We start from the raw sequence: 72089 nt of genomic DNA, 5'->3' as shown, positions 1-72089 counted from the left end.
GTAATGCCTTTTCTCCCAAATGGGAGATAAAGCAGCTCAGAGCTGCCATGCATCCAGTCAATTTTTGTATTTGTTTGAGGTCCTTTGGGATGTCCAATTGTGACAGAGCTCGGATCTTGGCTGGATTTGCTTCAATTCCTCTACCGGATACAATGAAGCCCAGGAGCTTTCCGGCTGGTACGCCGAAAACGCATTTTTCCAGGTTAAGCTTGGTGTCATATGTACGGAGGTTGTTGAATGTGAGCCTCAAGTCATCTACTAGAGTTTTGACATGCTTGGTTTTGACGACCACATCATCTACGTATGCCTCCACCGTTTTGCCAATCTGGTTTGCCAGACATGTCTGAATCATGCGCTGATATGTTGCGCCGGCGTTCTTGAGCCCGAAGGGCATTGTGTTGAAGCAGAATGGGCCGTATGGTGTGATGAATGCCATTGCGGCTTGGTCTGACTCTGCCATCTTGATTTGATGGTAGCCGGAGTATGCGTCGAGGAAACACAATGAATCGTGTCCTGCGGTAGCGTCGATAATTTGATCGATGCAGGGGAGGGGGAAGGGATCCTTTGGGCAGGCCTTGTTAAGGTCTTTAAAATCAACGCACAGGCGCCAGGATTTGTCCTTCTTTGGTACCATCACCAGATTTTCTAGCCAGTCCGGATGTTTTATATCTCTGATGAATCCGGCCTCCAATAGCTTGGCCAGTTCCTCTCCCATGGCCTGTCTCTTAGGTTCGGAAAAACGCGGAAGAGCCTGTTTGACTGGCTTGAATCCTTTTAGGATATTTAAGCTGTGTTCGGCCAGCCTGGTGGGATTCCTGGCATGTCTGAAGGGTGCCAGGCGAAAATGTCCCAGTTCTCACGTAGGAACTCTCGCAGTGCGGCGTCTACATCAGGGTTTAACTGTCTCCCGATGGAAGCTATTTTATTGGGGTCCGTTGGATGGACCTGGAATTTGACTATTTCGTCCGCCGGTTTAAAGGAGGTGGACTTGGATCTTTTGTCGAGTATCACATCGTCCCTATTCACCGTGGAGCGCAGCGCAGTCAGTTCCTCAGCCGCTAGGGCTTCGGATAGCGCCTCGAGGGCCAGTGCGGCTGTCTTGTTTTCGGCGCGGAGTGCTATGTCTGGATCACTAGCGAGAGTGATGATTCCGTTAGGCCCGGGCATCTTGAGCTTCATGTACCCGTAATGGGGTATTGCTTGGAAGATTGTAAACGCTTCCCGCCCTAGCAGAGCATGGTATCTGCTACTGAACGGGGCCACTTGGAACGTGTCCTCTTCGGACCTGTAATTATCCGGCGTGCCGAACACCACATCTAGTGTGATTTTTCCTGTGCAGCGCGCTTCCCGACTGGGAATTATTCCTCTAAAGGTTGTGCTGCATCGCTCAATGCAGTTCCAGTTTATTTCTATTTTTTGAAGGGTTTCCTCATAAATGAGGTTCAATCCGCTGCCGCCATCCATGAGTACCTTGGTAAGGCGAAAGCCGTCCACTATTGGACTGAGGACCAATGCGGCTGGTGCTCGGGCTATTCGGAATTTAGGTTCATCACTGGCATTAAAAGTAATGGCCGTGCCACTCCATGGGTTTATTCTTGCTACTTGGTAGACTTCGGCAAGGCTGTGGAGTGTTCTTTTTCGCATGTTATTTGATGCGAAAGTCTCGAAGACTGTTAATACCGTACTGGTGTCCCTGGGGTGGCTTTCTGCGGCTTCTGGAATCAGAAGATCTTCGCCAATTTTGGCCACCTGTCGGATTATCCAACATGCTCTAAGGCTGTGAGTTGGTGTGGCACCCTCTGTACTGTAAATCTTACAAGGTCCATTAAGACATCCTTCCAGTATGGTTCCATGCCCTGTAGAGGGTTTTTGCTTTTTGGTATTTAACCCAGGTGCCTGACGATGATGCACCCTTTTATTTCGGACCGGGGTTGTATTCAAGGCCGGATTATTCCAAAATTTGATTTCGGTTTTCCAGGCACTTTCCATCGCACAGTACTTTTGTACTATGGACGCCAAGTCAGCAAAGCGTGTAATTTCACGACGACTTACGGCGTTGAGGATTCCCTCGTCCGTGCAATTATTGCAGAAGAATGAAATTGCGTCCTCTTCGCGGCAGTCCTTTATCCTGTTCCTGACCAGGAGGAATCTGGCCCAGTAATGGTGCACTGTTTCTGCGGGCTCTTGCCGGATTTGGGATAGATCGCTTATGTTTGGGTGGGCGGGGGGAACTAAACTCGGAACCCCGTCCAACTTAAGACTCAGGGGCCAAGAAGTTTCCGAACTTGGAAGCTTGGGTTCTTTGACGTTGTCCAATGAATCTAGCCCGCTGCCTGACTTTAGGTTCAGGGCTTGAGTGACGCCCTCCCCTCCGCGGGGATCCGGCATGGAGGGATCAGGAATCCGGACATAGTTAGTCCTTAATATATAAGAAGGGTCGCCGTATTGTTCCTCTACCACAGCAACGTGGTGGGTAACCTGGGGAGAGTTGATCTCTCTTAGATCGGGATTAGGCCCAATCTAATCGTAGTCTGTAGCGACTCCCAGGGCGGTGATGCGATCCAAGAGCTCGTTTAAAAAAGAGAGCTCCATCGGATCTAACTACTCGGCGAGTTCCGAGTTGACGTGAAGATTGCTTTCGATGACCCGAGAAGTCATCGTCGGCGCGGCGGCTGAACAGCGGTCATAAGAAAACCGCCTAGCCGGAGAGTTTGGCCGATGGCCAAAGCTTCTTTAGCAACAGTGTCGTCTTTAAAGACGGGATGAGGCATTGATACGTCTCCAACGTATCTATAATTTTTGATTGCTCCATGCTACTTTATCTACTGTTTTAGGCAATATTGGGCTTTATTATCCACTTTTATATTACTTTTGGGACTAACCTATTAACCGGAGGCCCAGCCCAGTCAAAACGGAACGAAATCAACTGGAGAAGTTAATTTTGGAAGGAAACCAACCAGATGGGCTTGGAGTGCACGTCAGGGGATCCTCGGGCTGCTCACGAGGGTGGGGGCGCGCCCCTCCCCCCTGGGCACGCCCCCTGCCTCGTGGGGCCCCTGTAGCTCCACCGACGTTCTCCTTTCACCCATATATACCGTCGTACCCTAAAACTTCCAGAACAGAAGATTAGATCGAGAGTTCCGCCGCCGCAAGCCTCCAGAACCACCAAAAACCAATCGGGACCCCTTTCCGGCACCCTGCCGGAGGGGGGATCCATCTCCGGTGGCCATCTTCATCATCCCGGCGCTCTCCATGACGAGGAGGGAGTAGTTCACCCTCGGGGTTGAGGGTATGTACCAGTAGCTATGTGTTTGATCTCTCTCTCTCGTGTTCCTCTATTGCATGATCTTGATGTATCCCGAGCTTTGCTATTGTAGTTGGATCTTATGATGTTTCTCCCCCTCTACTCTCTTGTGATGAATTGAGTTTCCCCTTTGAAGTTATCTTATCGGATTGGGTCTTTTATGAGAACACTTGATGTATGTCTTGGTGATCAACTTGCGGGTTTCGTGACATTGGGAACCTATGCATAGGGGTTGGCACACGTTCTTGACTATCTGGTAGAAACTTTGGGGCACTCTTTGAAGTACTTTTATGTTGGTTGGATGAATCTGAGATTGTGTGATGCATATCATATAATCATGCCCACGGATACTTGAGGTGACAATGGAGTATCTAGGTGACATTAGGGTTTTGGTTGATTTGTATCTTAAGGTGTTATTCTAGTACGAACTCTTTTATAGGATTGCTCCATGCTACTTATCTACTGTTTTAGGCAATATTGGGCTTTATTATCCACTTTTATATTACTTTTGGGACTAACCTATTAACCGGAGGCCCAGCCCAGATTTGTTGTTTTTACCTATTTCAGTGTTTCGAGGAAAAGGAATATCAGACGGAGTCAAAACGGAACGAAATCACAACTGGAGAAGTTAATTTTGGAAGGAAACCAACCAGATGGGCTTGGAGTGCACGTCAGGGGATCCTCGGGCTGCTCACGAGGGTGGGGGTGCGCCCCTCCCCCCTGCCTCGTGGGGCCCCCGTAGCTCCACCGACGTTCTCCTTTCACCCATATATACCGTCGTACCCTAAAACTTCCAGAACAGAAGATTAGATTGAGAGTTCCGCCGCCGCAAGCCTCCAGAACCACCAAAAACCAATCGGGACCCCTTTCCGGCACCCTGCCGGAGGGGGGATCCATCTCCGGTGGCCATCTTCATCATCCCGGCGCTCTCCATGACGAGGAGGGAGTAGTTCACCCTCGGGGCTGAGGGTATGTACCAGTAGCTATGTGTTTGATCTCTCTCTCTCTCGTGTTCTCTCTCGTGTTCCTCTATGGCACGATCTTGATGTATCCCGAGCTTTGCTATTGTAGTTGGATCTTATGATGTTTCTCCCCCTCTACTCTCTTGTGATGAATTGAGTTTCCCCTTTGAAGTTATCTTATCGGATTGAGTCTTTTATGAGAACACTTGATGTATGTCTTGGTGATCAACTTGCGGGTTTCATGACATTGGGAACCTATGCATAGGGGTTGGCACACGTTCTTGACTCTCCGGTAGAAACTTTGGGGCACTCTTTGAAGTACTTTTATGTTGGTTGGATGAATCTGAGATTGTGTGATGCATATCGTATAATCATGCCCACGGATACTTGAGGTGACAATGGAGTATCTAGGTGACATTAGGGTTTTGGTTGATTTGTATCTTAAGGTGTTATTCTAGTACGAACTCTTTTATAGATTGATCCGAAAGAATAGCTTTGTGGTGGTTTCATACCCGACCATAATCTCTACGTTTGTTCTCCGCTATTAGTATCTTTGGAGTAACTCTTTGTTGCATGTTGAGGGCTTATCATATGTTCTATCTATGTTATTATTGTTGAGAGAACTTAGACTAGTGAAAGTATGAACCCTAGGCCTTGTTTCCTACCATTGCAATACCGTTTACGCTCACTTTTACCGCTCGCTACCTTGCTATTTTTATTATTTCAGATTACAAAAACCTTTATCTACTATCTATTTTGCACTTGTATCACCATCTCTTCGCCGAACTAGTGCACCTATACAATTTACCATTGTATTGGGTGTGTTGGGGACACAAGAGACTCTTTATTATTTGGTTGCAGGGTTGCTTGAGAGAGACCATCTTCATCCTACGCCTCCCACGGATTGATAAACCTTAGGTCATCCACTTGAGGGAAATTTGCTACTGTCCTACAAACCTGTGCACTTGCAGGCCCAACAACGTCTACAAGAAGAAGGTTGTGTAGTAGACATCAAGCTCTTTTCTGGCGCCGTTGCCGGGGAGGCTAGGTAAATGAAGATATATCTGTAGATCTTGCAATCAAATCTTTTTGTTTCTTGTTTTAGCACTAGTCTAGTTTATAAAAGAAAACTACAAAAAAAATGGAATTGAGTTTGTCTCACACGCTTCATCTTTTTAATATCTTTCGTGAGTATGATGGAAAGGAAAATTATGCTCAAGTGTTAGAAGAAGAAATATATAGAATGTTTGGCACTAAATCTTTGAATGATGAGCATGATTGCAATGTTGTTAGTATGAATTCTTTGAATATCCATGATGCTAATGATATGCAAAGCCACAAGCTTGGGGAAGCTATGTATGAAGATGATATCTTTTGTCCCCCAAGCTTTGATGAGCAAATTTACTATGATGAAAGCATGCCTCCTATCTATGATGATTATTGTGATGACACATATGCTTTAAAGAATAATGATAACCATGAAACTTGTCATCTTAATCTTAATTTTCAATCACATGATAGTTATTTTGTTGAGTTTGCTCCCACTACTATTGATGATAATACATTTGCTTATGTGGAGAGTAGTAAAAATTCTATGCTTCTAGATCATGAAAAGAATGCTTTAGGTGCTGGTTATATTGTTGAATTCATTCATGATGCTACTGAAAATAATTATGAGAGAGGATCATATGCTTCTACATATTGCAATAATATCAAGTTTCCTCTCTATGTGCTTAATGTTTTGAAGTTATGCTTGTTTTACCTTCCTATGCAAGATGATTATTGTTCCCATAAGTTGTTTGCTCACAAAATCCCTATGCATAGGAAGTGGGTTAGACTTAAATGTTCTAGTCATATGCTTCATGATGCTCCCGTTATGTTTCAATTCTTATCTTTTATGTGAGCATCATTGGAATCATCATGCCTAGCTAGGGGCGTTAAACGATAGCGCTTGTTGGGAGGCAACCCAATTTTATTTTAGTTCCTTACTTTTTGGTTCTGTTTAGTAATAAATAATCCATCTAGCTTCTGTTTAGATGTGGTTTTATGTTTTAATTAGTGTTTGTGCCAAGTAGAACCTTTGGGAAGACTTGGGTGAGGTCTTTATGATCATGCTGTAAAAAACAGAAACATTAGCGCTCACGAGATTAGCTAGAACTTTTTACTGCAGAGTGCTATTTAGTTGATTCTTTTTGCAGATAATTAATAGATAAATTCCTCAGGTTCACCAATTTATTTTAGAATTTTTGGAGTTCCAGAAGTTTGCGTTAGTTACAGATTACTACAGACTGTTCTGTTTTTGACAGATTCTGTTTTCATTGTGTTGTTTGCTTATTTTGATGAATCTATGGCTAGTAAAATAGTTTATAAACCATAGAGAAGTTGGAATACAGTAGGTTTAACACCAATATAAATAAAGAATGAGTTCATTACAGTACCTTGAAGTAGTCTTTTGTTTTCTTTCGCTAACGGAGCTTACGAGTTTTCTATTAAGTTTTGTGTTGTGAAGTTTTCAAGTTTTGGGTAAAGATTCGATGGACTACGGAATAAGGAGTGGCCAAGGCACCCCAAGGTAATATTCAAGGATAACCAAGAGCCTAAGCTTGTGGATGCCCCGGAAGGCATCCCCTCCTTCGTCTTCGTTCATCGGTAACTTTACTTGGAGCTATATTTTTATTCACCACATGATATGTGTTTTGCTTGGAGCGTCATGTCATTTTCTTTAGCTTTGCTTGCTGTTTGAATAAAGTATCAAGATCTGAAATTATTAAATGAGAGAGCCATACATAAATTTGAATTTGTTAGAATACTCTATGTGCTTCACTTATATCTTTTGAGCATGATAATATTTGCTCTAGTGCTTCACTTAGATCTTTTAGAGCACGGTGGTGGATTTGTTTTAAAGAAATTTGATCTCTCATGCTTCACATATATTATTTTGAGAGTCGTTAATAGCATGGTAATTTGCTTAATGTTAATATACTTAGTGTTCAAGATATGTGAAACTTTCTTTTGAGTGAATTGAATACTAAGATAAATTTAATGCTTGATAATTGTTTTGAGATATGGAGGTAATAATATCAAAGTCGTGCTAGTTGATAATTGTGAATTTGAGAAATACTTGTGTTGAAGTTTGCAAGTCCCGTAGCATGCACGTATGGGTAAAGTTGTGTAACAAATTTGAAACATGAAGTGTACCTGGCTTGTGCATCCTTATGAGTGGCGGTCGGGGACGAGCGATGGTCTTTTCCTACCAATCTATCCCCCTAGGAGCATGCGTAGTAGTACTTTGCTTCGAGGGCTAATAAACTTTTGCAATAAGTATATGAGTTCTTTATGACTAATGTGAGTCCATGGATTATACGCACTTTTACCTTTCCGCATTTGCTAGCCTCTTCGGTACCGTGCATTGCCCTTTCTCACCTTGAGAGTTGGTGCAAACTTCGCCGGTGCATCCAAACCCCGTGATACGATACGCTCTATCACACATAAACCTCCTTATATCTTCCTCAAAACAACCACCATACCTACCTATCATGGCATTTCCATAGCCATTCCGAGATATATTGCCATGCAACTTCCATCATCATTATTATGACATACATTACTTTTGTCATATTGCCATTGCATGATCATGTAGTTGACATCGTATTTGTGGCAAAGCCACCATGCATTATTTTCCATACATGTCACTCTTGATTCATTGCACCATCCCGGTACACCGCCGGAGGCATTCATATAGAGTCATATTTTGTTCTAAGTTTCGAGTTGTAATTGTTGAGTTGTAAGAAAAATAAAAGTGTGATGATCATCATTATTAGAGCATTGTCCCAAGTGAGGAAAGGATGATGGAGACTATGATTCCCCCATAAGTCGGGATGAGACTCCGGACGAAAAAAAATAAAAAAATAAAAAAAAGAGAAAGGCCAAAAAAAAGAAAGGCCCAAAAAATGAGAGAAAAAGAGAGAAGGTACAATGCTACTATCCTTTTACCACACTTGCGCTTCAAAGTAGCACCTTGTTCTTCATGTAGTGAGTCTCATATATTGTGCTTCAAAGTAGCACTAAGATCTTCATGATAGAGAGTCTCTCATTTTGTCACTTTCATATACTAGTGGGAATTTCTCATTATAGAACTTGGCTTGTATATTCCTATGATGGGCTTCCTCAAATGCCCTAGGTCTACATGAGCAAGCAAGTTGGATGCACACCCACTAGTTTTCTTTTGTAGAGCTTTCATATACTTATAGCTCTAGTGCATCCGTTGCATGGCAATCCCTACTCCTCGCATTGACATCAATTGATGGGCATCTCCATAGCCCGTTGATTAGCCGCGTCGATGTGAGACTTTCTCCTTTTTTGTCTTCTCCACATAACCTCCATCATTATATTCTATTCCACCTATAGTGCTATATCCATGGCTTGCGCTCATGTATTGCATGAGGGTTGAAAAAGCTGAAGCGCGTCAAGAAGTATGAAATAATTGCTTGGCTTGTCATCGGGGGTATAGAAGTTGGGAACATCTTTGTGTGACGAAAATGAAGCATAGCCTAACCATATGATTTTGTAGGGATGAACTTTCTTTGGCCATGTTATTTTGAGAAGACATGATTACTTTGATTAGTATGCTTGAAGTATTATTATTTTTATGTCAATATGAACTTTTGTCTTGAATCTTTCGGATCTGAATATTGATATCACAAGTAAGAAGAATTACATTGAAATTAATGCCAAAGTATCACTCCGCATCAAAAATTCTTTTTTATCATTTACCTACTCGAGGACGAGCAGGAATTAAGGTTGGGGATGCTTGATACGTCTCCAACGTATCTATAATTTTTGATTGCTCCATGCTACTTTATCTACTGTTTTAGGCAATATTGGGCTTTATTATCCACTTTTATATTACTTTTGGGACTAACCTATTAACCGGAGGCCCAGCCCAGATTTGTTGTTTTATACCTATTTCAGTGTTTTGAGAAAAAGGAATATCAGACGGAGTCAAAACGGAACGAAATCAACTGGAGAAGTTAATTTTGGAAGGAAACCAACCAGATGGGCTTGGAGTGCACGTCAGGGGATCCTCGGGCTGCTCACGAGGGTGGGGGTGCGCCCCTCCCCCCTGCCTCGTGGGGCCCCCGTAGCTCCAACGACGTTCTCCTTTCACCCATATATACCGTCGTACCCTAAAACTTTCAGAACAGAAGATTAGATTGAGAGTTCCGCCGCCGCAAGCCTCCAGAACCACCAAAAACCAATCGGGACCCCTTTCCGGCACCCTGCCGGAGGGGGGATCCATCTCCGGTGGCCATCTTCATCATCCCGGCGCTCTCCATGACGAGGAGGGAGTAGTTCACCCTCGGGGCTGAGGGTATGTACCAGTAGCTATGTGTTTGATCTCTCTCTCTCTCGTGTTCTCTCTCGTGTTCCTCTATGGCACGATCTTGATGTATCCCGAGCTTTGCTATTGTAGTTGGATCTTATGATGTTTCTCCCCCTCTACTCTCTTGTGATGAATTGAGTTTCCCCTTTGAAGTTATCTTATCGGATTGAGTCTTTTATGAGAACACTTGATGTATGTCTTGGTGATCAACTTGCGGGTTTCGTGACATTGGGAACCTATGCATAGGGGTTGGCACACGTTCTTGACTCTCTGGTAAAAACTTTGGGGCACTCTTTGAAGTACTTTTATGTTGGTTGGATGAATCTGAGATTGTGTGATGCATATCGTATAATCATGCCCACGGATACTTGAGGTGACAATGGAGTATCTAGGTGACATTAGGGTTTTGGTTGATTTGTATCTTAAGGTGTTATTCTAGTACGAACTCTTTTATAGATTGATCCGAAAGAATAGCTTTGTGGTGGTTTCATAGCCGACCATAATCTCTACGTTTGTTCTCCGCTATTAGTGTCTTTGGAGTGACTCTTTGTTGCATGTTGAGGGCTTATCATATGTTCTATCTATGTTATTATTGTTGAGAGAACTTACACTAGTGAAAGTATGAACCCTAGGCCTTGTTTCCTACCATTGCAATACCGTTTACGCTCACTTTTACCGCTCGCTACCTTGCTATTTTTATTATTTCAGATTACAAAAACCTTTATCTACTATCTATTTTGCACTTGTATCACCATCTCTTCGCCGAACTAGTGCACCTATACAATTTACCATTGTATTGGGTGTGTTGGGGACACAAGAGACTCTTTATTATTTGGTTGCAGGGTTGCTTGAGAGAGACCATCTTCATCCTACGCCTCCCACGGATTGATAAACCTTAGGTCATCCACTTGAGGGAAATTTGCTACTGTCCTACAAACCTGTGCACTTGCAGGCCCAACAACGTCTACAAGAAGAAGGTTGTGTAGTAGACATCAGGCATCCTTTCTGATGGCGACGGCACAGAGGAACTCTCAATGAAAGCACCAATGTCAGTGTCAAAACCGGCGGATCTCGGGTAGAGGGTCCCGAACTGTGCGTCTAGGCGGATGGTAACAGGAGACAAGAGACACGATGTTTTTACCCAGGTTCGGTCCCTCTCGATGGAGGTAAAACCCTACTCCTGCTTGATTAATATTGATGATATGGGTACTACAATAGTAGATCTACCACGAGATCAAAGAGGCTAAACCCTAGAAGCTAGCCTATGGTATGATTGTTGTTCGTCCTACGGACTAAAACCCTCCGGTTTATATAGGCACCGAAGAGGGTTAGGGTTACACAAAGTCGGTTACAATGGTAGGAGATCTATGTATCCGTATCGCCAAGCTTGCCTTCCACGCCAAGGAAAGTCCCATCCGGACATGGGACGAAGTCTTCAATCTTGTATCTTCATAGTCCAGGAGTCCGGCCAAAGGCTATAGTCTGGCCATCCGGACACCCCCTAATACAGGACTCCCTCACCCGCCGGCCTGAGATCCGCCTCTACAGGTATAAACTCTCCTCCAACGTCCTCTCCCCCTCCATCCATTCTTTCTCTTTTTTGTTCAACTTGTTAGCCAAAGGATTCAGATTCTTGCCAAATTCTTATGCAACTTCTTAGGGCTAAAGTTTTGCCAAATTCTTGTAGTGGTTGATGTGATGGGGAAGGTGATGTAAAGCTAGAAATGCTGATAAACAAACAGATGAGTATCATGTAGTCCACATGTAGGGGCTATGCTTGAGTTGGAAAATATGATTCTCTCGCAATTATACTATAAGAATCTTTGCACATCGGTCTGAATATTCACCAGGGTGCTTACTTCTTAAGTGTATGCCAGAATTATTGGCCAGCTTTTTGTTTATACGTAACAAATATTCAGTGGCTTAAAAAAGTGCTAGCTTGTCCTGATGCTAGCATTGAGGAGGTCTTGCTCCATCTGATCAATGGATGTGGTCCTTAATTTTATCATAATTCATAACCCAATGCAGATGCTTGTTCTACTATTCTACATATAGTTGCACTTCTTTTGCAGATGCTTGTTACAATTTTGAAAACCTGTTACTCTTTACTGCAGTAGGACGTGATGGCCAGATCGCCGCCAGCCCCTAGCCCGACTCCAAGATCGCGGGCAGCGTCAATCCCGATGCCCAGGTCGCCGCCACCCCCAACCTCGACGCCCAGGTCGTGGGCAGAAGGTACATTCGATTGCTGGTACATTTTGTTGTCTGAAGGTCCAAAGTTTTTAAATCTAATTAAAACCAAATCCTTGTGATTTATCCAACTGAAGATCCAAAGCTTGTAGTTAAAATGATAGTTGGGTGGTACAGGGACTGACATCATGTGTACAATTTGGATAGACACTGCTTCTATCATGTGCTTTGTGGTTGTTATCATTCTGTCATCTTCATAAAAATCACCATGCAGTCCTGAACACGATTTGCATTTCAAGTGACGTGGTAGTTATTATGTGATTGCTTACTTAGTACTGAACTGATCAGAATTTTGGAACAGTGTGCTTTACATGCTAATTTTTCTGTTTTGAGTAATGCCGGTTTTCTGTGTTCACCCTTTTTCGGTAATGTATTAATATCACAAAGATATTAATTACACATGTCATCTCTATCAACAAAATGTCTCAAAGACATACAAATATACACAGCCAAAAAACAGAAGAAAAAACACTTCATCCCGGTGATTGACGAATCTAGGGAAATGAAGGATATGCTCAAAACATCAAGTTTCTAAGTGTAATTAGCAAATGCATTGCAATTTACATGTTAAACACCTCAGTATAATTGTCAAGTAATATGTTTAGCTGAAGGGTGAGGTGAGGTCTTAGTCGACTGCCTAAGTCTCAGTCAAGTGATATACTTCCACCGTCCTGGTTTATTTGACCTCTTTGTATTCTGTGTTAAAATTTGACTTTAAATTTAACTATCAAAATGTTATGCATGTCATAAAACATAATATAATTGGAAACAATGTTCAAATACAAATCCAACGATATAATATTTGGTACATGCATTAATATTTTATTAGTTAAATCTCTAGTCAAAATTTGACACAAAATACAAATAGGACTTATAAACCAGGACGGAGGTAGTGCTATAAGAAGAAAACAAAACTGAAAAGAAAATTTGTATACGAATCTTCTTGGAGGATCAAAGGAATATAGCATCTACTGAGACATGACGAAGACTCAGTTGACTGAGACTTAGCAAAATTGTTAGCTGAAATAAGATTTGTGGAGTGTAGGCTTAAGCATATTGAAGCCCCCTAGTAGAATCGCCACTGTCGGTGATCAATCACTAGCATCAGCAGTATTCTAATCACCACCGAAGACAACATCCAGATTACAAAAGAGGTTCCAAAACAACGCCTTCAAGAAGAATACAATGCACAACACCCAGATTGCCCGATCGAAGATCTTAGATTTTCACCCTGAAGAAAGCCCGAATTCACAAAAAAAAACAATGCTTTCAACAAGATCAATACCAAGTACAACCAATAAAAGACAGACCTTGAATTTTCATGATGGGAATCGAGACTCGGCATTTGAGGAGCACCACCAAAAAATATAGTCCTCGAGTGTTGTCGCCCCCACTTGCCGAGGCTGATGATGCAAGTCACCAGACATCTAGCACACAGTTTTCATCGCATCCAATACATCCTTCCACTAAAGCTTCAAGACCTTCAATCGCAACCGCCATGACTTTCTCCACCTCTATCGGTGTCTTAGAAATCTTAACTTAGACATGTCCTATGACACTGGTAAAAAGTGAAGCTTCCCGCCCTCTTGGGGCTGTGCTGACTGATAATATGAGCGCGCACGACCAAAACTTTTTCAATCTAGATATTCAACGACAACATATGCCAATCTGTATGAATCTTCGACGGAAAGATCAGAACTCGTCAGCAGCCAGATACAAGAGGTCAACCTCCGATAGAAAGAGGACTTGCAGAAGAAGAGCGATAGGGCCAAACCACCACTATCGCGCCACTAACTCCACCAGCCAACGGCCATGGCGGAGCCGGCCGCCCGCGACCCACGCCGCCCTCAGCGCACTTCGCTCGAGCAGCCAGATCGGCGCGTCCACTGTCCGACTACTCCGACCGCCCAGCAGTACACCACCTCGACGTGTGACACGCCGCCATCATGCTGCCATTGCTGACGAGCTCCGGCGCGCCATGGGCGCTGCATCCAGGCCCGTCCGCCTCGGCCCGCGCCAGAGGTCCCGCGCGAGGAGACGAGACCATCCCACTGTCGCCGGCGCCGACTGGGCTTCGCCTGGCCGCGCATTCTGGCGGCAACGAGGGAGGGGAGAGAAGAGGAGGTGGATCCCGGCGGCAGCGACTGGTTTACCTCCGGTGACGCGCGCGGGGCACATCGCCGGAGCGATCTGTTTTTCGCGGGCTCTCGCGAGAAGACTAGTCTTCCCGTGCTGACTCTCTTCTGTGAATGATTTCTTGCCAACTCTTCCCTGGTTATCTGACAAAGACAAGCAGAACACCATGACATACTATTTCCCCTTTTTCCAGTTTGCTCCATTAACGAGCTGAAAAGCTGGAGAGGAAAAGGTGGAGACTGCACCAAGCCGGCTGCATGTTGGGCAGACTGAGCCCAACTCCAACGCTTGATTTCAAACGAACGTCCGGTTCATCCGCTTTTCGCCCGTTTGAGGTAGGAAAACGGATACGACCGTCCGTTTGCGGTCCTGCAACCCAGCGATGCGCCTATCCGGCACGGCAACCCCAAAACGTCCACGTGTTTTGGACTTGCATTTGTGCCCAAAAGAAAACCCAGATATACTTGCAAATAATATGAAACCATAAATATAGACATTAAGAGGCCACATGGCCGCAGTACCCACGTTCACCGTAGTTCATAACTAAACTAAAATTAATAAAAGACTTTAAAAAACTAGATAAAAATGGCCGCCGCCGTCACCGGTGAGGCCACCGTCGTCTCCAAGAAACTCCCTTCAACGCGTCGTCATCGCTGGTGAGGTCAACGTACGCAGGTGGCTGCCAAAGGTGGGCAGGCGGCCCCTGGTAGACCAGATGCGACGGCGGCACCTGCGGCTCCTGCTCTGGTGACCGGGGCATGGCTGCCCATGGGCCGCCACCCACCGCGATGGCCATCTCCGGCGCTGTGCACTCCCAGCTCCACCGCTGGCCCACCAGGCGAGGTTACCACGCGGCAACGGGCGGCTCCTCCTGGACCTCCCCTGCACCTCCTCCTTGATGGCGAGGTCCAGCTCCAGGATGCCCACGTCGCCGGCCGCAAAGAGGGCCAGCGCGGTTTCCAGTCCCTCTCGCTCGTCGTGCATGTTCATGGAGTCCTCTATGACACGCCTCACGAGCCTGGCCTCCTCCTCGGTCATGGGCGGCTGCGGTGGCGGGGATGGTGACGGAGAAGGAGAAGGCGTGGGCGTGATGCCGCGCACACGCCTACGACCCTGCGTTTTGGGAGGGCTACCAGTACGAGGAGAACGCAGTCGCCGCGGGCTCAGAGGACGACCAGCAAAAAAGGATTGCCACCGCAGGTCGTGCTCGCCGCGGAGCCACGTATCCCACAACGGCGAACCTACGGCGTACCTGGGGTCGTCCAGCAGATCCGGTGGCAGGTGGGAGAGGCGTCGGTTGATCTCCAGGCGGCGGGTGCGGCCGATGACGGGCACCAGAGGGATGGGCACCCGGTCGGCGGAGTGATGCCAGTTCTTTGGCAAGTGGACATCTCCCCATGGCAATGGCGTCGCCGTCTCCCAGTAGCGCTGGTAGACGTCGACGTGGATGTATGGCTGATCCCGATGCCCGGCCACCGGCGGCGCGATCAGGAAAGCGGGCCGAGCAGGTGGTGCAGGCTGCGGCGGCCAGAGGAGGAGCCGGCCTCGTGGTCGTGCTTCCCCTCGATCCAATGTCAGCCCATGGTGCCGGCGGGGAGTTTGGTGAGTAGGGGTGCGGCGGCGCTGCCTAGGGTTCGCTCTTGTCGATGCTCGAGAAGGCAGGCGGTCCGGGAAGTGAAAGCTGGGGACGAGCCAATCCACGGCTTCTAATTTAAGGACGACAACCGCAGGATGTGTGGCTGACAATCGGGGCCTGCCGCGCGTGCGCATTTAGTTTGAGCAGTGAAGGTAGTTGGGCGGCCGCCACGCGTCTCCGAGGCGGACAACCCGCAAGCACGTGCCCGTCCGTTCAGCGTCTGTGTGGACGCAAACCGAGTGCATGTTTGCACTGGAAATGAGGCGGGCCAGACGCCAAACAGACAAAATTTACGGATGCGGCCGCGTCATTGGACGGCTGCTTTGTCCGTTTTGGTTCAAACAGACAACCGCGGACCGTTTGGTGGTGCCCGTTGGAGTTGGCCTGATGGTGCAGGAACGCATATGCCTTTGTCCGAGGAACACAAGGAGGATTAAACTTCAGGAAGAAATTTGGTAACTGACATTACCAGAGAAGTAAGTTCACAAAAGGAGACACGAAAACTAAAAAAAAAAATCGCTCGCGTTGGAACCGGGAGAGACCAGCAGTGTACCTTTTCCAGATCAGATTTCCTGAGGTCCCTTGCTTCAGAAGCAGACGCATCATTATCAACCAACAAAGCTTCCAGAATATTTTTCAGGTTCTGCATACTGACTCGCATAGTAAGATAGCTGTAGCACAATATTGGATCCCACCTCTAATCATGGACCCCAACTCGCACAATATGCAGAAGTTTCTAGGACTTAAAGAGATAAATTATTTCCAGGACTGAATTAAAGAAACTAACAGAGCGAATATCTACAAGATACAAGCAGTATCTTAACTCACATTTTCCCTGCACATATGCAATAACATATGCGCTTATGCAATAATGCAAGTGAAGGAACCTGTGCTAGATGTGGGTCAGCTCAAATTAACAGAAACCATACATGTATAACAAATTAAACATGACACTTCGATCTTCAGCTTACGTGGCTAAAATTTACCCCCCAAACCCAATAAACATAAGCTCAGAAGGATGCACAACAGCACTTGCGAAGAAAATATGCTGATTTATACTACTATTAAGCAGAGGCAGACAACTGACACGGTCATTACCACAGGGGGGTATACAGTTCGACAATTCGACAACAGTCAGGCCAAAACCAATTAATCGAAGAGAGCTAAAGAACATGTGCACGGCTAGAATTCATACATGTGCATGGCTAGTTCCAATATAGTGCACCTAGAATACATACATGCGCATGACTTGTTCCAGTACAATACACTGGAATATCAATTGATACATTCATGATAAATCTCGAGAGTATATCAAATTACATGTCTAGATCAAACCAAGAACCAATGCTGGTTCTAGTACAATACGGAAAACAGCATACCAATCTCAGTCGATGGAATGCGCCTTGAATACATATACTGACTAGTTCTAGTACAATACCTAAACATTGATTGAGACATTCATGATAAATCTCAAAAGCATTACATGAGAGCAAACCAATAACCAGTTGATGATCATCTCATCTCAGCTTCTATCCATTAATTTTACCTCTCAAGGAAGCCCAGGTAACAGCCACCTGCAGATAAACCCGGTCATACAGGCTATCACAGAGCAAGTACCAAGCAGCACTCCATCTTCTCTTGAACAAGAAGGTGCAGAAGACCACCCATAGACCCATCACATATCCAGAACCTATGACAAACAAAAGCAAAACCATGTCACTGCTTCCATCTTCCTGGTGCTCTCGGTCTCGAGTAGATGGAACTGGCTCAGGCTCTGAACAATTCCACGATAGTGGAGGGCCACAAAGGCCCGGGTTGCCGATATAAATAGATTCTGGGTCTTCGAGTGTTTGCAGTTGATTTCCTGTTGGTATCTTTCCTCTCAGATTGTTGTAGGATAGGTTCAAGCGACTCAGTGACGTGAGAGCTGATAAGTTCGAAGGGATTTCACCAGACAAATCATTGTGTGATAGGTCAAGTGACTCCACTTGAATTAAGGCGCCAATATTCCCAGGGATTTTTCTGATGAAGTTGTTCCATGATAAGTTCAGGTTCTTCAATGCTACAAGAGCGCCAATTTCTGCAGGGATCTCTCCGGTAATACTATTACAAGATAAATCAAGATTCACCATATATATGATTTCTCCTGTATATAGTCTCTCTTGACCTTTCGTGAGTACTGTGAAATTCTCACTGTAGACAACTAGTACATTGTCATCAACCCCAGATATATAATTGAAGGCATACCGAAGATTATCAGAGTTGCCTCTTGTTTGTGCCATGCCTGTGCAATTACTAATAGATCTCGGTATGCTCCCTGATATATTGTTGTACGCAAGGTCCAAATATTGCAGATTAACAAGCTTTGTAAGCTCAACTGGAATGTGACCATAAAACATATTGGATCTCAACCGTAAGAATGACAAAGACAATAGCTTCTCCCCAATCCATGCTGGTAAAGTCCCAGAGAACTGATTGTTGCTGAGATCAAGAAAGATGAGTCGTGTACATTTCTGCAGCAGCAAAGGAAATGCACCTGAGAGGTTGTTGTTTCTTAAGCTTAGATTAGTGATACTCAGACCTGTCATGTTTGTGTTGGACTCATTGACTAGGCAATTAGTAATTGACCCATTGAGATTATTTCCTGATAGATCTAACAACTGCAATGATCGCAACTTGCAAAAAGAAGATGGAATGGCGCCGGAGATCATATTGTTATATAGAAGAAGTGTTTCAAGTCTTGGTGCTCCAAAGTCTAATGGTAGTGGGCCAACTAAATTGTTTTGACTGAGATCTAGGCCGGTTATATTGATGGGAAGCTTAGGTACTGGACCACCAAGCTGGTTAGAACTGAAATCCATTTCTTTTCCGGATATAAATTCCATTGTTGATGGTAGGACTCCTGTGATCTGATTATTTTGGATATTCAGAAACTTTACTGAGGAAGCTGATATCCAAAACCAATCCGGTATCATGTCACTTATGCTTGTGTTTGATATATCAAGACTAATTGCATGTGTTTGCCATCTAAGCCACGTTGGAAACTTGGGCCCTAGCTGACAGGAACGAAGGTGAATATATTCCAGACTAAAAGGAGGAACCCATTTTGGACTCACTCTGATGGCTATGGAATTGTCTGACAATACAAGTTCCTTTAAATTCTCAAGACGTGATAAATGGCCTTCATGGATGACGCCATCCAGGTTGTTGGAGATAAGGACCAAACTTTTTAGTTTTGTGAGCTCTCCTATCCACAGTGGCACTTGACCAGTGAGGCTGTTATTAGCGAGATTCAGCTGGCTCAGGTTGCACCGGTGTAGATGGCAGGCTTCCAGCTAGATTACTCTCCATTAGAAACAAGTCTTGTAGTTTATTCCATGAACAATTGGGTAATCGATGGAATAATTCTGTTATACTCCCGTTCATATTGTTCCCGGCAGAAGCCAATTTCTCCAAATTACATAGGTTCTTCATACTGGAAGGTATCATGCCCACAAGGTTATTGTCTATGAAATCAAGCTCCACAATTGCTGTCATATTACCTATCTCGTCTGGGAACGAGCCATAGAAACCATTTCCCGAGAGATCTAGATACTTGAGGCTAGTTAAATCCCAAACCAGTTGGGCCTGCTATGCTTATGGAAGTGGTTTTCCGAAAGGTCAAGTATTTCAAGAGATGTCAGATTTGAGAGCTGAAGAGAATCAGGGCAGGTTCTAAGTTGGCAAGCGAAAAGACGAAGAAATTTCAGAGTAGGAAGCATGTTCACCACCGGAAGCCAGTGAATAATTGTACTGAGGTTCACCAAGGTCATATCCAGGTACTCCAGGATAGTTAACCGTGACAACCAGGTGATATCTGTGGAGTATGTGCCATTATAGAAAGAATAATAACCAACATTCCAGCGTGAGGACGCAAGAAATAAGTATTGTAAGTTGGAGAGGTTACCAAGCTGTGGTGGTATCTTCCCAATGAACATTGAGTCTGATAGGTCGAGATATCTCAACTTATCGAGAGAACCGATGAAGTCTGGTATCTGTATCTTGTCGAATCTGTTGCAGCTGAGATCGAGATACTGTATATGTTTTAAACCAAGCAACGAGGAGCTTATGTTGCCCGCTAGCACCGGCGTACTCCAATCTTCAGTTTTGCAATAAGTGCCTTGGAGATCCAGCTCGACAACATGGCCGGTTGTGTTGCTGCAATAGACGCCCTTCCACCAGCAGCAGTCGTCACCCTTCCATGATGAAAGGAGGTTGGCAGGGTCTGATAGACCTGCCCTGAAGGCAAGAAGGGCGGACCTCTCACTAGCAACACAGCTGGGGATCGCGTCATTCAGATGCACCGCAGGTGTGTCCTCTGTGGTGCTCTTGGCTTGAGTGAACAAGAGCAAGGCTATGGCTATTTGGATGCAGGAGAACTGAAGTGTGTCCATTGGATACTTTACCATGGACATATATGGTCTTGTTCTTCTTGGTCCATTAGTATGCAAAATGATATAGTATATGTAATCCAACAGTTGGTGTCCTGGCTGTTGAATTTTCTGCAATGTTTAACTGCTTACAGTGACACTGTGGGCCACATTTCTTCTGGTTGATTGTCACTCATATGCAGGTACGTGAGACCAGCGTTACGTGTGAACTTCAACACCATAGATTTGCATGGGGGTCGCTGGTGGCCATTATATTATGTCCATTTCACGATGTTTTCTCTGTTATACATTCTGAGATTTGAGATAGCAGACCAGCAAGGACTTTCGGGCTAGGAATTTAATGAATGAAAGGCCCTGGAGAGTGGAGCTGAGCGCAGGTTTTCACAACTACTACTTGGCTTGAGGAGGGTCCAGGTACTACTATCCAAGGAGGCAAGGACCATGAATTTGTTGGAATGAAAATAGAACATATGTTTATAATGTTTTTCTATAGTTACTAAAGTAGTAATCATAAATGTAAGTTTAAGAATTCTTAGATCATAAGTGGTGAAATCTGTTGCTAAGAGATCCTACCATCTATTTTAAGTCTAAGAATTCTTAGATAATAAGTAGTGAATTCTGTTGCTAATACTAGAACATATGTTTATAATGTTTTTTATAGTTACTAAAAGTAGTGAACCCAATCTGGAAGAACTCCCCGCGGCGCGCAGCCACTCAGCACCTCTTTCCTGCTCCCCGCAGGTCGCCGGGCATGTGGGAGTGAACAGAGCAGGCAGAACAGGAGAGTTTTTGGCTTGGGAGAACAGAGAGAGGGAGGAGAAGAGAAGCTGCGTCAGTGGGGATGAAGATCTGTAATCCGTGCCCGTGCTATGCGAGCATAGCAGTGCGGTGTCGGTCTCTCTTCTCTGAACGATTCCTTGTCAACTCTTCCATGGCTATCTGACAAGGACCAACAGAACGCCATGGCATACTATTTTCCCCTTTCCCAGTTAACGCCATTAACGAGCTGAAATGCTGGAGAGGAAAAGGTGGGGACTGCATGAACGCATATGCCTTTGTCCGTGGAACAGTAGAAGGATTAAACTTCAGGAAGAAATTTAGTACGTAACTGCTAACTGGCATTACTAGAGAAGATGTAAGTTCAGAGAAGCACACACGAAAACTTAAAAAAATTCGCTCGGGTTGGAAACGGGAGAGACCAGCAGTGTACGTACTTGATAACTTCTCTTTTCTAGATCAGATTTGGTGAGCCCCCTTTGCTTCAGAAGCAGATGCATCATTATCTACCAACAAAGCTTCCAGAGCATTTTTCAGGTTCTGCATACTGACACGCACAGTAAGATAGCCGTAGCAGTCAATATTGGATCCCACCTCTAATCATGGACCCTAACTCGCACAATATGCATTAGTTTCTAGGACTGAATGAAATAAATTATTTCTAGGACTGAATTAAAGAAATTAACAGAGCGAATATCTACAAGATACAAGCATTATCTTAATTCTTATTAACTCACATTTTCCCTGCACATATGCAATATATAACATGTGTGCTTATGCAATAATGCAAGTGAAGGAACCTGTGCTAGATGTGGGTCAGCTTAAATTAACTGAAACCATACATGTATAACAAACTAAACATGACACTTAAATCTTCAGCTTATGTGGCCAAAATGTACTCCCAAAACCCAACAAACACACACAGAGAAGGATGCACAACAGCACTTGGGAAGTAAATATGCTGATTTATACTACTATAAAGCAGAGGCAGACAACTAAAACGGTCATTACCACAAGGGGGATACAGTTCGACAATTCGATAATGGTCAGGCCAAAACCAAATAATCGAAGAGAGCTGAAGAACATGTACATGACTAGAATTCATACATGTGCATGGCTAGTTCCAATACAGTGGACCTAGAATACATACATGTGCATGACTTGTTCCAGTACAATACACTGGAATATTGATTGATACATTCATGATAAATCTCCAGAGTATATCAAATTACATGTCTAGATCAAACCAAGAACCAATGCTGGTTCCAGTACAATATGAAAAACAGCATACCAATCTCAGTCGATGGAATGCGCCTTGAATACATATACTGACTAGTTCTAGTACAATACCTAAACATTGATTGATACATTCATGATAAATCTCAAAAGCATTACATGATAGAAAACCAAGAACCAGTGATAGTCATCTCATCTCAAGCTTCTACCCACTAATTTTAGCTCTCACGGAAGTCCAGGTAACAGCCAGTTGCACATAAACCCAATCATACAGGCTGTCACAGAGCGAGTACCATGAAACTCTCCATCTCCTCTTGAACAACAAGGTACAGAAGACCACCCAGAGACCCATCACATATCCAGAGCCCATGGCGAGGAAAAACGAAACCAAGTCATCGCTTGCATCTCCGTGGTTTTCTCCTGGAATTGACGAACAATTTACAGAGAGAGGTGGACCGCAGAGGCCGGGGTTGCCAATATAAATATAGGCCGGGTCTTCGAGTGTTTGCAATTGATTTCCAGTCGGTATTTCCCCCCTCAGATTGTTGTAGGACAGGTTCAGGCGACTCAATGATGTGAGAGTCAATAAGCTTGAAGGGATTTCACCGGACAAATCATTGTGCGATAGGTCAAGTGACTCCACCTGCATTAAGGCGCCAATATTCTCAGGGAGTTTTCCATTGAAGTTGTTCCATGATAAGTTCAGGCTCTTCAATGCTACAAGAGCGCTGATTTCTTCAGGGATCTCTCCCATAAGACTATTACAGGATAAATCAAGATTCACCATATATATGATTTCTCCTGTATATAATCTCTCGACCTTTCGTGAGTACTGTTAAATTCTCAGTATAGTCAACTAGTTCATTGCCAGCAGAATATACTCCAGAAGTGAATGCATCCCGAAGATCATCATTGTCTCTTGTTTGTGTCATGCCTGTACAATTAATAATAGATCTCGGTATGCTCCCTGAAATATTGTTGTAGCCAAGGTCCAAGTATTGAAGATTAACAAGCTCCGTAAGCTCGTCTGGAATGTGACCACAAAACATATTGGATCTCAGTCGTAAGAATGACAAAGATGATAGCTTCTCCCCAATCCATGCTGGTAAAGCCCCAGAGAATTGATTATGTCCGAGATCAAGAAAGATGAGTTGTGGACATTTCTGGAGAAGTGAAGGAAATTCACCAGAGAGGTTGTTGTTTCTCAAGCTTAGGTTAACGATGCTCAGAGTCAGATCTGTCATGTTTGTGCTGTACTTGTTGACTAGGCAATCGGTAATTGATCCATTGAGGTTATTACTTGATAGATCTAACAACCACAATGATCGCAATCTGCACAAAGAAGATGGAATGGCCCCAGAGATCATGTTGTTATATAGAACAAGTGTTTCAAGCCCTGGAGCTCCAAAGTCTAATGGTAGTGGCCCAACTAGATTGTTCCGACTGAGATCCAGTTTGGTTAGAGTGATGGGAAGCTTAGGTATTGGACCACCAAGCTGGTTAGAACTGAAATCCATTTCTTTTGCTCTCATAAATTCCATTGTTGATGGTAGGAATCCTGTAATCTGATTATTTCGGATATTCAGAGACATTACTGAGGAAGCTGCTGTCCAAAACCAATCTGGTATTATATCGTTTATGCTTGTGTTTGATATATCAAGACTCATTACGTGTGTTTGCCATCTAAGCCACATTGGGAATTTTGGCCCTAGCTGACAGGACCGAAGTTCAATTATTCCTAGACTGAAAGGAGGAACCCAAGTTGGGCTCACTGTGATGGCTATAGAGTTGTCTGATAATCTCAATTCCTGTAACATATCTAGACGTGATAAATGACCTTCATGTATGACCCCGTCCAGGTTGTTAGAACTAAGGTCCAACGTCGTTAGCTGTTTGAGCTCTCCTATCCACACCGGGACATGACCTGTGAGTTTGTTATCACTGAGATACAGCTGGTTCAGGTTGCTCAAGGATTCTACTGGTGCAGTTGGTAGGCTTCCAGTCAGATTGTTGTCCGATAGAAACAAGACCTGTAGTTTATTCTGTGAACAGTTTGGTAATCGATGGAATAACTCTGCTATACTCCCGCTGATATTGTTCCTGAAAGATGCCAAACTCTCCAACTTACATAGGTTCTTCATGTTGGATGGTATCATGCCCACAAGGTTATTATCTGATAAGTCAAGCTCCACAATGGAGGTCATATTACCTATCCCATCTGGAAACGGGCCATAGAAATCATTGCCTGAGATATATAGATACTTGAGGCTAGTTAAATCCCAGAACCAGTTGGGCCTGCTATGCTTATGGAGGTGGTTTTCCGAAAGGTCGAGTGTTTCAAGAGATGTCAAATTTGAGAGCAGAAGAGAATCAGGGCTATTTTTAAGCAGGCAATTAGTAACACGAAGAACTTTCAGCGTTGGAAGCATGTTCACAGACGGAAGCCAGTGAACAAGTGTGCTGAGGTTCAGCCCAGACATATCTAGGTGCTCAAGGGAAGTCAACCGTGACAACCAGGTGATATCAGTGGAGTATGTGTTGTCTGAGATGTATCCAAGATTTAAGTATCGTAAGTTGGAGAGATTCCCTAGCTGCGGTGGTATCCTTCCAATGAACAGTGACCCTGATAGATCGAGATATCTCAAATTGTTAATGGAACCAATGAACTCCGGTATATGTACCTTGTCGAATCTGTTGTGGCTGAGGTCGAGATACCGAAGATGATGTAAACCAAGCAACGAGGAGCTTATGTTGCCTGCTAGTGCCTGCCCGTTTCCTTGGAGATCGAGCCTGACAACATGGCCGGTCCTGTTGCTGCAGTAGACGCCCTTCCATCGGCAGCAGTCATCGCCCTTCCATGATGAAAGGAGGCTGGCAGGGTCTAATAGGCCTGCCCTGAATGCAAGAAGGGCAGACCTCTCACCGGCAACACAGCTGGGGATCGCATCGTTTGGATGCAGGGCAGATGTGGGGCCCTCTGTGGTGCTCTTGGCTTGAGTGAACAAGAGCAAGGCTATGGCTATTTGGATGCAGGAGAAGTGAAGTGTGTCCATTGGAGATTTTGCCATGAACATGTGGTCTTCTTTTCTCCCGGGTCAGTTATATGTTCTTCTTGCGATAGGAGACCAATGAGGACTTTGGGGCTAGGAATTTCATGGAAGGCGCTGGAGAGTGGAGCTGAGCGCGGTTTTTTCCACAATTGAGGGTCCAATCATGACTTTGGTCCTTGGAATCTAACCGAAGTCGCTGCTGGAGTGGAGGGTGGAGCGTCAATTGACAATGGTGTGAAGCTAAGTGCAGTTTTTCCCCGGCTAGTTGGCTTGGGGGTCCAGGTACAATTGTTGGGAATGAAAATAGAGAAAATATATATGTAATCCGAAATGTAAATATTCTAAGAATTCCTACAGAATAAGTGGTGAATTCCGTTGCTTGCTAAGAGATCCCGCAATCCTATCTAGGGCCCAAATTAAAGAATGATGTGAAAGAAAGAAATCCGGTCCAAGAAAAAATCTCAATATTTGAGACGGCGAACCCAATCCCGTCCATCTCCCTCGGACGACCGGAAGAATACTGAAGCTGAATGGGGGAGGGGAATGTGGAAAGAGGCGACCTTGCGATCTGGAGGCTGGCGGCGCCGGTTAGGTTAGGAGGACGGAGACGCCGTCGAGCGGATCCGCTGGAAAAACTCCCCGAGGCGCGCCTCCTTCATGCTCCCCCGCGGCTGCCTCCGGACGACGGACCAGGCTTGGCCGCCGCCTCGGCTACTCTGCTGGCGCAGGTCGCCGGGCATGTCGGAGTGAGCAGAGTAGGCAGCCCACACCGTGGGGATGAAGATTTAATCCGTGCCCGTGCTGTCTTTTTTTTTTACATAGAGAATGTATTAGGCTGGTCATAATGGGAAATAACTTGTAGATTCATGTTTGCATGTTATCACACTTATCTTACTACCTTCGTAATGCAAAGTAATATAATAATAGGAACTTTGCTACACAGACGACAACGCTGGACGATTTCCAGACGATGTTACACATCAAGCCGTTCACGAGTACAGCTAAACTAAACAACGCCGTTCAATCCAACATCGTCCACCGTTCGGCCAGGATACTGTCGTCCGCATAGTAACAGCCTAATAATAGTGTCATAGATGATTTCATTTATTAGCTTGTAGACTCATCTTGTTTCGGGAAGCGTTATGTTACAGTAACATATTATATTACTACCTCACATTAAATACTTGCCACATAAGCAAAAATTTCTTGGAATGCGCTATGTTACTACCTAAGTTACTCTCACTATGACTAGCCTTAAGACTAGCCACAGTGGGAGTAACTTCAGCAGTAACATTGAGTCCAACTCAGCAAATTTGCTTATGTGGCAATGAGTTAATGAGGAGAGAGATAGTTATAGTAACTTAGCTAGTTACTGTAACATCACATGTCCCAAAGCAATATGAGTCTATAACCTAATAAATGAATATTTGCATGTTATCACACTTATGTTACTACCCACTATGAAGATAGTAACATAGTCTAGGGATATGTGTATGTTACTCTCCATTGTGGCTAGTCTAATAGGCCTTTCACAGAGGAAGAAGTGAAAAGAGCCTTATTTTCCATGAAAAGTAACAGGGCCCCTGGTCCGGATAATATCCCCGCTGAATTCTACCAGCATTGCTAGGAGATAGTGAAGAGTGATATCATGAGATTGTTTACTACCTTTCATGCTGGAGCTTGATGTCTGTAGATTGAATTATGGCATTATTACTTTACTGCCCAAGATCAATGGGGCCAATAAAATCCAGCAGTTTAGGCCGATTTGCCTACTAAGATGTCCTTACAAACTGATAACTAAGGTGCTGGATAACAGGGTGGCCCCCTTTGCTGATAAGCTGTTTAGTAGACATCAAAATGCATTTATCAAGCATAGGAATATCATGGATGGAGTATTATCTTTGCATGAAATTCTGCATCATACTTACATCAAGAAGAAAGTGGGTATTGTCATTAAGCTTGATTTCGAGAAAGCATATGACAAAGTGAATTGGGACTTTCTTTTGGAATGTCTCGAGATGAGAGGGTTTGGTCCCACATGGTGCGGGTGGATTAAAAGTGTTCTGGTCGATGGCACAATTAGCGTGAAGTTGAACAACGTTATGGGCCCATATTTCAAGAACTTTAAAGGGGTTAGACAAGGGGATCCGGTGTCGCCCTTCCTTTTTAACATTGCTGTTGAATGCCTGTGTAAAATGGTGCTGCAGGCACAGAAGAATGATTTAGTTGTTGGGCTCGCCCCGGACCTTGTTGAAAAGGGAGTGGCCATATTGCAATACGCAAATGATATAGTTTTGTGCATTAACCATGATCTAGAGAAGGCTGTGAACATGAAGTTGTTGTTATACATTTTTAAGCTCATGTCTGGGCTCAAAATCAATTTCCAGAAAAGTGAGATCCTGTGTGTAGGGGGGATGATGATATCCTTAGAGCATATGCTGATATGTTCGATTGTCAAATAGGGCACTTTCCCATGAAGTATCTGGGGGTGCCAGTGACCTTTTCTTCTTTACGAGTAGCTGACTGGGACTTTTTAGAGTCCAGATTCATTAAGAGATGTGATTCTGGCCTGGGGGGCAATGCCTCATCGGGGGGCGCTTGACATTGCTCAATGCTAATATTTCTAGCATTGCTTTTTATTATATGTCCATGTACCTTCTATCTAAAACTATTCTGGCTAGGATTGATAAATGTAGAAGGAGATTCTTTTGGTATGTGACTCAGAATAAGAAACGGTACTACCTTGTTAAATGGACTAGGATTTGTAGATCCAAGAATAAAGGAGGGCTGGGTGTGAAAGACTTACATAAGCAGAACCTTAGCCTGCTTACTAAATGGTGGTGGAAATTAGAAACTAAATCCAGCCTATGGCAGGATATTGTAAAAGCCAAATACTTCAGTAGGGCTACTGTGGCTGACATTAAAATGAAGTGCAATGATTCACCATGCTGGAAAGCGATCATGAAGGTGAAGAATCTTTATATGGCAGGGAGGAGAGTAATTGTACAATCGGGAAACATTGCTAGGCTATGGATTGACCCCATTGGGGACAATATCCCTCTGGCTGAGCAGTTTCCCCGTCTTTTCTCCATCTGCAATTATCCTGAGTGCACTATTGATAAATGTGCAAATGCTGATCCCTCCTCATTCTTTAGAAGGAGGTTGAATGGTGAGCTCTTAGATCAATGGGCTGTGGTTGGTAATAGGGCCAGGGAAGCATGTGTTTCAGATGCCTCTGATGTGATCAAATGGGGCTTGGGTGGTAAGACCTCTTTTACCACCAAATCGGTGTACTCGTTCCTGGAAAAGAATGTCGCTGGGTGTGATTACAGATGGATCTGGAGTGCTAGAATCCCTCTCAAAATTCAAATATTCCTGTGGCAACTTTTTCAGGATGCTGTCCTGACTAGGGATGTGATGAAACATCGCGGTTGGAAAGGAAATTCAAAATGTTCTTTTTGTGAAGGAAGAGAGACCGCACAGCATTTGTTCTTTACTTGCCCTGTTGCCAGGATAACCTGGAGAATAGTGGCATGTATTTTTGGCACTGCTTTATGCCCTGATAATATTTGGCAGGCCTACTCTTGGTGTTTTACATTCCTACCTGGGGGGGGGGGGGAGTTCTATACAGCAGGGATCGCTGCTGTGTGCTGGGCGATCTGGTCGTGTCGCAACAGGGCCACCTTTGAGTTCAAACCTTTTACGAGCCCGTTTGAATGTATATTCTCTACCTGTGCTTTAATTTGCTATTGGGCAGGAATGATGAAGCAGGATGACGCTACTGCCATGAGGGACGGCGCGAAGATGCTGAAGGAGAATGCGTCGATGATGATGAGGATTTGTGCTGCGAACCGTGAAGAGGCGACCTGCTGGTTCTACTGGAGTTGTGTCCCTGTGGTTTAGTTTGATGCTTGAGCTGCTCTCCCCTGCGTGGGTCTGAACTTATTCTGCTCGACTGTTGTGAGCTTGTGTTTTGTGCTCTTTTGGGGCTGTTTGACCCTGGTCCTTAGCTACAGAGATTTGGTGTCGTCGGGTTTTCGCCCCACAGTGAGTAATCTCGATGGCGAGTGCTCACAGTGGGTTTCCCGGCGATGCGTTGAACTCGCTTCCCCTTTTCTCCTCTTTGGACTGTTGTATTTCCATTATGTCGCAGTAATGGAAAGGGGTAATGCCCGGTTCAAAAAAAGAGAATGTATTAATATCGTAAAGATATCAATTACATCTAGTCTCTCTATCAACAATGTCCCAGAAGATGATATGCCGACTCAGTCTCTCGAAGGTGCTCATAGGGGTAGGATGTGTGTGTGTGCGTTCATAGGGATGAGTGTATGTGCGTGTATATGAGTCCTTGTGTTTGTACTGATGCTAAAAAAACAATATGTCCCAAAAGCATCAAAGATACACACAACAAAAAGAAAAACAAAAGAAAAAAAAACTCCATCAAGGTGATCAGTCACTAATATCAACAACACTCTAACCTCCATCGAAGACGAATACAAAACAGGTTCTTCGAAACAACGCCTCCACGAATATACAATGCACGAGTGTTGTCGTTGTTCGATCGAAGATCTTGGATTTTCACTTTGGAGAAAGTCTGAATTCACCCCAAAACACAATGTCTTCAACAAGGTCACTGCAAGTACAACCAATAAAAGTCAAACCTTGGCCTTTCACCTTGGGAATCAAGACTCCGTACTCGAGGAGCACCATCAAAAATGCAGTCCTCGAGTGTTGTCGCCCCCACTTGTCGAGGCCGCTGATGCAGGTCACCAAACACCCGGCACACAGAATTCATCACATCCAATGCATCCTTCCACCAAAGCTTCAAAACTTCCAATCGCAGCCGACATGACTTTCTCTACCTCTATCAATGCCTTAGGAATCTTAACTTAGACATGTCCCATGACACCGATAAAAAGCGAAGCTTCGCGCTGTGCCCTCTTAAGCGCACGACCCGAACCTTTCCAATCTAGATATCCAGGGGCAACATACACCAATCTGTATAGATATTACATGGGAAGATCGGAACTTGTTAGCGAATTCTTTCTTTCTTTTTTTTAAACGTTCTGGTGGTGGGGGCCCCATGTCAGTGGCCCAGAGGGGCCATAGCGGGTGACGGGTAGGTGGGCAGCGGGCGTAACCCACACGGGGTCGAGCCCGCCCGAGCGGTAACGGGGCAAGGCCACCGTGGCACACGCAGCCGCCGGCGAGTGGCGCGGTGGAGGCACGACAACGGCCAGAGGGAGCGGCGGGCGCCGGTGCCAGGGAAGCGGCCAGGGACGGTGAGGGGCGCTGTGGCGGGACGCGCAGCCGGATGGACGAGCGCGCGCGGCGGGATGCAGGGAGTGGCGTGGCGCGGCAGCAGGAGCCGAGGATGGCGAGCGCGCGGGAGCGAGGCGACGACAGAGGCGGGGCGCGCGCGCAGGCAGGAGAGCTGCAGGCGCGGGGGCCAGGGAGTGGCAGCAACAGCGGCTAAAGGCAGCAGCAGGACGAGGCTATGCGGGCGCGGCTGCAGCAAGGGAAGCGGCGGCAGGGCGGAGCGGGGCGCCGCTAGCGCGGGCGCAGGACGTCGACGAGCAATAAAGAGGGGGAGAAGAGGAGAGGGAGGCCATGGCCTCACCGGGGGCCATAGGGCACGAGGCAGTGGGCGCGGGGAGGAGGTCGGTGACGGCGAGCGACGAGCGGCGCCTGCGATGGGCGCTGGGGACGACGAGGCGACGTTGTGTCGACGACGAGTTGGTGCCGGCGACTCGAGCGGCAGGGCAGTCAGTGAGGTGAGGTGACGGCGGCGGAGACCGTTCCCCCGATCCAGATTGCACGGGGACGGGAGAAGGGGATCGTGGGGGAGAGAGGAGCGAGGGGATCGGGAGGAGTGCGGGTGTTTAGGGTTTGTGGGGTGGTTGGACTAGGATATGTAGGCCGGGGGAGTGGGTGGGCCAAACAGCCCAGGGAGGGTTCTTCTCCTTTTTGTTTTATTACTAGTTTTACTTTTTGTTATTTTTCTTTTCTATTTTATTTTAGTTACACATTAATTTTAGTTTAGTAAAATATGACTAGCCCCTAAAATAATGTTTCAGAACAATCCACTACTATAAAAAGTTTTACCCCAAAGCAATTTAGTTTAGTATTTTGTTAATTATAAAAGCATTTATATATTGGTTTTTGCTACTGTTTTATTCACCTAAGGGTATTTAAACATTTTATTAAAATGGGGTTTCTTAACCATAATTACCTATGCATTATTTGGCATAGCTGGAGCATTTTAGTTTTAATGTTTGGAAACTTTTATTGTTTGACTTTATTTTTAAAAATTTGAACTGGGTTTCGAACTGACGCGAGATTAGCAACAGTAATCATGATGACATGGCATCATTACCAGAGGTTATTGTAGCTTGATTATCCGGGCGTCACAATTCTCCTCCACTACAGGAAATCTCGTCCCGAGATTTAGGAGGGGAGTAAGGGGGGAGATTGGTTACGAAATTCTAACGGGTCTTCTCGGTGCTGGTTGCTCTTCTCGAAGAGGTCAATCCAATATATTGATGCCTTCATACTTCTGCTTCAGGTCAAAATGATGAAGTCGTCATCCTTTCTTTGGGATCTTCATCGTACTTACGAAAAGGATATGGGGGAAGACTCGAGAAGGACGGGCCTTACTAGGTTGACTATCTGGTACATAACTCAGGGAATGGGGTAGAAAGTAACTCTCGAATTGAACTTAAGAAAACATCAAGAGTTAAGTTAGAATATACCATAAGAAATTTCAAGCGGGAGGCAATCATTCGATGCCCGATACAAAGGGTGAAAGGCGTTCAGAGCAAGGGGAATAAGTATTGCGTATAATACCAAAATAGATGATCTCTCGGAAGGTGGCTCGTGAAGTACTTACGAAACCACACATGAGGAATAACTTTGGAAACAGGGTGTACAGGAGAGTCAGGTTTCGATCCTGTGGAACTGTGGGTTATGGGCCCACCATGTGGTTAAAAGTAGGAAAAACATTGATATCTTGCATGGTCATGATAGCAAGACAAGTCAGAGGGTAGCCTATCAGTTATGTTGGCAACAATGTCGATACCAAGGGCGAGGGACGAAGAGAACCATTTTCCTGCTCGTTGAATGAGGCGGACCATTAGGCAAAGTTCTCGTCCATCGGTGGCTACCGAAATGTCATCAATTATAGTAATACGGTCTTACTAGCAGAGTTGTACCATGAGGTGCTTACCTAAGCAGTGAATTACCATTGCTCAGTTAAGTGTATTATAAGAAAGTTTGAACAAAACAACGGAAAGGAAAATGTGTTTAAACACATATATCAGGGGTATATCCTTCCCAAAGTCAAGCAGAGGATTATATCCAAGACAGGATATAAAGTAGAAAACCCTCTAAGTAAGGGGAGAGAAATTTCATGACATTACCCAAACAACGGTGTTTGAATAATTGATAAAGAAAATTTAGTATTGACCTTCAAATGTCCTTATTGAAGATCGGAGTGCCATAGACATGCTTCGAGATAGCATTGACATGGTCATCAAGTAAGGGTCAGAATTTGGATGCACAAAGGATCCATCAGGAACAACTTATAGAATAAGTCTTATGATTTCCTCATGGAAGAATTGCTAACCTTGCTAAAAAGGGAACTATATCAATAGGTTCTCCGGCCAGGTGCGCTAGGCATGACATCACCTTAGCGGGTCATATAAAGACCAATGTTATAACTCTTGGAAATATGTTCCAACCATCACATCTGACCAAGGTTCAGATTCGATTGGCGTTAGGATACCTCAGACTCATGATGTCTAAGAAGGAAGGGGTGCAACACAATTTGACGAGATGGCGTTGCAAGATCCTCGGGAAATGAATTATGGAAGCAAGTTCTGAATCATGAGTTCATCATTAAACCAAGGAGAAGAAGAGGATGTGGCTGATGTACTCAGCGACAATACATCGAGATTCCCAAAAGATGGATTTCCACAATTATGTGAACAAGGAGATAGCTTTTGTCGGTTCATGTGATATAATGAGGTATGCTCGAAGAAACATACACGATTAAACATTGGTTGACGGTGCACCCGAATACGGACTTAGGTAGCACAAACAATGTCAGAATGGCGATTCGGTAACCAATAGTCTAAGAATGAAATGTTGACCATTAACTTCAAAGCAATAAGGTTGCTAGAAGTTTTTTTAAAATTACTAGTCCATCTGTCGGTATTCCTGTTAGGAACAACACGGGGACCAAGAAAAGAATGGTGATCGTGATAAGTATCACTTATATCAAGAATTCTCAAGAGTTAGTGAAATTCTCACGACATTCTTGACATAAAAGATGGTAATGCTCCAAGGTAAAGAAGAACAATTGCTGGATAGCAAGGATCTCAAGGTATAACGCAAAAGATGAACAAGTTTGTGTTGAACGGAAGGCAATTGAGTGGTCGATGATAACACAAATCATCGAGGGCAAGGATAGTATTTCTCATCATGAATTCAATTGATATCCTGGAAGAGCTCAGAATGTTGATGATGATCACGACACATGTGTCGAGAGATTTCATGAGGATGTAATCGATCGACGATGACATCAAAGTTTTAAGGAATGATGAAGTGAAAGGTTATTGGAACCATGGGTATGACACAAACTCAAAATCAAGCTTGCTGTTCGAGGTGAAGCGATAAGACAAGGAAGATCGACGTAAGCTTAGCTCATCGCCGAAAGTGGTGCTCCAGAAATAAGGACCAGGTAGCACAGTTAAAATCAGCACGATACTGATATAGCCGATCAGGCTAGAAATGACGTGATCGAGTACAAACTCGTAAGTAAAGGAGATTACTAATAGTTGTTTAATCATGATGCGGACTCGATTCAGTTACCAATGTCCTTGAGTGTTTAATAACTCAGGGCATGTGAAAAATTGGAATCAGTGAGAATGTAGCACTTGATGGAGAACTCATAAGAAGTTATGCAGTTCCATGATAATCTCGAGATACCGAGGGGTAATACTCGATGACAGATCAAAGTAGAGGTTGGACTAGGGTAATGCTCTGCAGAAGACAAGTGCTTAAACTTGCACGAGAAATGGTATTTAAAGGAGAACATGGTCGGAATCCACGATCATAAAGGATCGAACCACGGATACAAGATGAACTTATAACAAGGGGGTAATTATTTTTACGAGCAGCTTCCATGATAAGTTATACATCATGTCCCTGGGCATGAACGCAGGGTTCAAGGTCGACTCCCACTTCTTCAATGTATAACCTTCCATTCACTTTTCGCTTTGATAAAGGCATTAGTGTTGAAAGTCTTACCTGGTGAAATACCAGATGAGTATGAATCGTGAAAACTTCCGAGTTCACAAATATAAAGTAAGGCATAGGTTCAACCTGTCAGGGTATCGTGGAAACATATACCACAAGCTTCAATAGTAAATACCACCAGCTCGAGAGCAGAGCATGGTTGGCCAAGCAGATGATACAATTTACCAAGGGCATTATGTATCAGGTAAAGAACTCACAAGAATTTTGGTTGTGAAGGACATTGTCGGATAATAACTCAGCAATGGGTATGGCGGTCCACAAAGGGGCTGATGTGAGTATCGGTACTCAATCAGAGGAAGAATCAATGCAAAGACATTGGATTATAGAAACAACTGAGTAACTTAGAGCTCGATTGCAAATGAATTATGATTTACCAAGCTAAGGATCAGAAGCAGACGCTCTGATCAAGGATGGATAAGTTCAATATACTTAGGGGCACAATCGACGACAATTTGATTAGCGAGAACCAGCTCACGTTTAAAATGACGTCTGAGCCGGAAGGATGAATTCTAGGATCTGATTGAGGATTGTGAGCATTCGCAACTTATTGAATCAACGGGCTCAACATGATAATGACAAGGGATGCCAATAAGGTAACGAGACTTCTGGGATTAACCATAATGCAAGCCAGCAAGAATTTCAAGAGCAATAGGCTGCTTAGGATTTTCGGAAGTTCAAATAGTATTTCGAAGACTTTTGTGAATTACTTGAATCAACTGGGATGAGTGGACACTCGATAAGTGTGAGAAATTATTCGTAGGGGTATTCATGTGGCAAGAAACTGCAAGGCAGTGGGCACAAAGTATTCTCGGGGTATCTTGTAATAACAAGATCGACTGGGAATAAAAGTAAGAACAACAGGTGTAAGTATTAACCATAGGGATATTTGGGTGGTAGTGAATTGCAAAAGCAACGGGCACAGAGTCTTGAGAGAATATCGGATAGTATCTTCGAAATCTTCTGGTGTAACAGGCGATCATCTGGACCGAAGGGGCTCTCCGAGAGAAAGTAGTTATGAGAACCTAGAGTCAGATTTAGTAAAATTATTTAACCTAAATAGAAGAAAGATCAGAGTCCCAGAGCATAGGCGAGGAGTAAGAGATCCTAATACCACCCAATGGCGACGTGGGCCCGTAAGGCACACAACCATGTTAGTAAAAAGTTTTGTAATGTCTAGACTCGACTCCGGCCAAGGAGTGGGGAAGGGGGATTCCTACAGGCAGTCGGCTCTGATACCAACTTGTGACGCCCCCAATTTGACCGTACACTAATCATACACGCAAACGTGTACGATCAAGATTAGGGACTCACGGGAAGATATCACAACACAACTCTACAAATAAAATAAGTCATACAAGCATCATATTACAAGCCAGGGGCCTCGAGGGCTCGAATACAAGAGCTTGATCATAGACGAGTCAGCGGAAGCAACAATAGCTGAGTACAGACATAAGTTAAACAAGTTTGCCTTAAGAAGGCTAGCACAAACTGGGATACAGATCGAAAGAGGCCCAGGCCTCCTGTCTGGGATCCTCCTAAACTACTCCTGGTCGTCGTCAGCGGACTGTACGTAGTAGTAGGCACGTCCCGAGTAGTAGTAGTCATCATCGACAGTGGCGTCTGGCTCCTGGGCTCCAGCGTCTGGTCGCAGAAATCGGGTATAGAAAGGAGGAAAAGAGGGAGCAAATCAACCGTGAGTACTCATCCAAAGTACTCGCAAGCAAGGAGCTACACTACATATGTATGCATTGGTATCAAATGGATTAAGGGTACCGTATGTGGACTGAACTGCAGAAAGCCAGAATAAGAGGGGGATAACTAGTCCTGTCGAAGACTACGCTTCTGGCCACCTCCATCTTGCAGAATGTAGAAGAGAGTAGATGGTAAGTTCACCAAGTAGCATCGTGTAGCATAATCCTAACCGATGATCCTCCCCTCGTCGCCCTATGAGAGAGCGACCATCGGTTGTATCTAGCACTTGGAAGGGTGTGTTTTATTAAGTATCTCGTTCTAGTTGTCATAAGGTCAAGGTACAACTCCAAGTCGTCCTGTTACCGAAGATCACGGCTATTCGAATAGATTAACTTCCCTGCAGGGGTGCACCACATTTCCCAACACGCTCGATCCCATTGTCCGGACACACTTTTCTGGGTCATGCCCGGCCTCGGAAGATCAACACGTCGCAGCCCTACCTAGGCACAACAGAGAGGTCAGCACGCCGGTCTAAATCCTATGGCGCAGGGGTCTGGGCCCATCGCCCATTGCACACCTGCACGTTGCGGGGCGCGAAGCAGACCTAGCCTAGCAGGCGTTCCAGTCCAATCTGGCGCGCGCCGCTCAGTCGCTGACGTCACGAAGGCTTCGGCTGATACCACGACGTCGAGTGCCCATAACTGTCCCCGCGTAGATGGTTAGTGCGTATAGGCCAGTAGCAGACTCAGATCAAATACCAAGATCTCGTTAAACGTGTTAAGTATCCGAACGGCGAATGCCGACCAGGGTCAGGCCCACCTCTCTCCCAGGTGGTCTCAACCTGCCCTGTCGCTCCGCCACAAAGTATCAGTCGGGGGCCGTCGGGAACCCAAGCCCACCTCTACCGGGATGGAGCCACCTGCCCCTTCAGCACCCATCTCCGAACAGTATCATAAGTAATGTAACAATATAAAGTATATATCATATGCCCGTGATCACCTCCCGAAGTGATCACGGCCCAGTAGTATAGCATGACAGATGGACAAGAGTGTAGGGCCACTGATGAAACACTAGCATCCTATACTAAGCATTTAGGATTGCAGGTAAAGGTAACCACTATAGTAGCAAGGACAGGCTATGCATCAGAATAGGATACGCGGTGCCATGTCAACAGTCAAAGATGAGAGGGTTGACCTCTAGCACCTCTAGCACCGCGTAATGCCATGTTACACTTTGTGATGCTTTGACTGCTTTGTTATTCATTATGTTCCCCCTCCATTACTTCTTTCCGGTAGACCTCGAGACTGCCGGCGAACCCCAGTTCGACTACGATGTTGATGACCCCTCCTTCTTGCCAGAGCAACCAGGCAAGCCCCCCCTTTATCACCAGATATCGCCTACTCTTCCCTATACTGCTTGCATTAGAGTAGTGTAGCATGTTACTGCTTTCCGTTATCCTATTCTGATGCATAGCCTGTCCTTGCTACTACAGTGGTTACCTTTACCTGCAATCCTAAATGCTTAGTATAGGATGCTAGTGTTTCATCAGTGGCCCTACACTCTTGTCCATCTGTCATGCTATACTACTGGGCCGTGATCACTTCGGGAGGTGATCACGGGCATATGATATATACTTTATATTGTTACATTACTTATGATACTGTTCGGAGATGGGTGCTGAAGGGGCAGGTGGCTCCATCCCGGTAGAGGTGGGCTTGGGTTCCCGACGGCCCCCGACTGATACTTTGTGGCGGAGCGACAGGGCAGGTTGAGACCACCTGGGAGAGAGGTGGGCCTGACCCTGGTCGGCATTCGCGGATACTTAACACGTTTAACGAGATCTTGGTATTTGATCTGAGTCTGGCTACTGGCCTATACGCACTAACCATCTACGCGGGGATAGTTATGGGCACTCGACGTCGTGGTATCAGCCGAAGCCTTCGTGACGTCAGCGATTGAGCGGCGTGCGCCGGATTGGACTGGAACGCCTGCTAGGCTAGGTCTGCTTTCGGCCGCCCTCGCAACGTGCAGGTGTGCAATGGGCGATGGGCCCAGACCCCTGTGCCATAGGATTTAGACCGGCGTGCTGACCTCTTTGTTGAGCCTAGGTAGGGCTGCGACGTGTTGATCTTCCGAGGCCGGGCATGACCCAGAAAAGTGTGTCCGGACAAAGGGGATCGAGCGTGTTGGGTTATGTGGTGCACCCCTGCAGGGAAGTTAATCTATTCGAATAGCCGTGATCTTCGGTAACAGGACGACTTGGAGTTGTACCTTGACCTTATGACAACTAGAACGAGATACTTAATAAAACACACCCTTCCAAGTGCTAGATACAACCGATGGTCGCTCTCTCATAGGGCGACGAGGGGAGGATCATCGGTTAGGATTATGCTACACGATGCTACTTGGTGAACTTACCATCTACTCTCTTCTACATTCTGCAAGATGGAGGTGGCCAGAAGCGTAGTCTTCGACAGGACTAGCTATCCCCCTCTTATTCTGGCTTTCTGCAGTTCAGTCCACATACGGTACCCTTAATCCATTTGATACCAATGCATACATATGTAGTGTAGCTCTTTGCTTGCGAGTACTTTGGATGAGTACTCACGGTTGATTTGCTTCCTCTTTTCCTCCTTTCTATACCCGATTTCTGCGACCAGACGCTGGAGCCCAGGAGCCAGACGCCACTGTCGATGATGACTACTACTACTCGGGAGGTGCCTACTACTACGTATAGTCCGCTGACGACGACCAGGAGTAGTTTAGGAGGATCCCAGACAGGAGGCCTGCGCCTCTTTCGATCTGTATCCCAGTTTGTGCTAGCCTTCTTAAGGCAAACTTGTTTAACTTATGTTTGTACTCAGATATTGTTGCTTCCGCTGACTCGTCTATAATCGAGCTCTTGTATTCGAGCCCTCGAGGCCCCTGGCTTGTAATATGATGCTTGTATGACTTATTTTATTTGTAGAGTTGTGTTGTGATATCTTCCCGTGAGTCCCTAATCTTGGTACGGTCAAATTGGGGGCGTCACACAGATACAAGAGATCGACATATGACAGAAAGATGACTTGTCGGAAGTAGAGCGGTAGGGCCAAACCACCACTGTCGCGCCGCTAACTCCACCAACCAACGGCCACGGCGGAGCCGGCCGCCCGCGACCCACGCCACCCTCGGCCTGCCCCGCTCGAGCAGCCAGACCGACACGTCTCCTGTCTGGCGACTCCAACAGCCCAATGATACACCATCTCGACGCCTGACACGCTGCCATCGCCGACAAGCTCCGATGCACCGCCATGCTGCTTTAGAAGCAAATGCATCATGATCAACCAACAAAGCTTCCGGAGCATTTTTCAAAAGGATGTCATTGGTATTATCATGAAAGAAGAAAGAAAATAAAATTAAAACTAAACCTAAATAATGAAGTTTTCTAAGGCAAGAATGAATTAGTGGCGCTGGTATCACCCTTTAAGAAGACAGAAAATGAAGAAAAACTAAACAAAATAAAAATAAAGTTTCTAAGGAAAAAATGAATTGATGACATTGATATTACCTTTTAACAACAAAGAAAATTAAAAAATTGCACACAGTTTTGCACCAAAAATGTACTTCTTGTAAGATGCAAGCAATACACATATAATAGTGTAACATCGAAATCCTATATAATTTACACACATATTATTTTAGTACATGCGTGCATACTTGCACACAAAAAAAAGAAAAATAATAGTAATAAATGGCATTTTCTAAGAAAAATGAATTAGTGGTATTGATATTATCCCTAAAGAAGAAAGAAAATAAATAAGAAACTTTCGCACAAATAGCATAAAAATTGCACTTTTTATAGTATGCAAGAATATACATATAATAGTGAAATTTCCGCACTCTAGTATAATTTGCACACACATTATATAATACTTGCACGTGTACATTTACACACAGTTACATCCAAACATACACACAAAGAAAAAACAAAACCTGACTAAAAAAACAAAATAAAAGATAATAAAAACCACAAGGAAAAAAGTGTGTGCTCAGTTGTTCTCTCTCTCTCTCTCTCTCTCTCTCTCACACACACACACACAAATGTACATTTACGCACAAGAACTGAAGACATGCATGCACCAGCAAGAAACGAAAATCGACTGAGGAAATCAACGGGGCAGTCAAATCCATTGTGAACTTTCACACGTATATCGTTACTTGAATCAACGGTTACAATATTGACTGACCCAAATTAAACATTCAGTTGCCTGACGTGTAGCTAAAGTGTAATGATATGTCAATAACTCTTGTGTATTATTAACTCTTCTAAGTTGCACCTAGATACATCTCGAAGCAAGCAATTGAACCATTTCCTCCGTTCACTTATGTAAGTCGTTTCAGACAACTTAAAATGAGATATTTAGCACATTGTTTGAAATGTCTTCAAGGTCTTATAAAAATGAACGAAGAGAGTATTTTATATAATTTCTTCATGTCATCCCCAAATTCCCATTCCACATCTGTCACATATGTATGAGATCATCTACTAGCATAAATTCCACACCTAGTCAAAGAGACCCATCAAACACGTCAACATCGCCCATATTCTAGCTAGGGAAGGGGGTGAGTAATGTGTGGACTGAATCCCGACCTGATTGTATCTTGAGGTTGATCTCTGAGGAGACACCAGACTTTGCTGAATAAATAAAATGCGTGATAGTTCTGAAAAGAAAAAGAAGACCCGTGTTGCATTTTCTTTGGTGTCACAACCTGCATACCTAAGGTTAACTATCCATATGTGTTGACTGACCCAGTCAAGGACGCTTGATAGTCACTACTAAAATCTTTTTCTTTCTTATACGTATGTGTGTCTTATGTCCACTTCAGATCCGAGCCCCATTTCAAACTTAAAGGGCTCGTTCCTTGGTGTGTATGACATGGTTAAGAGAGGCCTCGTTGTTTCCATAAAATACAAAAAATAGTAAAACATACAAGCCCTTTAATCCTTGTGTACAAATCAATGAAAAAAATCCTTAGTTTCTAGTTAAACTTAACTAGCACCAAAATACATTCACTATCGTGGGTATCTTGATGACAACAAATACTCTTCTTCTAGGCTATATTGTCTGCTCACCTCCTCTGTGCTCTTACCCGTAACCATTGCATAGCTAGGTGCAACCATCTCATACATCTTAGCATTTTCATTGGGTACTCGAAGGCTCTCGAGTGTCATCTCGACTTGCCTCATGGTCGGCCGGTGGTCTCCTTCCATCCTCACACATGCCGCTGCCAACATAGCTACCTCTTCAACCTCCTTGCCCCCTTCCACCAAAATCTGAGGATCTAGCACACGGACTAGATTGCCTGTTGCGAGCAAGGTAGTGAAATGTGCGACAAGGCTTTCCTCCTCCGGCGACCGAAATGAGCATGGTTTTTTCCTGGTGAGCAGCTCCATGAGGAGAACACCAAAGCTGTAAACGTCGCTCTTCTCGGTAAGTCGTCCCGAATAGTAGTACATAGGGTCTAAGTACCCGAATGTCCCTTGGATGGCGGTTGCATTCCCCGTTTGATCGATCGGAATGCACCTTGAAGCTCCAAAATCTGACACCTTTGCTACGCGATTGCCATCTAACAAAATATTCTGAGACTTGATGTCCCTGTGAACTATAGGGATTGACACGGCCGAGTGAAGGTACGCGAGAGCTCTCGCGGTCTCTATTGCAATTCTCAGACGATCCAACCATGGCAACGGTGCTTCAGGCTCTTCGGCATGAAGATGATGGTAAAGAGTCCCATTGGGGATGAACTCGTACACTAGCAATGGTACCTCCGTCTCGAGGCAGCACCCAAAGAGCTTCACCACGTTCCGATGGTTGATCTGAGAGAGGATGGCTACCTCGTTGATGAACTCGTCGATCTCCCTCTGGATCGCGACCTTAGACCTCTTGATCGCCACAACATGCAGGTCTGACATGATCCCTTTGTACACTGTGCCATGTCCTCCTCCGCCAATCTCGCGAGCTTTGTCGAAATTGTTTGTGGCCTTCTCCAACTCCACCAAGGGGATGATCATCCTCTCGGCGATGTCCACCTTTTGTGACACCAATTGCTGCAAGAGATAACCCCTGTTTTGCTTGAAGAACTTCTGCTTCAACATTTTTGCCCTCCGGCGCTTCATCTTCCTGGTAAAAAAGATGGCACCAAGTACCATTAGTAGAAGGCCAACGCCGCTGCCCATTCCTATGCCGACACTTAAACCTGAAAAAGTATTGACAGAAAACGTGTCTCTCTTGTTAGGAAATGGTCTCTGGTGTGAAACAGAGCAAGAACAGTCTCTCTCTGATCTGATGTTGTGCTGTCGTGCTTACCTAAGGAAGATTTGACGCAGCCATCTTTGACATGGGGGTTGCCGCGGGCCCCACGCGGACACCGGCATATGTATCCGCCGGCCGTGTTGGTGCACTCGCCGCCGGAGCAGGTGCCGGGCAGCGCGCACTCGTCGACGTCTTGGCATCCGTCGGCGAGGTACGGGTTGCCCTGGTACCCTTCATGGCACCGGCACACGTAGCCGGTGCGGTAGTTGCCGGTGACGTTGTGGCATGAGCTGAGGCTGCTCCGGCACGCGCTTGTCGCCGCGTCCTCCGGGCAGCCCGACGTGCCCAGCGTATCCTGCGGCTGCGGAAGCGGCCTGGACTCCACCGCCCACTCCAGCACCACGGGGATCGCCGTCCGGCTCGACGCGTCCGCGAGCGACGTGTTGAGGAGCGCGGTGGAGACGCCCTCGAACCAGCCCCTCTCGGCGATGCGAACGTACGCGGGCAGCTCGCCGTCCTTCTCGTGGTTGGGGTCCACCCACTTGAACTCCACGCCGTAGGACGGGCGGCCGATGGGGATGGGCGTCTCGCAGCAGCCGATGCCGGCGCACTTGGCGACTTCCTCGAGCGAGCTCGTGGCGGCGCTCGACCACCGGTCGTTGACGGCGCAGAAGGCGGAGCAGCCGACGATGACGTTGCCGGTCTCCCCGAGGAGCGTGGCCTGCACGTTGCACCCGGTGACCAGGAACTGGTTGCGCGTCTCCGACACCACGTACGGGCCGGCGCGGGCGCCGGCGAGGCCGCCCCACGTGCCGTTGCCCTCGGGGATCCCGTAGTAAGTGATGTTCACGGCGCCCGCGGTGTCCATGACGCGCACCGTGGAGTTGGCCAGCGAGATGTCCACGACCTCGAGGGTGCCGCTGCGGCCGCCGATGAGCAGCCGCTCTCGGCCGCGCGCCCGGTCGCAGGTGAGGTTGAAGCCCGGCCAGTAGCACCCTTCGCTGATGCCGAACGGGTACGGCACGCTCACGCTGCCGCAGCTGGTTGGGCAGCTCGCCGCCGGCGGCCCCGCACCTCCTGTGACCTGAGCAGCCGGCGCCGAGATGCAGAGCTGGAACAGCAGCACAATGAACGCGGCCGCCGGAATCATCGTGATGATGCGTGTGAAACCCTCGTCGTACCGTCGCCGGATATGCAGCTGCGTGCGACGAATATATGCTAGTATCGGTCCATGCATGCAGTGAGTCAGCCCATGCATTGATTTTTTTTTTTTTGAAAACGCCCATGAATTGATATTCCCCGCGTGGACTGACCTTGTCTACGCCGACTAGTATATATCACTGTTCATTTTCCTTGCAACAGAACCAATAATAGCACTGTATGTGTGGACGTTTTCAACAAGGATGGAGCAAAATCTAAATTTTGGGCCAAAAATATCTTTAAAAATACTCAAATTATAAGTGGGGTTTTGACGCAATTTACATTGACATAGGGTATAGTGTATTTTTAGGTATATCATGGTAAAATTTAATGACCAAACTCTTTATTCAAAAATGGTGTAGGAGCGATAATTTTTAGGGGGGCGGGGGGGGGGGGGGGATAATTTTGTTTGTGGGGGGGGGGGGGGGGGGGGGGGGGGCATAATTTGATTTTCATTCGTTGTACATAAAATATGATGATATTTCCCTAGAAAAGAAGACACTCTCAATATCAGTATATCTCTTTGCACATTAATCTAACAAATACTCGCTTTGTTTCAGGGTGATTGATTAACCGTTTAGATTATTGTTGGTTGATTATTTTTTTGTTTATGTATGAACATGCATGCATGCACACAGCTGACTGGTTGCATCCTGCAGATTGTGATTGGTTTATATTACTCCTTCCTTTCCGGTTTATAGGGCTCAATTTAAAAATCTCACCAAACAAGATAGATGGTGAGTGGTTAAATACTTTTTATAATTTGCAAAAGCACCAGCTATTGTTTTCTTCAAAAAATTATGTTTATCAATGTATTAATTATAATGCATGCATGCATAAAGTACATGCATTGGTCAATTTTCTCATAATACTTGCATGCAATGATTTAATGCACTTTATAATCTGAACTTGTGACGGGAAATAACCAAATTGAGCCTTATAAAATGAAAAAAAAACAAGATTTTAAGATAAGCTTTATAAACCAGAAAGAAGAGAGTAGTACTTTTTTAGGACTGGTTTATACTAGTAATAATAGGTAGCACAACATGTGCCTTGACTGTTCTTCTTTTGGGCATTCGTGCCTTGATTGGTTTCTTACCTTCTTTGGCCAGGAGGCTAGATGTTTATTTTTATTTTATTTTTTCAAGGTAAGAGGCTAGATGTGTGACAGCAGGTGAGAGAGGACAAACTGCACACGCGGCCGCACCAGCTCCATTGGTAAAATCACTTCCATTTTAAGAGTGAATTCCTAGAAATTTGCAGGGGCACGCAGGTGCGGGAGCACGCACCTGCCCTGCCTTTCCTTGCCACTGACTACTCCGCGATCCGCAAAGCAGTTAGATCGCGCAGGAGGGCACTATAAGTTTTAATCTTTGAAACTTACACGTATACATCTGGAAGTTATGATTTTCTCGGTCCCTCGTATCTAGTTGAGTTGAAACTTTTAGCAATTTTTTTGTAGAACGCAACAAAAAACACGAATATGAAAACAAAACTAAATTTAGTCTTTTCATTCAAAAAATATGAAATATTGAAAACCATAAGCCAAAAGAAAAAGAATGCGCGAGGGGCTTGTGCCCATGCACGTGCGTGTCACAAATCCTCTCCTGATGAATTTTACATATACCACACAAAAATTGCACGTATCCTCATACACTACTAGAAAAAACTTTATACACAGCATCTTAGCAGTAGCGCTGGACAAAACAGGGCGCTACTGCTACTTAGTAGTAGCGTTTTTAAATAAAACACGCTACTGCAACTACTTTAGCAGTAGCGCGTTCTGCGAAACCGTGCTGCTGCTATATTTGTACTGGGTGCAGATGGCTAGCCCCACTTAGCAGTAGCACGTACCACTAACCAGCGCTACTGCTACGGCCCGTAGCAGTAGCGCGTTTCTCTGAAACGCGCTACTACTTACTTACCTTATCCTGTAGCGGTTCACCCTCTCACACTCACTCCCTCTCACTCGCTCTCGCCCGCGCCGAACCTGTACGTCGTCCGCCGCCGTCGCGCTGCTCCTCGCCGAGGTACTCCCCCTTCCTCCTCCCCCTCCTCCTCTGGCCGCCCTCCTCCCACCACCCCTCTCCCTCCTCCTCCTCCGGCCGCCCCCTCCCCCTCCACCCCGCCCCCTCCCTCCTCCTCCTCCGGCCGCCCCTCCCCCTCCTCCCCCCGCCCCTCCCTCATCTGATCCCACCAGCCTCCTCCCCCTCCTCCTCTCTCCTTCCTCCTCCCTTCCTGAGGGAGTCCTGGGTTAGGGGCCTCCGGACAGCCGGACTATATCCTTTGGCCGGACTGTTGGACTATGAAGATACGAGATTGAAGACTTCGTCCCATGTTCGGATGGGACTCTACTTGGCGTGGAAGGCAAGCTAGGCAATACGGATATGTATATCTCCTCCTTTGTAATCGACCTTGTGTAACCCTAGCCCCCTCCGGTGTCTATATAAACCAGAGGGTTTTAGTCCGTAGGACAACATACAATCGTACCATAGGCTAGCTTCTAGGGTTTAGCCTCTTTGATCTCGTGGTAGATCAACTCTTATAATATTCATATCATCGAGAACAATCAAGCAGGACGTAGGGTATTACCTCCATCAAGAGGGTCCGAACCTGGGTAAACATCGTGTCCCCTGCCTCTTGTTAACATCCGCCTTAGACGCACAGTTCGGGACCCCCTACCCGAGATCCGCCGGTTTTGACACCGACATTGGTGCTTTCATTAAGAGTTCCATTGTGTCGTCACCATAAAGGTTGATGGCTCCTTCGATCATCGCTTGCGATGCGGTTCAGGGTGAGGCTTAATTTCCTCCCCGGACAGATCTTCGTATTCGGTGGCTTCGCACTACGGGCCAATTCGCTTGGCCATCTGGAGCAGATCGAGAGCTACGCCCCTGGCCATCAGGTCAGATTTGGAAACTTGAACTACACGGCCGACATCCACGGAGACTTGATCTTCGACGGATTCGAGCCCATGTCGGACGCGCCACACAGCCGCGACGAGCATGACGTAACTCTGCTGTCGGACAATGTTTGGGAGATCGCATCTGCAACTACTCTGGCCATCAATCCGGAGCAAGTCGCGCCATCCGAGAGCGGAGGGATGGACCCCGCCATGGAGGTCGCACTCTCAGTGGCAATAGAGCCGGATACTGACTTCACCCCTTACAAGAGCCGTGTCGCCGACCCACTGGATTCATCTCCGGCCACGGACTCCGAGCCGCTCACATCCATGCCCGTCGAGTCAGACTGGGTGCCGATCATGGAGTTCACCTCCGCGGATATCTTTCAGAACTCACTTTTCGGAGATGTGCTAAACTCGTTAAGGTCTCTCTCCCTGTCGGGAGAACCTTGGCCGAACTATGTCCGGCTAGAATGGGATGCGGACGACGAAAAAATTCGCTGCCCACCCACCATCCACATAGTAGCCACTGTCGACGACTTAAATGACATACTTGGCGTGCAAGGCAAGCTAGGCAATGCGGATATGTATATCTCCTCCTTTGTAACCGACCTTGTGTAACCCTAGCCCCCTCCGGTGTCTATATAAACCGGAGGGTTTTAGTCCGTAGGACAACATACAATCGTATCATAGGCTAGCTTCTAGGGTCTAGCCTCTTTGATCTCGTGGTAGATCAACTCTTGTAATACTCATATCATCAAGAACAATCAAACAGGACGTAGGATATTACCTCCATCAAAAGGTTGAAGCCCGGCGGCCCCGGCCAGTAGCACCCTTCGCCGATGCCGAACGGGTACGGCACGCTCACGCTGCCACAGCTGGTTGGGCAGCTCGCCGGCGGCGGCCCCGCACCTCCTGTGACCTGAGCAGCCGGCGCCGAGATGCAGAGCTGAAACAGCAGCACAATGAACGCGGCCGCCGGAACCATCGTGATGATGCGTGTAAAACCCTCGTCGTACCGTCGCCGGATATGCAGCTGCGTGCGACGAATATATGCTAGTATCGGTCCATGCATGCAGTGAGTCAGCCCATGCATTGATTTTTTTTTTTTGAACACGCCCATGCATTGATATTCATGCGTGGACTGACCTTGTCTACGCCGACTATTCATTTTCCTTGCAACAGAAGCAATAATACTAGCACTGTATACGTGGGACGTTTTCAACAAGGATGGAGCAAAATCTAAATTTTGGATCAAAAATATCTTTAAAAAATACTCAAATTATGAGTGGGATTTTGACCCAATTTACTTTAAAGAGACGTAGGGTAGAGTGTATTTTTAGCTATATATCATGATAAAATTTATTGGCCAAACTCTTCATTCAAAATTGGTGTAGGAATGAACGATTTTTAAGAGCGGGACATAATGTGACTTTCATTCATTATACATAAAATATGCAATGATGTCCTTAGAAAAGAATACTCTCCATTCAGCATATCTATTTGCACATTAATCTAAGAAAATACCAGAAAACCTCAAATAATACTCGCTTTGTTTCTGGGTGATTGATCGACCTTTTAGATTATTATTGTTGGTTGGTTACTTTTTAGTTTATCTATGATTGCCAAAACACAACCATAGGAGCATCCTTCACGTATTTGATTTTTTCTTGGCCCGTATTGAAGCAGTAAAGGCCCACCCACATGCAAAAGCCCCTAGGGCTTTGACTCGAAGCTGACATGTACGAGCAGCATGCTGGCGTCGGAGGCCTGTTCGACCTTGCGGGCGGAGCCCTATACGTCGTGCGTGCATTCTGTGGAGCGACGTTGCACAGGGACGACCACAAGTTCTCACAAGTGTCGACGTGGATCACTCCCGTCCAGGTCCAGCGAGCACGCACGTTGGTTCGCAGCAGTTATCAAGGATTAAGCATGCTCAACTTCTTCGATTGTTGTTTTTATTGCCAGCTTTCACCATGGATTACAACATGATTAACATCTTTTTCTTTGTTTGCAATACACTACCACCAGACTGGCACGTGATTTGTTATCTTAAGAATTTTTATAATTCTGAAACAACAATCGAATTAGGCCCATCAAGGTTAAGTCCATCACAACCACGTGATATTGGCACGCTGACGCATATTAACCATTAATTAGCATCAGCGAGTTTAGGTTTTCCACGTGACGCCCATTGCCGTGTGTCAGCTTTTCGCCGCGCAGCGTGGTTCTCTTTCTACACCCAAGTCACGTCTTGGAATTAACTACGTCTTCACATCACCCATCCCTGTTGTCATCTACCTCCCCCCTCCTCACTTAGCTCCAAATGATTGTGAGCAATGCTTCTTTATTAACAAAACGTGTCACAATTAGATCTTTTGTGCTGAAACGATTATGATTCATTTGTTAATGAGTTTTTTCAGTTTGACACGCTATAGAAAATCCAGCCAACCGGTGTTTTTGAGCCTAACTAATCATGTTTACAGAAGAAACACTTGTATTTACAAATGGTAGCTTGCACTTAAGATGCCTCAGCGGCAGCAGCATGCTGATTGCACGTTGTGCACTTCGGTTTACGCGAGTGCACAACAACACCGCTCGGTTAAAACAGAATTGCAAGCCGGTGCACTTAACGAAATTGAGATCGGCCGTAGTCAAAGTTTTTAAAATTACTACTCCCTCCGTCCCATAATATAAAAACGTTTTTGATACTAGTGTAGTGTTAAAAACGTTCTTATATTTTGGGATAAAGGGAGTAGCAAATTAACCAACATGCATAGTGAAGGTTTCACAGGCACCAATCTTCATGTTAGTGAATGCCCATAATAAAGTACGTAAACAAAGTAGTTCAAAGACGACAATATGTACTATAATTAACATGGGTTTAACATTACTGTACCCTCGTTACAACAGTCAGTTTTGATTTACTCGTGGCCGAGCGCTGGTCAGTAGTATTGGTGTTTTGTCTAAGTACTCAAACCAACCATCATTGTTAGACTAATCAACCACACCTCCAAGATGATCATTAATTGTTGCTGGAGAACACAACCGACCACTCATCAGTTTCTCGTTTGCCCATGCCGTGGGGATATATTTGCAATGGTGGGAACTGCCTGAGCACTCCCTGAGCCCATGCCGCTCACTGCTTCCTGCACGTCACAGGGGAGGCTCCAGGGCATTTGCTGTCACTTCACTTGACCTCGTCACTAACCTAGGCATCACATTACACGCCCGAAACTGTGCAAACCAAACTATGCAGTGCATGTAAAGCAAACGCACCAACAGTTATGGTATCAATCTAAGAAAATCTGTCAACAACAAAACTGCAGTACCACGCATGCCAACTCAGATCAAGCCAAATGCATATATTAAGTTGAGGACCAACAAGTCCACACAAGATTCAAGGCTGATGGGAATGCAACACTTCCGAATTCAAGTTTAAGAAAATAAAAAGTTCTAAAGAAATAAAACACAATCCATGCAAATAAGAGTCACAACACGCAATCTACGTACGTGGAAAACAATGACTGCAACTAATTATATTAGCCACCAAACAAGCATTTGCTGAGCTACAACAAATCCACACGACAGAGATTGTTGAGCTAGGACAAATCCACACACACCACCATTGACAGTTCACAACAATAGTACAGAACAACATTCAGGGATCCACAACTGGCCCATCACTCTTCTCTGGATATGCTCTAGAGCAGTTGGGATCTCCCTCTCCTCCGTATCCTAATCCTGCAACATTTGTAGAACTATGGTGTGAATCCAAGTGAAAGGAAATAACCGTGCTGCAAGATATGGAATCCTAAATAACACCAGATCGCATGCATCAAATCCTACAACAAGGGTCATACTCATAGTCACATACATTCTGATCCTAGCAAAGGCAAATCCATGACCAAGTGTTCCAGTTTGAACAAATTAATATTAAGCAGTACACATCAAAGCTAACATTTTTCTCCCACAGATATAAAAGTCAATTCATCCCCTAGTCCCAAAATATCCTCCAATGGATCTTAATCAAGTTACAGGGGAACTACAATTTCCAGTCTTAAGAGAGACAGGACGACAATTAAAATCTCAGGAAAAATACACTAGTTTGGCTAACTATTTACTGTCTCCCAAAACCAAAATGCAGGCTAGCATTCACCTCGTAATCTGCATTCCCAGATGGCAACTTCCGCATCTGCACTACGACTAAAATCCAATTGGCATCACCTTGGGACATGATTAAAATCACACTAACACTAAATAAAAATTGAATAACAACCTGGTGAACAATATGTTCAGAAAGTTCAGTCCACCATTGCCATTGACTGTATCCCCAAAACCACAAGTGTCTCCCCAAAAATTTAGTCTACCATCAGAAATCACACTTCGTTTGGCTAATCATCGACTGCCTCCCCAAAAACCAATCTGCAGTCTAAAGTGTCCCTCATACCAAAAGAATTACTCCCCAAAGATGTTCAGTGTCGTGCCAAGGGTATATAAACAAATCAGATGAAAAGAAATAGATATGCACTATAGACCAACTACTTAACCAAATCAGATAATTAGTCAGCGGCAGATAACCAAGTTACCACCGCGTACTATAGACCAACCAATTAATTAACCTGCAGCAAATATGTACATTACTAGCAATTGGACACTGTAAAATCCAAATGCTAACATATGTTCAGTTCTAGTTCGTCTAGCACATATGCACCAGCTTTGTACATAACTAAGCTAAATTGATCAAAGTCGCTCGGATGTAAACATTATTGGCATGCCTCTCGATTGGCAGGTTAGCTCTCAATGAAACTCCACTCTGCAAAAAAAGAAAAGGAAATGTTCAATACCAAATCAGAGTGAAACCCCACTCATGCTCAGCAGGTGTTTTTCCGATCCTCACCCTAGCAAATAAATTTCAGTTAGGTTCAGAATTAGGGGGGGGGGGACTATTCTACTAATAACACAAAACAAGGATATTTCAGTCACATTCATAATACAGGCCCAAAAATGCATACTATAATAATAAAATAACCACCAAGTCCTAGTTAATTACTTACGAGCTGATTGTTTTTAAATGTTTCGATCCGCTGCTTCAGTATAGCAGTTAAAGAACATAATGCACCACTTTTAGCAAATTTCAGTTAACTAACTGATGGGTGCATACAGATAAAAATAACTAAATCTATTAAGTAACGTAGACAAACAAATACACATGACCATGAGTGCATCACTGATTGTGGAAAATCAATACCCGGATACACTCATAACACACGACCAAAAAAAATCAGTAAGGTTCAGAATTCAGGACCAAAAAAGGGGTATGCTATACACAAACAACCAGGAAATCTCAGTTAGCTTCGCAATTCAAGGCACAAAAGAGGCTATCTGTTTTGCAAATTCGGATGCTTCTGGTTTGAACAAGAAGCGTCTTTGACTAGAAAACCATGACAGTCTAGCATTATCCCGAAAATTAAACCATTTCCTGTGCTAGATGAGAGATTTTTTAATCCACAATTACCTCCTTGTCCAGCCACTTATAGCTTCTGATCACGCCGCAAAGCCGGTGTTCCCATACATCTCTATGCCCTCGCCACCGCGGCCCATCTGGTCATCTGCGATGCCATGGAATCCTGCGACTTCACCGGTAGGACAGCACCAATCAGCACCGCCGCATGAACACGCATCCTGCAGAAAAGGGTTTGACACAACAAAATGAACTCAGATCAATGGAAAGAGACGAGGTTCTATACGTGGATGTGCGGTCGCGCCGCCGTCGCCCATCTGGCCATTGACGACACTCATGGAGTCCTGCGACTCCACAGGTTGGAGAGAAGCAGTAAACGCCAAGGATCCTGTACAAAATCGAGCTCCTCAGTCAACTCTATCCAAATCCTCCATGGGGATTAAGCAGGCCATGACCTGAAGAAAAGGAGGGGGCGGAAGGAAAAAGGGGGGCGGCGGAATACACATACCCATTGCAGTCAACACCATTGTTGGACATCTCGCGGCACAGCACCGGCGCCGCCGTCGTCCGGCGGAGAGAGTGAATGGGGCCGAGAGGCAGGGCTGTTCTGTGGCTGCCGCTTCTCCCACGGGGTTCAGGAGGAGGAGTGCCGATTCGAACGAACAACGATGGGCCAAACATGTACGCCTACGCTGCAACTAGCTGTATCCCGGACCGTATATGCGGGCCTAGGCTGACAGCAGCCTGCCAACAACGTGACTGATTTCAGATCCCAAAGCCCATTCGAACGACTATGATTCCGGCCTGCCTGGTGCTCGGCCGCCGTAAGCCCGCACTCGTAATACTATTATAGATTAGTATAATAGATGATCTTATTTATTGTCATGCATGACATGTAGTAGCATCATATTTATTATGTTACAGTATCTATCTACTCCCTCCTTTTCAGTTTATAAGGCTCAATTTAAAAATCTCACCAACCAAGGTAGATGATGAGCGGTGGAATATTTTTTGTAGTTTGCAAAAACACCCAATTAATGCTCTTGTTTTTCTCAAAAAATATGTTTACGAATGCATTAATTGCAATGCATGCATGTATAAAGTGCGTGCATTAGTCAGTTTTCTCTTAATACTTGCATGCAATGATTTAATGCACCTTGAAGTCTGAACATGTGATGGGGAACAATCAAATTGAGCCTTATAAAATGGAAAAACTAAAATTTTGAGATAAACCGTATAAACCGGAAAGGAGGGAGTATGTTACTATAACCATCTTTCTCTTCTTTAATTGCCTGCCACATAAGCATGTTTGCCAGTCCCAAGTGCATGATACTACTTATGTTATCTCCACTATGGCCAGCCTTAAAGAAAAAAAAGGCTACTACAAGATGATACTCCCTCTGTTCCAAAATATAGTGCTTTCTCTATTCCCGTGCTTTAACTTTGACCATAAATTTAATCAATGAGACCGACTACGGCGAGAGCAAAAGTTATATCAGTGAACTCGTATTCAAAATAACTTTTCAATTATATAATTTCCCGCCGCAATCGGTCTCGTTGGTTAAATTTATGGTCAAAATTAAATCTCGGAAAGCGCGGACGCATTATATTTTGGAACGGATTGAGTAGTGTGTAGTCCTCGAGCACCCGCACGAGCCCAGGTCTTGGCCTCCTCCTGAATCTGAATGGCCGTGACGAGACGCTGGACCGATGGTTGGTCACCGTCAAAGACGCAACAGTTACATTGGCACCAAATAAATTGGTTATGTATATGCTACAAAATAGCGTTAGTGGATGATAACTTGACACATTTGATGATATGGAGGGCTACATATTAAGAGAATTAGCGTTAGTGGCGATCAACTATTTAGGTATATAGGGTATCTATAATATCTAAATAGTTCATCTCCACTATCCTATTTCACTTGACATGCAAGCTATCCACCTTAACAGTCTAGCCACTTTAGCAGTTCTCCACTCACCGCATGCTTTTGTTTACAACCTTGAGCCATGGAGCCTTCCACCTTACCGTGTTAATCTGTTCAACTTTCCACTATAAAAAAATGATTCTTTGTGAGGCTTGATCTTCTAACCTTTCGTCTTATGGATCAACTAATTTCAAAGATTTCTTTCATCTCCTTGAAGCTTGAACCAATAAATCTCCACTGATTCCCTCAAAACAAATCTTCACTGATTCTTATCATCTTCTCTCTCTCTCTCTCTCTCTCTCTCTCTCTCTCTCCATACCATACCATACTGCGCCGCCGCTGGCCAAACATTCACAGGTCATTGCCACTGAATAAGCGCACATTGTTGCCAACTAGTGCTAGTGTTAAATCACTACAGATGCAATCTTAGAACTACAGAAGGAAATGTTGGCTACTAAATGAAAAAACTCTCATACCTACAAAGTGATGATATGAACAATATATTTCATACCAGTTGAGCTTCAACTAATTATCCTCGTGGATGAACTGGTACCCATAGAACAGCCCCATCTCATCCTCAGTTAGTCCATGCACCACACGGAACCGGTGACTCAAATATGATCAATGACATGTACAGTTGAACTCCGGAAAGAATACATTGCTGTCAAAAAAGAATTCCACCAGTACGTCTTTCATAATAAATTTGTTGTGGGTATTAGTAAATTATCCCCTCTGGTATAAAAAGACTAGTCGTTTTACTAGCTAAATATCTAAATGGTTGGTTTGACCCAAAGCTACTCACTAAGTTTATTTTCATAACATAACTTGAACACTATTATGGGGGTGGATAGGGGGGCACTGCCCCCCCCCCCTCCCCCGTCTCACTTCACCATGTTGTATTTATTCAATAACTATTTATGGCTAAGTTCATGTATATAAAATCTCTATACTCTAATACCACATTGAGTACACGAATATAGATCTGAACTGATAATAATTTCACCATTACCTCATATAAAGATTTTTTGCTCCCACAAATGAATTCTACCATGCGTCAGTTGTTGCTTTGGTAGAAGAGATGAAAACCTTCGTTGTCAAACAAGGTGTCCCAGAACCCGAGTATTCTGCATCTGTACATCGCCGCCATTTCAACAGGAAGCAGCAGAGCCACCGCCTGCTTCATTTCCTCTCTTGGCTGCGGTGAAGGTGCCAAGTTTTGCAGAGAATATAACCACACCAAGAGTCTAAATCTATATAGGATAGTTAAGTATGCAAACAAATGTGTGATAACATTTGTACCAGGCATCTAACGATACCTAGACTCTTGAGAGTTTGAGGCAATAATGCAAGTCAAAACAGGGATTCCACTTAATCTGGGAGCTGCCGTCGTACACAAAAGAGGTTACGCTAGCACTAAAGATGATGTTGAGTTTGTAGACAGTGACAATGAAGGTTGTGATGGTTTTGTTTGGCGGATGGTCGCGGGTGAATTCAGGGTTGCCAAGATGGTCACGCTAATTTCAGGGTGAAATTTGTAAATGGAGTCCCATTCTCCATCTGCGTGCGGAGCTCCGGTCGGCGGCTCTTCTCCGGCGGCCAGGGCGGGGTGGGGGCCCCCTTCTGCCTGGAGCTGGTCTTCACGCAGGTCGGCTTGGCCAGCGGCGGCTTGCCAGATCCGGCCCTTCCGGGGCGGATGCAGTGGCCCGGGCGTTCATCGGCTCCATTCGGCGGTTGCGGGCGGGGTGGCAGCCCTCCCTCCCGATGCTCGCGTGGGTGGTTCTGTGGTGGTGTGCGCCAGATGTGGCTCTGGCCCGTCTACCTTGGCAGTCGGCGAGGAATGCGGTGGATCTGCTCGGCGATGGCGCATTCGCGGCAGTGGAGCGGGCCAGTCGAGTCCTGCGCGAGGGTGTTGGTCGTGCTTCTCCAGGCGTAAGCCTTGCTGGCGCTTGACAGCCGGCGGCGGCGGCGCCCGTGGGCGTCACTATTCTAGGCGTAAGTCATGCATAATGTGTGCCATTATAAGATCCAAAGAACAAGGAGTTGACTAGTTGTTGATGATTCAAATACTAACCTGAACGAAAACAGAAGATAGGTGAGCACTACTTAAAATCAAACATCACCACACCCGGAACAACCATGGCATGCCGACCACGCAGGCATCCGGAACAACCATTGCTGCCCTTCCTTCAATCCATGACGACGGAGAGGCGGCATCTTCTGATAGATCTCCTGCGTCGGCCAGCTCGGTCGCCATGGATGGATGGTGGTGGTGGGGAGGCCGCGGGGTAGGGATTTGGTCGCGGCGGCGCTGTGGAGGTTGGCCGGAAGGAGCTCCTCTACCGGCGGCACGGAGAGAAGATGAGGGAGGCTCCTGTGATCCTGTCCCTGTGGTCAAAGCCCTTGATGAGGGACCCCTGCTGGATCTTCGGCCTCAGGTAGAGAGATAGGGCGGCTGCAGTTAGGCAGAGCCCGGGCCATCTTGCTCCGTAGTCCGTACCATCACTGGCTGACAGTGGGACCACACGCATGTGGCACGCCACGCAAGCGGCTCATACAACGTCAAGATAGTGACTACAATTTCGTATTTTCAAAATTTTAGCACCAAACTGAACATCCAATGTAAGTTCTATGACTAGCGCTGATATTGCCTCTTTTTTCCAATATATGTTTAGACTAGTCATAGTGAAAATAACTTTTTTTTAAGCATCATAGTGGAAATAACTTAACAAGTAACATAGAGCATTCCAATAATCATTTGCTTATGTGCATGTAGTTAATAATGAAAAATGTGTTTAGAGTAACATAATATGTTACTGTGGCATAACGCAACACAAAGCAAAATGAGTCTACAATCTAATAAATGCCACCATCTATGATACTATTTCTAAGTTACTTTGCACTATAAAGATAGTAACACCGTGAGGTATCGTATGCATGACATAGTCTAAATTACTCTCCACTATGAGACCAACCTTAGGCGAACAGTCCAGACATATCTGGACAACCCATTTGGCCAGATGTAATGGATTCCTGGCGGAAGGACTCTGAGCGCTGCCGTTGGACGGCCTCCTCCCAGGAGCGGTTGGGCGCAGGCCGTAGGGTCATCTCCTCCTCAAGGCCGCGTGGGATGAGCTCGGGGTCGATGGATCTGAAGGTGTGGGACTCGGATCCGTTGCCCGCCATACGAAGAAGGCCGAAGATCGCCAGACGGGAGTTTGGGTGGCAGAGTGGGGTGTACTGGAAGGGAGAGTAGTGGAGTGAAATGAGGCTAGGGTTTCGGCCAGAGGTGTGACTAAGGTCCATTTTATGTGGGGTCGGGTGGACCAGCATGGACTGGCTCCGACGTGACGGGCATCCCCGTATCCGCCCCAAAGTTGGGCTAGATATGAGAGTTGCCGGTCAGTCCGGGCGTATAGGCCGAATTTGAGGTGCCCGGTTGTGTAGGTTTTTACGTCCAGTCACTGACCGAGCAACTCGTCCGGCTGTTTGGAGCGGTATGAGGTCCGCTCATAGATACTCTAAAAGTTTACACTACTCTTCCCTTCCCCGTCTAGTTTCCCACCAGAGCCTCCCATTTTCGCCTGGTTTTCCATGGAGCTCTTCACTTAAAAAAACAGCCGCCCCCGTCTCCGACACAGTCCAGTCTTACTTCTGCGACTCTGCCATGTTGCCCCTTCTCTTCCTGCCCCATTTCCCATTGGGTCTCCCAGGCCGCCACGATCGAGGCTTACGCCGCCCGAGCAAGGAGGAGGTGCTCGTTGCTCGTCGCCCGAGCCAAGTCTGAGGCGCCAAAATTCAACATCTACTTAATATCACCTCAATATTACATACTAATTTAATAAAGTCCTACTAACGACATATGTTAGAGTTGTGTCGAATATTGTGTACAACGTACGTTATAGTTGAACTCTAAGTTGTATTGTGTTTAACAGAATATGAAGTCATGTCCTAATAGAATACTTGTATCCTTGACCTCTTATATATAGTGGAGGTAGACACACGATATAACCTATGCCAATATAATAGCACGGGCGCAAGGGGGAACCGACGACGTGTGCCGGTGCCCGGGTGATTTGTGTGCGGTATTGTGACGGTGTCACGGGGAGGAGCACCGTAGTTATGCCCCGGGGATGCAACTGAGTTTGACGAACCTCGTTAACAAATCTCGGTGTCGTGCCTCGTGTGATTATTTGGTTTTCGGATGATCGACTATGTGTCTCGAATTTATTCTAACGACATACTCTATCACTCTCGATGGCGCCTTCGAAGAGACCTCCTTTCCTTAGACGGGGAGACATGGTCTACTGCAATTTGTGCCTCCACAGTAAGAAGGCGCTTTTGCAGCCGGTCGGTCACCTGAACAGACAACAAATGAGGAGATGATTATATTCATCTGTTCATCGTTTGCACCGCCCCTTACAAAAACAAGTGACCTGAGGTGCAGTTTAAATCCTATTAGATATGTCGTTTCTTTTTCTTCTTATATAAGCAAGGAAAAAAAGTTCATGTTCCTTTTTCATGGAGAACTGGACTCATGAGACTGAAGACAGGCAAGCAACATGAATCAAATCTAGTTTGTTACTGTACCTTCTTCTTGAATGCAGCCCCATCTCAGTTTGTAGAGTAGATTTTTCAGAGCCTCCTTCCTTCAGAAGCAGATGCATCATTTTCAAAGCAATTTTCAGGTTCTAGGATAGAATCAAAGAAAACTAACAAGCGAATCTATCATTCTTAATAAATTGCTTCCCACTATTTTCTATTCTTTCATCATACACACTGTCCACATTAGCGTTGTGCCACGTCAGCTACCATATTCCAATCGGTGCTTCTATTTCCAACTGTAACAGCAGAAAGAGCTGGACTTAGGGCACGTACATCGGTTTAGATAGCTGCTGTCTATACTTCTGTACACGTCATTTTATAGACTGTACTGAAGACACCCCGTACATCAGGCTGTCTATTTGGGCTATCTGTAGCATACCTACGATCCGTAATTTAAGTCATGCACACGGTGGGTTTTGCATGTAAAGAAAACAGAACATGAGATTTTCTAGGATCACAATAGACGGCATTACAACGGCAAGAAGGGCGTTGGTAAGCAGTGATTCTCGTGGGAGTCGACCGTCTTTATTTCTACAGACGGGTATCTTCTCTTTCCTCTACCTTTCTCTTTCACATTGTTAAAAAATGAGTAAAATGCATCACAAGTCCTAAAACTATCATAGGTGTGTCAGTTTGGTCCTATAACTTGCAAACTGCACTTTTGGGTCCTAAAACTATCGGAAATATGTCAGTTTAGTCCTATAACTTCGAAACTGCACTTTTGGGTCCTAAAACTATTGGAGGTGTGTCATTTTTAGTCCCATAACTTCAAAATTGCAGTTTTGGGTCTCAAAACTATGTATGTTTGTTCATCTGAGGTCCTAATCTTGCATGGCCACCATCCATGGTGCATTTTTTCAAATGAGCCCTTTGTATGTGTTTATATCCCCCAAAGTGGTACATACACTTCCACCACCTGCATGGCCATGAGTTGCACGGTAGCCTCCCTGAGAGGTTTGGCGTGACCGTCGGGGAGACCCCGAGCTAGTCGGCATGAAGGACGACATCCCTCTCCCTCGGCGAGGCCGCCGGGGAGATCCCGAGCCAATTGGGATGGAGTACGCCATCCCACCTCTCTCTCTCTCTCTGTTTGATGATATCGTCGTTGCCCCGACACCCTTGCCGTAGAGTTGGCCGTGCAGGCTGTCGTTTGGGCACGAGCATGGTCATAGGTGGTGAGCTATCGGGCGACACAGAGGAGTGCGCGGAAACTGCAAAGCTGGCGCAGAGGTCGTCGAGAGTGACACAACCCTAGCAGTAGCCATAGGTGGGTAGCAATTGGACGTTGTGCGACATGTCGTTCTGCTGCTGTTGGGGGAGGCTGAGATGACCGGTCTACTCTCCTCGCTGGAGCTCAAACCATCATTCTACTGATGGCCTCTGTACCGTCGCCTCTGAGCATTCTGTGCGTGGGAGAAGACGAGCGCGTGAGAATGAGGCGGAGACAACGCTCTAGTTTTTTTTTGCATATTTACCTGGTGGGCCCATTGGGTCAGGTCAACGTGGCTACAATCCAAGTATTTCCAAGTGACTCGTTGGTGGGTCAATGCTAACCATGCAAGCTTAGGACCTAAGAGGAAGAAACTTACATAGTTTTGGGACCCACAACTACTGTTTCAAAGTTATAGGACTAAACTGACACACCTTTGATAGTTTTAGGACCCAAAAGTGCAGTTTCGAAGTTATAGGACTAAACTGACACACCTCTGATAGTTTTAGGACCCAAAAGTGCAGTTTCAAAGTTATAGGACTAAACTGACACACCTCCGATAGTTTTAGGACTTATGATGCATTTTACTCTTAAAAAATCTACTTGACACATATTACAGACTGATGACTGTATAGCGTTGTACATGCCCTTAGTAATTGCATGCCGAGGCTGTGACTGCATGTCTTCTCTAGTCATAGTGGGAGTAACTTATGTAGTAACGTAGCGTACTTCAAGAAAATTTTGCTTATGTGGCATGTAGTTAATAAGGAGAGAGGTGTTAAGAGTAACATAATATGTTACTGTAACATAGCGCTTTCCGAGAAAGGATGAGTCTACAAGTTAATAAATAAGGCCATCTATGTGTTGGAAATATGTCCTAGAGGCAATAATAAATTGATTATTATTATATTTCCTTGTTCATGATAATCGTTTATTATCCATGCTAGAATTGTATTGATAGGAAACTCAGATACATGTGTGGATACATAGACAACACCATGTCCCTAGTAAGCCTCTAGTTGACTAGCTCGTTAATCAATAGATGGTTACGGTTTCCTAACCATGGACATTGGATGTCATTGATAACGGGATCACATCATTAGGAGAATGATGTGATGGACAAAAACCCAATCCTAAGCCTAGCACAAGATCATGTAGTTCGTATGCTAAAGCTTTTCTAATATCAAGTATCATTTCCTTAGATCATGAGATTGTGCAACTCCCGGATACCGTAGGAGTTCTTTGGGTGTGCCAAACGTCACAACGTAACTGGGTGGCTATAAAGGTACACTACAGGTATCTCCGAAAGTGTCTGTTGGGTTGGCATGAATCGAGACTGGGATTTGTCACTCCATGTGACGGAGAGGTATCTCTAGGCCCACTCGGTAGGACATCATCATAATGTGCACAATGTGATCAAGGAGTTGATCACGGGATGATGTGTTACGAAACGAGTAAAGAGACTTGCCGGTAACGAGATTGAACAAGGTATCGGGATACCGACGATCGAATCTCGGGCAAGTATCGTACCGCTAGACAAAGGGAATTGTCTACGGGATTGATTAAGTACTTGACATCGTGGTTCATCTGATGAGATCATCGTGGAACATGTGGGAGCCAACATGGGTATCCAGATCCCGCTGATGGTTATTGACCGGAGAGTCATCTCGGTCATGTCTGCATGTCTCCCGAACCCGTAGGGTCTACACACTTAAGGTTCGGTGACGCTAGGGTTATAGAGATATTAGTATGCGGTAACCCGAAAGTTGTTCAGAGTCCCGGATGAGATCCCGGACGTCACGAGGAGTTCCGGAATGGTCCGGAGGTAAAGAATTATATATATGAAGTGCTGTTTCGGCCATCGGGACAAGTTTCGGGGTCACCGGTATTGTACCGGGACCACCGAAAGGGTCCCGGGGGTCCACCGGGTGGGGCCACCTGCCCCGGGGGGCCACATGGGCTGTAGGGGGTGCGCCTTGGCCTATATGGGCCAAGGGCACCAGCCCCAAGAGGCCCATGCGCCAAGAATCAAGGGAGAGGAAGAGTCCTAAAGGGGGAAGGCACCTCCGAGGTGCCTTGGGGAGGAGGGACTCCTCCCTGGCCGCACCCTTCCTTGGAGGAAGGGCCAAGGCTGCGCCTTCCCCCTCTCCCTTGGCCCTATATATAGTGGGGGGAAGGGAGGGCAGCCCAAGCTAAGCCCCGGCGCCTCCCTCTCCCTCTCCCATGACACATCTCCCTCCTCCCGCAGCGCTTGGCGAAGCCCTGTTGGAATCCCGCTACTTCCACCACCACGCCGTCGTGCTGCTGGATCTCCATCAACCTCTCCTCCCCTTGCTGGATCAAGAAGGAGGAGACGTCGCTGCTCCGTACGTGTGTTGAACGCGGAGGTGCCGTCCGTTCGGCGCTAGGATCATCGGTGATTTGGATCACGACGAGTACGACTCCATCAACCCCGTTCTCTTGAACGCTTCCGCGCGCGATCTACAAGGGTATGTAGATCCACTCCTCCCTCGTTGCTAGATGACTCCATAGATTGATCTTGGTGATACGTAGAAATTTTGAATTTATTGCTACGTTCCCCAACAACTATGACACTAGTACTATGTTACTTTGCACTATGGAGGTAGTAACTTAGACTAGTGTCATATGCATGACACTAGTCTAAGTTACTCCCCACTATGACCAGACTGGTCACTATGGAGGTAGTAACTTAGACTAGTGTCATGCATATTGGCGATGAGTGTTAGCTGGGGTGAAAATCTGCTCTATCTTCGAACGGACCGGCGGCGGCGTAGCGCGTTACCTTCTTGAAGGCGTCGTCGCGGCTCTCATCAGTCATCATGTTGCTCCAGAGGAAACTCTGACCCCTGGGTCGGGCTGTGGCGGCGCATTGGCGTCGTAACCTTCTTGGAGGCGCCGCCTTGGAGCTCACGGTTCGTCATATGCGGCTCCATCTCTTCGCGGTGGCGTGTTCACGGTGGAGGACCCCGATTGCTCTTGTAGTGGTAGGGGTGGTGTTGCTGCGCTCAGCACCTATGTATCCCGTCTTGGGTGTGTGCGTGTGTCATGGGTTGCGTTTGTACTTGGGTTGTGGTGGATCTTTGCTTTATATATAAAGCGGGGCGAAAGCCTTTTTCGGAAGTTACTACCTCCATAGTGCAAAGTAACATAGTAGTAGTGTCGTAGATTGCTCTATTTATTAGCTCATAAACTCAACATTTTTTGGGAAGCGCTATGTGATGGTAACATAATATGTTACTCCAAACACCTCTTTCCTCATTAACTAGATGCCACATAAGCAAACTTGTTTTGGGATGCGTTATGTTACTAGCTAAGTTAGACCTCTTCCAATGGACAGGTGCTTAGATGAGGTGCTAAGCGCATTAAATATTTTAGCAACTATAGTCCACAATGCATAGGTGCTTAACTTGTTGTTGCTAAGCTCCCTTCATTTAATGATTTAGCTACTAAACTCTTTCATGCATTGGTGAGCTTGCTCCATTTAAATGTTTTGCCTAGGTTCACGCGTTTGGCATTGGTTCTTCATGGGGTTACCAAATCAATCTCTCTCCTATTAATTGTCTTGCCACATCAGATTTTTCGCCTACATGACATGCTTAGCACCTATACAAGGTGGAGCATTGGGAGGGGCCTTACTCCCACTATGACTAGCCATGTGATTCTTTCGTGAAGGCACACCCCTTTCCTAGGCCCACACCTTCCCCGCGACCACGAATCTCTTTCTTCCTCTTAACTGTCCCATCCGGGCCCTTCCCCTACACGAGTCTTCTTCTTCTTTCAGTTACGATCTAGACAACAGAACAGGCGCTACCCCTAGACCTCTCCCCTTCGATCTATATAAAGATTTGCTTCATGGCGCTACTACATGGAAATCAAGATCCCCTTCATAGCTGTACTCCTTTTTGGGCTGCCCCCCTCCTCCACATCTAGCTTCGTGAGAGACGTCGTAGACAACGCATCGGTCTCGCCGTATCGAGTGCCGATCTGGCCATCCAAGCCTAGAAGATGCAGTGTTGATTCCGCCGGCGCCATCGTCATCTATCACTGTTTTTTAGTATTCACCTGGAAGCAACCGTACAACCTGCGTCCCTCCATGGATATTTTGTATGGTTGGCAGATATTAGATTGCTTTTCAGATTATGCAATTGGTGCCTAGACCCTAGCTAGAAACATTCAAACGATTCTATTTTTGTGATCTAAAGCGATTCTATTTGGAATCATATCAAGTAAGTTTTTCTTGGACTGCATTGGCTGATTATTTGCTATATTCATAACGATTGTTCCCATTGGCTGTGTCTGGGTTATTTCCGTTCAGGCTTCAGGGTACTTTATTGGCTGATAAAGTAAAATTCTTCTTGCAACTTTCAGTTTTGTCTCGATGCACCACTGGAGTTGACTGGGAGTTCTTTATTATCCGATTGATGAAATTTCCTCAGATTTATTCTGATCCTTTTGCCAGATGATAGATGAAATGCCCATGGGCCGATCGATTTCTGAAGCGTGTGTTGTATCAGGGTGCAAGGTGGAGGCAAAACATACTTCCTGTCCATGGGCCCATCGATTTCTGAACCCAAAATCCATGATTTATCACTAATTATATGAAGAACGTACTATTGTAGTGGTGTAATCCCTATGATGGCATCATCAAGTGAGATAGATGCATGGCAAGGAATATGTCTTATATGTTTATTTACTGCTTTTGATGTGCCCATAAAATGTAAGAGTTTGTTCCTTAATTCATACAGCTCCAAAATGGGTTCTTAATTGTTAAGATACATGGATCAATTGGGAAGGATTCTGATATTTACCATATCATTTGACAGCAGCAAAATACATGGATCTTTTTTTACATATTCATAAAATGCATGGATCTTTTTTTACATATTCATCTATCCTATGTTTTGTTCACCTTGCTTACTCTTATTGTAGAGGCCTGACATTATGGACTCATCCGAATGTTTCATATGCAGCTCCCATATACGTTTTGTTTACCATACGAGATGTGGTGCTCTCTGTTTTTTCTTCGGTAATTTCCGTATGCATGAGACGACCTCACATGCTAAATCGTCAACCACTCACGCAACTTCTTACAAACTACACTACGACTTCTACCTAAAATTAGTAATTATTTTGGTTAAATTTATAATTAATCATCAGTAGAGTGATTGCGTTCATTTGTAATCAAGAAAACTCTCATTAGTACTCTTTGGTCAGTTTCTACTTGCACATAAACCCGGTCATACAGCCTGTCACAAAGCAAATACCAAGCAGCCCTCCATCTCCCCTTGAACAAGAAGGTGCAAAAGACCACCCAGAGACCCATCACATATCCAGAACCCGTGGAGAGGAAAAACGAAACCATGTTGCCGCTTGCATATCCCAGGTGCTCTCGAGTAGCTGGAACTAGCTAGGGCTGTGAACAGTTCCACAAGAGAGGAGGACCGCAGAGGCCAGGGTTGCCTATATAAATAGATGCTGGATCTTCAAGTGTTTGCAGCTGATTTCCAATTGGTATCTTTCCAATCAGATTGTTGTAGGACAGGTTCAGGTGACTCAATGATGTGAGAGTCGATAAGCTTGAAGGGATTTCACCAGACAAATCATTGTGTGATAGGTCAAGTGACTCCACTTGAATTAAGGCGCCAATATTCTCAGGAATTTTTCTACTGAAGTTGTTCCATGATAAGTTCAGGTTCTTCAATGCTACAAGAGCACTGATTTCTTCAGGAATCTCGCCAGCAAGACTATTATTGGATAAATCAAGATTCACCATATATATGATTTCTCCTGTATATAGTCTTTCTTGACCTTTCGTGAGTACCGTGAACTTCTCAGCATAGTCAAATAATACATCTCCAACAAATATGAATTCAGAACTGAAGGCAGCCTGAAGATTATCAGAGTTGTCTCTTGTTTGTGTCATGCCTGTGAAATTAACGATAGATCTCGGTATGCTCCCTGATATATTGTTGTAGGCAAGGTCCAAATATTGAAGATTAACAAGCTTCATAAGCTCGACTAGAATGTGGCCATAAAACATATTCAATCTCAGTCGTAAGAATGACAGAGACGGTAACTTCTCCCCAATCCATGTTGGTAAAGCTCCAGAGAATTGATTTTCTCCGAGATCAAGAAAGATGAGTTGTCGACATTTCTGCAGAAATGAAGGAAATTCACCCGAGAGGCTGTTGTTTCTTAAGCTTATGTTAATGATACTAAGGCTTGTCATGCTTGTGTTGGATTCATTGACTATGCAATCAATAATTGTCCCATTGAGATTATTGCTTGATAGATCTAACAATTGCAATGATGGCAACTTACACAAAGAAGATGGAATGGCACCAGAGATCATGTTTTTATATAGAATAAGTGTTCTAAGCCCGGGCGCTCCAAAGTCTAAAGGTAGTGGCCCAACTAAATTATTCCAACTGAGATCTATGTCGGTTAGATTGAACAAAAGCTTAGGCATTGGACCACCAAACAGGTTAGAACTGAAATCCATTTCTTCCACACTCATAAATTCCATTGTTGATGGGAGGACTCCTTTAATCTGATTATTTCGGATATTGAGGAAGCTGCTATCCAAAACCAATCCGGTACCATGTCATTGATGCTTGTGTTTGATATATCTAGACTCACTACTTGTGTTTGCCATTGAAGCCATGCTGGAAATTTAGGCCCTAACTGGCAGGACCCAAGGTGTATTGTTAACAGACTGAAAGGAGGAACCCAAGTTGGACTAACTGTGATTTGCTATGGAGTTGTCTGACAATTCCAACTCCTCTAACATATCTAGACGTGATAAATGGCCCTCGTGTATGAGCCCGTCCAGGTTGTTAACACTGTTATCATATCTAGACGTGATAATAGTGGGCAGAGCAGAGCCGGCTGCGGGCCATGTCGGAGTGAGCAGAGCAGGCTACCGAAGGCCAGGAATGAGGGACGGACAGTAGGAACCTGCGTCTGCGTGCGAATCTAGTGGGCTGGCTGTGCCCTGTCGTTCTGAACTCCTCTACACTTGCTCTAAAAAAAGCCGATCATTATCTCTATTATTAACCTTGCTCTAAACTGCTAAGAACAAGGAGCAAAGGGCAGACTGTTCGGCCCTGAAAAACCATACCATTAGGCAAGGAGCAAAGGGCCTCACTATCGGAGGTTCAAGTCAAGGGCGTCAGATTTTTATTAAATAGCTAACCCGAAACCAAATATATTTTACTACCGAATTAATAAAGGTTTCTAAAATTCAATACAAAAGGCATGGCAGCACATGCGAAATCGCACATTGGAGAATTATAGTGATCGCCACAAAGAACAGGACAACAACCTTGCGGAAACAATCTTGCTCCTTTGCACAAGGCAGGAGGCAGAGTGTGGATGCTACCCTAGCTAGGCAGTGGTGGGGGGACGAGTCGTGCAACAGTGGGTGATTTGTTTCTTCCGATTAGTGGTTCATAAGGAAGCAACAATCACTACCGGAAAAGGGTCCTACCCGGACGGCCAAAACAATGCCGACGGCCGCCGCCGGCCTACTTGGAGCTATGCTGACAGCCACGTCTTGGCCGTCGGGCTACCCGAGCTAAGCCGATGGCACCCGTCGGCACAAAATGGCCGTCGCCTAGCTGCGAACACGCCGACAGCAGCCGTCGGCATAGCAGTGGGCCCGGCGACCCCGCCCGTGACAGCGGCTAACGCCGTCAAATCTATGCCGACGGTCGGGACGGGTGGCCATCGGCATATCTCTGCATGCCACGTCACCGATTTGCGGCGCACCGTCCAGCACATATGCCGATGACAGCCGTCGGCATACCCGCCACGTCACCGATCTGCGGCACGCGCCCACCTAAACCCTGCCGTTTCTATGCCGTCAGCATAGTTATTTTGTTTTTTATATATGTTTTTATTCTTTTTTATGTATTATTATATTAACTCACATGTAGCATATGCTTTTTTATGTATTATTATATGAATATATATGTAGTTTGTAATTTTTTCCATAGATTATGAATATACATAGTTTGTACTTTTTTCGAGCACGTTAATAATGTGTCGTCATGTTCTTTTGAATATAGGTCCTTATATTAAAATAAAAAAATAGCTATGCCGACAGAAGTTTTATGGCGGTTGCAAACGCCTGGCACCCGTCTCCGGAGTGTGACCCCCTCACGTCCGCGGTGTGCCCCCTCACGGACGGCGCCGCCGCCGGCACCTGGGTCGAGAAAACTGATGTGTTTTTCAAAGAGATATTCCGTAGTCCAATGAGGATTGTGCCGGAATGCCCGTGTGCCAAATGTAAGAGACGTATGCGCAGAGATAAGAGTGAGATGACTAAGCACCTTCGCACGCATGGATTTATGCCCAACTTTAATATGCTGATAAACTTTGCCCAGCGGGACCGTGATAGAGAGGAGGTGATACGACAACGTGTCGCTGGTTATGAGGACGATGGGGTTAGAGACATGCTAGATGATGTCTTTGCTGCACAGCCGACACCTCTGTCACATTCAGCGAATGAACCGGAGGAGCTGGAGGAAACCGCAAAGGCCTTCCTGTATATCTTGGCCTCTTCAAAGAAACCTCTTTATGAGGGTGCCAAGCTGTTTGTGCTGGATGCCATCTCGCAACTGATGGCAGACAAGGCTAAGTACGGCTATAGCCGAGGTTGCTTCGAAGCATTTCTGGGAGTATGGACTAACAGCCTGCCTGAGGACCATGAACTGCCGAAAACCATGTACGCTACGAAGAAAATCATGAAGGCGCTCTCCATGGATTATGAGAAAATACATGTTTGTCCAAAGAATTGCCTTTTGTTTAGGCATGAGTATGCGGATGCCAACTACTGTAGGAAGTGCGGTTCCTCTCGGTATATTGAGGTGGTCGATGAGCATGGTCAGAAGCAGCAGCTAAAAATCCCTATGAAGGTTCTTCGGTATCTTGATTTTATAAAAAGACTGCATCGCCTTTTCATCACCGAGGAGTCTGCCAAAATGATGAAGTGGCACAAGGAAGGGAAAAGGTACAATCCAAAAAAATTGTACATCCATCAGAAGGTGAAGCATGGAAGTCATTCGATATAGAGTACCCGGAGGAAGCAGCCGAGGCTGGGAATGTCAGAATTGCTATAACAGGTGATGGGTTCAATCCATACGGTATGTCGTCTAATCCAAACAGCTGTTGGCCCGTATTTGTTATTCCGCTCAATCTCCCTCCCGGCGCCATAATGCAACGCAAGACCATGTTTCTGTCGCTTATAATTCCGGGGCCTGAATATCCGGGGAAGAATTTGAGTGTGTTTATGCAGCCGTTGGTGGATGATTTGCACCATTCTAGGTACTTCCTGAGGTTGACATACGACCGGCATCTGCAAAAAAATTTCTTGATGAAAGTTTGGCTACAATATTGCATGCATGACTTTCCCGGCTATGCCCTGTTCTGCGGATGGTGTACAAGTGGAAAGATGCCTTGCCCAGTGTGCATGCAGGCCTTGATTTTCATTTGGCTGAAGAAGGGTGGAAAGTATGTTGCTTTTGACATGCATCGACAGTTCCTCCCTCCAGACCATCCTGATAGGGAAGACAAGAAGAACTTCACAAAAGGCAAAGTTGTCCATGAAGTAAACGAGATTCCAACGTTTTCTCGTGCGGATGTGCTTGCTCAGCTGAAAGCTCTTAAGCCTGCAGGAGAAGGGAAAGGCAAAGGCAAAGGCAAAGGCGAAGATGAGGGCGAGGGCAAAGGAAAAGGTAAAGGGAAAAATTGTTTTGAAGCTTATGGTGAGACGCACAACTGGACTCACATTACCCCCTTCACGCAGCTTCCCTATTTTAAGAACCTGAAACTTCCATACAACATCGACGTGATGCACACCGAAAAGGATGTCGCAGAGTCCCTTTTTTGCACGATCCTCAACATTCCTGATAAGACAAAGGATAATGTTAATGCTAGAATCGATCAATAGAATATTTGTGATAGACCATGTCTACACATGCAGCCTCCCACAGGCAGTCGAAAATCTTGGTTCAAGCCAAATGTTGACTTCGTACTTAAAAAGGATCATAAGATGGAGGCATTGAAGTGGCTGAAACACGTCGTGAAGTTCACTGATGGTTATGCGTCGAATATAAGTAAGGGGGTCAATCTTTCAACGGGCAAAGTGACCAGGCTCAAGAGTCATGACTATCATGTATGGATTGAGCGGATTATGCCGGTGATGGTTCGGGGCTATGTTCCCGAGCGTGTCTGGCGTGTGCTTGCGGAGTTAAGCCATTTCTTCCACACACTTTGTGCTAAAGAAGTATGTCCTGACAAGATAAAAGAAATGCATAAGAAGGCGCCGGAGTTGATATGCAAGCTAGAGAAGATCTTCCCGCCAGGCTTCTTTACTCCGATGACACATCTCATTTTGCACCTCGCGAACGAGGTATTGTTGGGGGGCCCTGTGCAGAATCGTTGGCAGTACGGCCCTGAGAGACAGAACAAGCATCTAAGACAGAAATGTGGAAACAAAGCTAAGATTGAAGCTTCCATAGCTGAGGCAGTTATCCTAGAGGAGGTGGCAGACCTCAGGACAGCCTACTATCTGGACCATGTTCCCATGTTGCACAATAAGGTGTCTCGATACAATACAGAAGAACCCAAGTATAAACCCAAACTTCCTCTATTCATCGGGTAAGGTGGCAGGGCTGGATGCTCGACACTTTATTCCATGCCACGAGATGAGTGGGAGGATGTCATGTTCTATATCTTGCACAACATCAAGGAAGTTGAGGATGAGTGGATGAGGTAATACCTTTGCACCATTCTTTTAGTCAATTTGTTATGTTCCATTTTCTTAGTTCTTATACTGCTTTTCTTATTGCAGTCGATTCGTTGATGAAGAGTGGACGGGAATGCTACCTCCTACTGAAGCGGAGGCACTTGCTCTTCTCCGAAAGGGTGCTGATGGAAGGAAAACTTTCGTTGTGTGGTTCATGGAGAAAGTATTTTTTCACACTTCCCTATTACCTATTTCACCGTACAATTCCAATTAAACTCATGCACCCTATAATTTCAATTAAACTTGTAGGGAAATGATCCGAATGAATCAATGGTGAAGAATTGAGATGGGTTTCCATGGGTTTTGACCCTGTCGTCATGACATGCCAAAAATATGATGTGAATGGGTATCGCTTCCATACAGAGGAGCACCAGAACATTCGGCCTGATCCCAAAACCATAAATACCGGAGTCTTCACCGAAGGAGATAATAAAGTAGATACTACGGAAGGGTAGGAAAAATATATGAGCTTACATTCAAACGTGGCCGCGAACCCCTAAGTCTCACTGTGTTCAAATGCCGATGGTTCGACCCCAAAAAGGGTCTGAGACATACACCTTCTGTTGGTTTAGTTGAAGTTAAACCATCAACCGTCTATGCCGGAGCTGATCTCTTTATCGCCGCTACCCAGGCCACACAAGTATATTATCTGCCTTACCCATGCCAGAAAGAGTACCTAAAGGGTTGGGAAGTTGTGTTGAAGGCGTCGTCACATGGTAAGCTACCGGACCCGAACGATGATGATTACTACAACATAAACCCCATGACATATGAGGGAGTGTTCTTTCAAGAGGAACATGATGATGTGGTCCGAAACAATGAGGATGATGACTTGCACTACTAGGAAAAGGGCTATAGATGGAATTGACACTAATGGCGCACCAGACATGTGGTGCGCCATTACTATATACTAATGGCGCACCATGTGTTGGCGCGCCATTAGTGTGCAAATACTAATGGCGCACCACATCCACGGTGCGCCATTAGTAATTTTTTTTAAATTTCATCAAAACTACTAATGGCGCACCATGGGAGTGGTGCGCCATTAGTAAAAAAAGTTTTTTTTAATTTTTTTTCAAAACTACTAATGGCGCACCATGGGAGTGGTGTGCCATTACTAGTTGAACTAGTAATGGCGCACCACCCCCACGGTGCGCCATTAGTAACTTAGCCACCACTTCCACCAAATGCACCCCCCTGGACCGCCTTTTTAGTTTTTTTAAAAAATAAACAAAAATGATGGAAATGTCAAAAAAATAAAAGAAAATAAGTTTCCCATGTGATATGTGGTCTAGTTGTTGTGAAAATTTACAAATATGAATTTCGATTTTATTTGCGAAATCTCTCGAGAATTTGTAAAATGGGCATAACTTTTGCGTACGAACTCGGATGAAAAAGTTTTTTATATGAAAAATCATCTACTCGAAAAGTTACATCCGAATTTAATCGGGGAAACCCCATTAAACATTTTCAAAATCCTCA

At 45.4% G+C, this 72089-nt stretch overlaps 2 protein-coding genes, 1 long non-coding RNA gene and 2 pseudogenes across 5 annotated transcripts; all 5 read right to left on the bottom strand.

Moving 5' to 3' along the window:
- Positions 1-16916: 16916 nt before the first annotated feature.
- On the bottom strand, positions 16917-20138 carry LOC125516297 (receptor-like protein EIX2). Its single transcript, XM_048681780.1, has 2 exons — positions 19618-20138; positions 16917-17361 (listed from the first exon to the last, which is right to left on the bottom strand). Exons 1-2 carry the CDS (start codon positions 20123-20125, stop codon positions 17201-17203), a joined length of 669 nt encoding a protein of 222 aa, XP_048537737.1. The 5' UTR covers positions 20126-20138; the 3' UTR covers positions 16917-17200.
- Positions 20139-22001: 1863 nt separating this feature from the next.
- LOC125515705 lies at positions 22002-25414 on the bottom strand (annotated as a pseudogene).
- Positions 25415-41075: 15661 nt separating this feature from the next.
- LOC125516860 (wall-associated receptor kinase 3-like) lies at positions 41076-43857 on the bottom strand. Its single transcript, XM_048682151.1, has 2 exons — positions 42525-43857; positions 41076-42414 (listed from the first exon to the last, which is right to left on the bottom strand). The coding sequence occupies exons 1-2, from the start codon at positions 43726-43728 to the stop codon at positions 41231-41233; spliced, it is 2388 nt and encodes a 795-aa protein (XP_048538108.1). The 5' UTR covers positions 43729-43857; the 3' UTR covers positions 41076-41230.
- Positions 43858-50096: 6239 nt separating this feature from the next.
- On the bottom strand, positions 50097-52624 carry LOC125514206. 3 transcript variants are annotated; one of them, XR_007286306.1, is made up of 4 exons: positions 52545-52624; positions 52323-52380; positions 52091-52257; positions 50097-50316 (listed from the first exon to the last, which is right to left on the bottom strand). It is a non-coding gene; the product is annotated as an uncharacterized LOC125514206 (long non-coding RNA). The 3 variants fall into 3 exon arrangements; XR_007286305.1 differs by having other exon boundaries at positions 52091-52208; XR_007286307.1 differs by having other exon boundaries at positions 52091-52202.
- A 12319-nt stretch (positions 52625-64943) lies between these two features.
- LOC125516412 lies at positions 64944-67579 on the bottom strand (annotated as a pseudogene).
- Positions 67580-72089: the final 4510 nt, after the last annotated feature.

Source organism: Triticum urartu, chromosome 6 (genome assembly GCF_003073215.2).
Source record: "Triticum urartu cultivar G1812 chromosome 6, Tu2.1, whole genome shotgun sequence".
NCBI classification, from domain to species: Eukaryota; Viridiplantae; Streptophyta; class Magnoliopsida; order Poales; family Poaceae; genus Triticum; species Triticum urartu.
The sequence above is the reverse complement of the archived record's forward strand: the minus strand, read 5'-3'. Positions and strand labels throughout refer to the sequence as shown.

What these genes read in the sequence shown, in the direction of transcription:
- LOC125516297 (XM_048681780.1), bottom strand. Translation starts at nt 20,125, where the DNA reads ATGTCCATGGTAAAGTATCCAATGGACACACTTCAGTTCTCCTGCATC. An exon ending in GAAGATACCACCACAGCTTG is followed by an intron (nt 17,362 to 19,617) that starts GTAACCTCTCCA and finishes TGTTTGTCATAG; the next exon opens with GTTCTGGATATGTGATGGGT.
- LOC125516860 (XM_048682151.1), bottom strand. Translation starts at nt 43,728, where the DNA reads ATGCATGGGCTGACTCACTGCATGCATGGACCGATACTAGCATATATT. An exon ending in CTGCGTCAAATCTTCCTTAG is followed by an intron (nt 42,415 to 42,524) that starts GTAAGCACGACA and finishes ATACTTTTTCAG; the next exon opens with GTTTAAGTGTCGGCATAGGA.